Source organism: Opisthorchis viverrini (assembly GCF_000715545.1).
Source record: "Opisthorchis viverrini unplaced genomic scaffold opera_v5_127, whole genome shotgun sequence".
In the NCBI taxonomy this organism is placed as follows: domain Eukaryota; kingdom Metazoa; phylum Platyhelminthes; class Trematoda; order Opisthorchiida; family Opisthorchiidae; genus Opisthorchis; species Opisthorchis viverrini.
The window spans coordinates 104,736-176,460 of NW_008751785.1; the positions used below are offsets into that span (position 1 = coordinate 104,736).

The 71,725-nt window shown below is 41.9% G+C and overlaps 1 protein-coding gene across 1 annotated transcript; it reads left to right on the forward strand.

Moving 5' to 3' along the window:
• Positions 1-15,852: 15,852 nt before the first annotated feature.
• Positions 15,853-60,560, forward strand: T265_06295 (hypothetical protein; the record flags this gene model as incomplete). The annotated part of the gene is made up of 18 exons (XM_009171522.1): positions 15,853-16,303; positions 23,285-23,412; positions 26,301-26,471; positions 29,570-29,618; positions 31,569-31,668; positions 33,769-33,811; positions 33,848-33,892; positions 35,215-35,312; positions 41,660-41,757; positions 44,545-44,658; positions 46,317-46,387; positions 48,797-48,905; positions 48,952-49,027; positions 50,773-50,842; positions 52,166-52,298; positions 53,681-53,775; positions 57,122-57,245; positions 60,139-60,560. The coding sequence occupies 18 exons, from the start codon at positions 16,072-16,074 to the stop codon at positions 60,429-60,431; spliced, it is 2,049 nt and encodes a 682-aa protein (XP_009169786.1).
• Between the last annotated feature and the right edge of the window lie 11,165 nt (positions 60,561-71,725).

A 71,725-nucleotide genomic window follows, 5' to 3' on the forward strand; every position in this document is an offset into this window, starting at 1 on the left:
AAAGCTGGCAGAAAGCTGGCATGTTGTGTAAGCCCACTAGTTGCTCCATTAGCCCCTTAGGCGACAATGGAGGAGCGAGTGTAAGTCGATGATTTGATAACAGCATTCTGCAAACATGTGCATCATTGGGCACAGCGACGTCGAGGCCAGATAGATGTGTAGACTAGTCAGTCGTAACACCAAGTCTTATGGACTTCAGCTCCAGGGTACAAGAACCGCATGCGTCCTCAAACGCGCATCCACGGATGCAGCCTTAGCAAAAACCTAGCGAGTGGTGGGCGCCCAATCTGCTCATTTAGGGCACTCCCAACTTCCGCATCCACGGATGCAGCCTTAGCAAAAACCTAGCGAGTGGTGGGCGCCCAATCTGCTCATTTAGGGCACTAAATCCCAACTTCAGCCACATTCTGCTTCTCGGTACCATAACCACGTAGTTTAAAAGGATCGAAACTAAGCCATCCCACACTCAACCGCAGTAGCGGTCTCACCAACAGGGGCTCTTGTATATCTATCAACTAACGTGCTTGCGTTTGCGCTTTTCAGTATCCGGTTATATATAAATAGGCTTCCACAACTCCGACACACATTAATTGAAGACTACTTGCAATTTCATGTTTTTCCGAGGCTCCATTTTGTGTTTTTCATACAGGTTTGGGCCTCACTCAACTCCTCGTCTATTCCGAAATATTGAAAGCCATCTTCATTTCTATAATCATGTGTACAGTAAACGATTAGGCCAGCTACCAAGACAGTCATATCTACTGCGATCCAACTATCTCGTATAACGATAGTAATGCAACTGAGAGCTACAAGGTTTACCAGACCTCCTTGCCAAGTGACGCATCCTTCTACACATGTCCAGGTAACGTAGACAGCCAAAATGTCGGTAGTCCCGCTTTTGCCCTCTAAGTGGTCGAAACACTAACTTTCCATAACCCATTACCTCAATGCCCCTTGCATGTCCATCCTTATGGCCCTACATGATTAGGCTTTTCGGACCAACCGATACACCTGGTGCTGGACACATCGATGGACGCCTTGCATGTCCATCCTTATGGCCCTACATGATTAGGCTTTTCGGACCAACCGATACACCTGGTGCTGGACACATTCTTCGATGGACGACCTTATCGCACAAGCAAAAATGGATTTCCGATGCCCCATAATTGCATAGGCTTCCCTTAGAACAAAAATAATGTATTTAGTGATTGCACGCCTATAAGTGCTTTTGTGAACAGTTCGTCTAAATTCACGTTCTCTCCTGGATTATGGTACTGTCCAACTCGCGTAATAAATCACAGTTAAATTAGTCCATCATTTCTCTGTACCATGTCCGCCATTTCTTTAGACTGTAATTGCGCCATTCTGAGGTCACCTCATCGTACAAAGACAACACTACCAGTTTTTTCTGATCTCATATTCCTGCAAGCTCCGGGCCACAGGTTGTGCACAATTCAGAAAACTCTCACAATCGCATATGCCCACACCCGCTTGCATCAACCGCATACCTATTGCCTAAACACGAATATTGGTTACCTTTTTCGAAGTCGGGCAGTGTCGTATCACTTCGGTGGTTAGGAACAATGACCACATTCGGCTACCTGTTATTTCAGGCCGCATTCAAACTCACATCACAGCGCTTTCTAACAGACCATTTTGAAACCATTTCTTATTTTGAGTCCGCACTGTAAACGCGGTTGACTTATTGCTGTGCTCAAATGGCAGAACGAACCACAGTGCTCCCTCAAATAACGCTTGATCCATTCTGGTCTTAAATTGTCAATGTTGCTTGGCAAACCCTAACTGAATGAAAACCCCGAATGACTAAGCGGGGGCGTTCATGTACAGAGCTATCCACGAACCAAAGAACGACGTCACGATGACGGTACCGCAACCACCATACTCAGTCAGGAGGCTTGCCTGTAGTTCACCATATTCCTGATAGTTCCCGGACGAGCGCGTTATATTCGCCTACAAGATCGACCAAATCCATTTAATTTGTGCCTGGACTTGAGAGCGTTGGCCACCTTATGTTGCTCCCCACTTGTTCTGCCAATAAACTCACCACTTCAGCCAAAGGCACAACCACTTGAAGATAAAACCCCCATGTGAGCCCGGTGTAGCATACGGGCCGCCATAAAATCTTACTAGCCGTGTATAGAATAGTTCGACATATTCTTTAAAGCCCACTTTAGTGATGTGCAGAATCACAGACATTACATGTAAAAATTCCGTATTAAAAAGGCGCCCAAACCTCAAATTATGGCGGTTTTTGTCTAGATTGTTGCACAAAGTACTGCCAGTCCAAAAAAAGCCCGGAGAAGACGACAAATCGGTCTAAATTAGTGACACACTCCTGTGCACAAAACGCGGTAACGCGAAATGGTAAAAAAGTGCACGCAAAAGCTGGTTGACCCAATTGGTTCGATAGGTCAATGATTGAAAGTTCATGAGATATTAAAAATATATGTTGAGCCTCTGAGGTGGACATGGTAAACAGCAAGCTCAGACAAGGAGATGGTTTGACCAGTGGTGTCAAAATTCTTTGCTGTGTTTAACGTTATGCCCGTAGCGACAACGGGAGAATTTCCCCTATATAGATTGTGACGGATGCTCCATTTTGAGTTTGTGCGGACACAGATGGTGCAGTTTTGTCCGGGTTGTCATGAGATAATTTTCAAACCCAAAACAGAAGGAGGCACTTGAAGAAACCAGCTTTTCCACAGAGTTTTGCCATGTCTTTTTGGACTCAACAAGCGAAGCCACTAGCAGCCAGTAAAATATGAAATCCGCGACATAGTGAGCCTTCGGAACGTTTAAACCATGTGCAATAAAACTGCAGCAGCTCGGGAAGATCTTAAGGGGCGTTCACGTACTCACGTACTCACTGATTGATACACAGGATTAAGGTTTTCACCGAAGGTTCCCGTTCAGCGGCTATCGTTTACTTGAAAGGGACAATAAAAAAACGTGCAACACGGCTCTTTAAGTACGCCGCGCAAAGCAATACGCTTCCCAGCGTGAGGACTGGTAAAAATAGGTGTCTAATAGCACTTTGAGCTGGGTTCTAGAAAGAGTGTGGACGACCGGCGGAGGAAGGTTATTCCACGCAGCTAATACCCAAAATGAGAAAAATCTGATGAATGTGTGCGCTCTCAGCTTGAAAATCTTCCTACTATGTCCCTGTCGTGTCTTTGCTGGGTCAACGGTGGAAAACCTGTTGGCCAAACCCTGTTCATACAGCACAAAAGTAAGAATTAGGTCACCTCGGAGGCGACGGTACTCCAGGGGAAAGAGATCAAGCATCACGAGACGCGTTTCGTAGTCCACAGATTTGAGGCCGGCAACCATTCTCGTGGCAGCTCGCTGGACACGCTCAATGAGGGTGACGTCTTTCGCGCGTCCTGAGTAGACAACTTCGTCGACGTAATCCAGGAGCGGTCTGACGTAGGCCCCATAGAGTATTTCGAAGTCCGTGCTAGTAATACGGAAGAAGGTGCGCTGGAGCATATAAGGGATGACGTACGCATTTTGGGCTGATTTCTTATGGTGCATCGTGAAGAACATGGTTGAAGAGAGCCAGATACCCAAATCCTTTTTGGCATCTATCTTCGTGACGTTTTCTGGTCCTTTCTCACCATGCATAACAAAGGCATTCGCTGAGCCTCCTTCAAATGACATGTGGAAGCCCTTTTCTTCATCCAGAGGAAAATACCAGTCCAGCAGCGACACTTTGTAGTGTCTACACCCATTTGGAGGGCACTGGCATTAGAACTCCAGGATTTCAAGTCCTCCGCAAACAGTAGACATGGAACTGTAAGAACATCTGGAAGGTCATTGACGCATCTCAGAAACAGCAGCGGTCGCAGAACGGAGCCCTGAGGAACTCCAATGGAGACCGATGCTGTAAGAGAGTAGATCGAGCCCAGTTCTGCCCAAAATGGCCCGTCTGATAGCAACGTCTTGATCCACTTTAGGGTTTCCCCTTAAATCTCGTGAGACGCGAGTTTGTGGAGCGACGAGACATGTGGGACTCGATCGAATGCTTTTGAGAAATCGAAAAATATGGCATCCGATATGAGTCCTTCGTCATTGGTTTGGATTAGGCTGTTCACAAATACGAGCGTGTTTGTCACGGGAACGGTTTAAGACAAATCCGTGTTGAACGGTAGATATCAGGTTGCTGGATGTAAGGTGATCTAGGATGGCTCGCTTCAGAACGCGTTCCACCAAATTGCACAGCACGCTAGAAAGGCTTATAGGCCTGTAACTGTCAGGCGATAGGTGGTCATTAGTTTCGTAGATTTGCGTGACGACAGCCTATTTCCAAGCAGAGGTAAGGCGGCCTTCCAATAATTGCCTAAAACGCTAACACTCCACGTTAACGTTCCCCCTTTCAAACTATTGTTTCATGGAAATTTAGGGTGTGCGTCTAAGGATCGACAGGATGACCGCTGATTAAATTATCTACCTCGAACCAAGTTCCATCCTCTTAATTACCTTGATACTAATTCATTAGCGCCATCTAACGCCTACAATAACTCTGAGACATCGGTGATCAACAACCGGAGACTCCTCACATTATCTTTCCACAGAGATCCTGAATCGTAATCATGTAACAAAAAAGCGTTATCGCGTTCAGATGTACATAACCTGGGAGACTAAGTGATGTATCTTTTTGATACCACAAGCAACGCAATGTGACGCATGTGATAGGGTCCTCTGAGATCCATGCACTAACTTCATCAAATACTGCCAAGTCTGATTCAAACGGCGAGTTATGAAAAATTATCCGCAAGCTCCAGTGCTTCTCCCTGAACTGCACGAGGCCTGTTTAGAGGCTGCGCTTTCTGAAGCATAACTTTGAAACGTAAGATGCATACCAAAAGGTGCTATGATAGCGGTAAATTTATTCGGCCGTGTTTGTGCTTGGCCTTCTCTACAGAGGTGACGGCCATGTCATCTGGCTACTTCAGATCAGTAGGTTTTCCGCCAGTTATAATTTGAATAGCAGTGTTTTGAGAACCTTCCAGCGTTTGCCTCATTATTTCATCAGTGACGGAATTCAATAGGAATCGAGTAAGGGAATATTGCTATCGGTTACTATTTCTAGTAAGGGACTTTTGGCGACCCCTAAATCCACTCATACAAGCTCAATTTTTTGCAGATATAAAGATTGGATTATTTTGTTGATAATCTGAAATGCCTTCCTAACGACCTAGTGCAGCTGGAAGCACTGACCAATGGGAAGAATCGAATTCACCCTTGAATTCAAAGGACCTTAAGTTTGTGGGTCATCTGTACATATGACGTTGCCCTAATCATTATCATTACCACCATCAACAAAACATGACATCAGCGTTGAACACCGATTCTTCGATGCCGTACAACCATGACGGAGTGTGAACATTTAGACAACACGGCCACTTGATGCTTATGGGTGAATTAAGACAACAAAAAACTAGCGGTGTCCAAATCTATGTTACAACGAGGATCAAACCGAACTCTCTGTGGTTACTATTTTTGATGTGAGTACTTTGTTTCAACATAGGCGCCATCGGCTGCTCGCCTCAGGGTTACGGGACACAGGTTTGCCAGACAGCCAGTGGCTGAAGAATTCAATACTGTCCTTGGACAGACTAGGTGACGGGTTATCCGGATCAGGTGCACGATAATGCTGGATTGGGGACATACGTTCAATATGCATGTGCATATATATATATATATATATATATATATATATTCCTGAGGCGGAAGGATACCGGAAGGATGCCGGAAACCAACACTTGCCTAATAAGCCCCAAGAAAGGCGGAACCTGTGGTGAGCTGTCAAAGATTTCTTGACCAACAAATGGGTCGTTTGGTACGCCAAGATGATGTACTTTAATAGCTCGGGTATCACACAAGCTCAGCGAAAATATCAACTGCCAAGCAGTTGTATTTCCATGCATTCCGTCAGTGGTTTTCCAAATGCTTCGGAACGCTGTATAACCATACTTTCTTATACTCATTTTCGGTGCATCAAGTAGCGTCATATTCACCGTCTTTTTTCCGAAAAGCTTAAACAGGATTTGCGCGTCATTCAGCGGAATATTTGATCCCATTGTCACTAAAATCACTGTATTTGTTTGGAATATATGATGAGCAAAACGGGGTAAGAAATCCAGCCGAAAGAACTGTGGGCGTTTATTACAGCAGCTCATTTCCTCGTGGCATAACTCACTTACTTCACCGCATATTGACAAACCACACAGGTTATGATTCAAATTAAATATTACGACTAAGCATTGGGGGATTTACAATCCCCGTATTGTTTTTAAAATGCCGCCTCTCTCATCATGCCCCTCAAAATCATATCAGCTTCTGGTCTTTTCGGGAACTGGGTAAAAATTTCGAAGTCTACTTATTTATATTACTTTGAATCCCATAGAACTCAGACTTTCGAATTTGAATGCTTTTATTTTTCCTTGCCAGCACAATTCCTGCATTGACCAGCTACTTGTTTTCATCAAAACAGCTTACTATTAAGTGAGGACAAAGCTATTTCCAGGTTTAATTTACCGCGTTACTTGGTTTACTTTGATCGTAGCGGTAATTCTTAGTATTACCAGAGTGATTTTCCCTGACCGTGAAGACTGAGCACCTAAGACAGTGCTCGGTTTGGGCTTCGGGGAGCAGGTAAATGTGTGTTAGCTTCTACTCGGCAAGTGAGACGAATTCCAATGCCAGCTTCAGAAGGGGTTGATGGCAGCCTCAAGTCCTTCAAACAGAGCGGGAAAAACAATTGGAGTCTGCTTGATCCACAAATCTACTCGGAACGGCGCAATGTCTTCAAGATGGGTCTCATCGGGCTTTTTAATTAGCATTTACTCTCATTGTTGTAGTAATTCCGGGACTCGTTTTCAGTTCTTATTTTTTTACATTGCTAGTGCGACTAACGCTGAAATTCGTACACATATTCACCGTGAATTACCTTACTGCCTTTCGTGCCATGTTAGGGTGAATGCCATTCGGTTGCACAAATGCTTACTTAAGATGGCTCAGCAGATTCGGGAGTCCGAATCCTAAGATATTTTATTTGTTGACATGTACATATATGTCCTTTGTGAAACGGCAGACTAGGGTGTGTTCACAAGAGAACTGATGGCTCTTTTTCCAAAGCATGATCAGAAAGTGAAGCAGGATCATATTTGAATGTGAGCTTACTGGGTGCGGATTCGGTCATCATAGGCTTCGTAGATGACCTTACCCATTCGAATATCATGGTCGCCTAGAAAGCTGTGAGACTTCCATCTCTCATACGAGCTCCTCGGGGTCTTTGAGAAGACAGAAGGCCTCCGGCTTAGTCATTCGATACCGTCTGTTCGTTTTCAAGGCGCAATTTTATACTATGGTCAGAGTGCATTGTTCTCTTTCTTCAGACTTTGCGTTTGCGGATTTATGCTTTCAACCTAGCACGCTTTAGGCGGAGACTGGGTTTGTTGTCGAGGTTGTTACCTACTGCATTTGCAGAAACTTCCTTTCCATAGAGATGCTTTTTGGAAAAGTGGTAGCATCTACCTAAAGAATTTCGAAAAATTTGTTGTTGTATTCAATTTCCGTAAATGATTGTACAAGTGTTCGCTGGATATGAACGTTCCACATCCCTGTATAGTCTTACTCGTGGGGATTTCGAGCATAATTTTCAGGTTCACATTACTTTTTCAGCAGATGAAGTCAACGAAGAGAAGACGGCTATCTCCTTGACCTAGAACGGCCCAACGTGGTACTTGAACGACAAAGTCACATTATAAATGAATCGGGTAGCCAGTGATGGCCACTGCAATGATGGGTGTCTTGTGGGCATATCACTATGCCGAAGTTTAATGATCCGGGAAATTGATAGTTGACCCATGCGACCAATCACAGTATATAGTCTTGAGGCAGCTACTTTTGCAAGGCATGCTACCGAAATGTAGCCAAATACATGTTGCGTGTCAAAATCATCCACCGATCGATAACTTTATCTAAAGGCGCCTATTGACTACCAGTTCGACGGCCGGGGCTCATTCCTAAAGTGGCTACCTCTAAATTAATTGTCAGCGTTTGTCCTGGTAATCCGTACAAGTCTCAGAAATTAAGACAGAATGAATTTTTAAAGGTGGTGTGTAGCAGTGTTGCTGCTTCTGATTACGGGGTATTCTTAAAGGAGACTGTCAGAGAGTTTGTATGGTAGGAACCCCGAAATTTCAAGACGGAGTCATCGAGCAAACACATTTATTAAAAATGTGGTATCATAATACGTCAACAGGGTTCGATGACTTGACCTGCCTCAAACTGAGTGTAGCTTTTGTTAAGCGTACCGGTGTTTCCAATTAGCACTCGAAATCCAAAATAAGTGTTCTGATCGAAGAAACCACAAGGATAATGAACCTACCATTGGGGATTTGAGAAACCATTCTAAGTTCAATGTCGAATTTTGCACAAATTAACGAACGTGTGAATCCGTCACAAAAAGAAAAGTGAAATTAGGTGTGCCTCAAAAAATAACGCAATAGTTCAAGTTAAGTTGAACAATGAAATACTCGTGATTTGAAAAGATGCGATGGCTGATTACGCACCATAATAAACAAGCTTAAATCAGACTTCGTAGTTCAACAGGAAATCGAAGTCCAGTGGTCGAAGCTCTGAAAGACTGGTGAGCGCATTCTGATGAGCAAAAGTTTTTTTTTCCAAGAATAATCTAAACCTGGAGCAATCAAGGTAAGCAACAAACAGAGCTGCTTGGAATGTAGTAGAGCGGACCAAAATAACCCATAGAAAATTCAAAACACCCCTACCAAGGTGAAACTAATCGCAAAGCTGCTCGTGCACTTGGGAAATTACAATACTGCAAGTCTCCGGTTTACGTAGTCTGCTCCCTGCAGGATATGTTTGAGCGCGCATTGCAAAAAATATGCGTTGAACAGTGGAAAACAAGATCTGTTTGCAAGTTCATATATCTTTTGGATTTTAATATTAATTTTGATGAAGTTACGGCTCGTGATTGTATTATCAGCCTCGGGTAACGACATGCTATTTTGCAACACTGTGGCAATACTTTGCTTTCCATCGTTCATTAAGCCTCATTCATTTTTGCGGCATGGTGGCGATCGTCATAGCTGGTGCATGCAGCCGGTTTGGTTCCTCGGGATCTGCACCACCTTGGCAGATCGTGAAATTCCTAGTGGAGCCACCTAAGTAGTGATTTAGCGATTTTACGCCTTTTGTGTTTTTAGCTGCAATGCACCACTACAAGCTTATTCGTCCAGCGACGAAATTAGTAGCTTTTTGCAGAATACTCTATTATTTAGTACCCAATTTGATTCACTGGTTACTCCGGTAGATTAAGTTACTTTTACATATACTCCCACGCACATATTTATATGAAAAACCTGGTGTGAAGCAAAATCTCATTTTGGAAATATATTTCCACGTTTCCTTTTATCCAGTACTGGGGAGAATGAACCGGAAAGTTGGGTAGACACATGCCCCTAAGTAGCAACGATTTTGTGGTTTGCTCAGATTGAATGCATTTGCTTCCATTTTCCTGGTTTGGATAATTGTGTGGCATTAGGAGGTGTAACCGATGTAACATAACCTACCGTTTTGGCAAGTCAGGAACAGTCCAGTTTGAGTCCAAGTAGAACATAAGTTTGACGGAAACTCGGGGACTGCGCATACCTAATGAAATCCAAGAAGGGCGAAACCGATCGTGGGCTGTCGGACAGTTTTCGGCAACCTTGTAAGTAGTTTCCTTTATGAAGTGACAATGGTCTTCGAGTGTGAGAATGAAACGGAAAAATGCGACTGTTATCAAACCTGGATGCTTTCTGGAGCGTTTTTATTCATGTTTGAACAAAGGAAGATTTGCACGGCCAAAAAGAGTGGGTAAGTCAACCTGGATCTTAAGGGTGGTGGATGTGTTTTTATGTGCATATAAATACATTGGTGAACCAATCAGGCGAGATGACTTCTGTAAGGAAAGTCAGGTGAATGGCTATACCCGCTCCACGTACGTTTCACGGTGGGCTTGGTCTGTATGTGAGCTGAGAGAAAGGAGTGTTGGTTGTGCGAGTCAGGATATGCTTAGATAGATATGATGTATTTTTCTGGTGACCCATCATGTTCGTTGGATAAAAAGGATAAATGCTTTCGTTCATATTCCGGAGCATTTAAGGGACATTTGCGAGAGACACAGGGAACATTAACCGGCGGAACATTAGCAGTGGGACGCAAAATGTTCTGTGCTACTGAGCACAGCTTTTGCTTTCAATGAGCTGGTCAAACGAGCTGTGAAAGCTTGTATACCTTTCGGACTGGCGTCTCGGTGGGCAGTGCAACATTTCTGGTTAGCGTATGTTGATGTGGTTGTCAGAAATGCTGTGTAAGCGTGTGTATGCCTCGTGCAGACCACCGTAAAATTCGGTTCTGAGTGGTCTCTGGACGATCGAGCTAATTATTCTACGCATCAGTTTCTGAGAAGCTTTAGTGTCACCATACAGTATTGTGACGTCAAGTGTATTCGCTGTAACTGGCTTGAAAAACGTTTTCTGGAAACAATAATCTCTTGTTGTATTTACGTAGCCACTAACCTCTGACACCATCAGCTGGTAGGAGCCATTAGGAAGAGCAAAAACAACAAGCACTGTTCTGTTCAGGGAAAACGATGTGTAAACTGTGATTCATGAGCTCTGTAAGCTCTTTTAAGAGAATCAGAGAACTGCTTGTCGGGCCCTTGTAGAGGACTTCGGAGGTATGATGTGATTGACTAGAAATGACCAGCCAGCTCAAGCAAACGTACACAGGAGTTAGTATTATATCAATCGTCTTGGTACGATTGATTTAGCAGGTGACTTCACATACACCACAGTCCAGCAGTTTGGCTGGGATGTCTAAGTATTTTTCGGTTGATCATCTACAGCAAATCTGTTTTTCCGACATGCAGGAGGAGGATGGATATTACTTGTTGACTTCTGGGGTAGCTGGAGAGAAAAATATTTTTCAAGGTCAGTAAGAATGGCGGTTAAGTACCTTTCGGCAAATGCAAGAAAGTATAGACATCAGAAATGGGAAACCACAGGATTAATGAGTGAGCCATATAGCTGAGCTCTACCAAGTCTTCCTTCAACGTGGTTGAAAAACGGCGACCTTTTAACTTATCTGCTGCCCGACTCAATGGTCAAGTTGTAAACCCCATACGCACTTCTGTTTAGATTCTCGCCTTGAAAATCCCGCTACAATTCTTCGCCGTTTGACGATTCACCTATATTTATGATGTCAATCTACTTTATGCCAAACAAAGGCCCTAAAATGTTGGTTTTCTATTTACTCCCGATGCAGGTCAATTCGTCATCAAGTTTGTTTCGTTTTACTTTTAGGCGTTCAAGAATTCAAACCTGTGACATTTGGGATATATCCGTATCTGTCATTTCGGGACTTTTATCTTAAAAGCAGCTACTTCAAGCAGTTTGTCTAAGTATATTCTGTTTCAAATACTTCTCGTTGTTTTGAGGCTTTCCAAAGAGTTCCAGATGTCTGTGGCACTACTTGACTGGAAAGTGGAGGACCTGACAGACGGATTCGTAGATCGACAAAAACATAACAGTTACCGAATCGCCGTTCGAGATGTTGGGGAAACCATTCATATCACTTAAAAGCGAATACGTTCGACATTTTGGATATGCCAATTCAGAGACATGCAGTATGTACTGGGGTAATGTTATCACGTTCGTGTATCTCGAGTCCAGTTCTCCCGATGTTTGGTGTGGACTCACCCGAGTAATTGTCAGCATGGGTAGAGGATGTTCAGCTGACAGTGCGTTTGTCAACAATTAACGGATTTACCTGAAATTACTCACTTATTGTCCTTCGGAATCCTTTCGGCAATCCGCATGACCAGTGGCGATGACCGCCTTCGTTTGATTTTAACTAATAGTTTTTTCGAAGTCTAAAAGCGTTAACAGGAATACTGGGGAGCCATAACCTCCAGTGCTGTTGTGATCGGTGTGATCTGGAACAACAGTTATTCGGAATACCTTTTCAATCACTTTCGCATTTTTTCAAAAAGTTTGCCGAACTCTGCGGCAGATTTTAGGCAAAGCTAGTTGCGTGAATGCACGAACTCGTAGATACGGAATTACCGTAAATATGAGTGATGGCGAAAATGAAAGTGGGACACTGCTTGGGCTACCTACCTGGACAGAACGCTGCACCTATCAATGTGGAAAGAGGCCCAAATTTGGTGTCTATGACAGTTAAAGAAGGGTTCTGACAGGCTTGTAAAGAAACTGCAATTTGGCGGACAACAAAGTTTCTATTTTGTGAAATAGAGGAGAGAGAGAGAGAGATGTCTAACTTGTGCAAATGAATAATTAATTTGCAAATTGTGCAAATTGATATTATTAACAGATTTTTATGGTACCGAGTATGGACTCAAAATAGTTCACTATTGTTTTTGCGCGGCTTGTACAGACTAGCGGTTGGGTTTGTGCACTGTGCATGGGGATCCCCATATCCAGAGAGAAAACCCCAAAGCCTATTCTGAAAGACAGCCTCCCGCAAAAAAAATGTCACCACGTAGAAGCAAAAAGGGAAAGAGTTGATCGTCTTCTTGTAGTCGATGGTTATGAACATTGCTCTACGTTCAGCGTCAGAGACGTTGGCTGTTACACAAATCTGGTTCTATTTTACAGTCTAAATTACCTAAACCATATGTTGTTTCCAACCTTGATTTTGCTCTTATGAGGAAAGTTTCATTCCATCTTGAGGCCTTATTGCTACTGCTTCACTGGCTTTACTACGAATCGCACTGCCGATTAGCTGGTTGTAATAGGTTAGAATCGTCCTGAGCTCATAAGGTGGGAGTCTTGGGTATGCAACACCCTATAGATAATGGTGATAATTCTGATTTTGATTTTCAACTTGGTTTAACAGTAAAAAATGACTTTCTCGGTGTTTAAAATTTCCACGAAACTTCAAAATCCCTACCAACTACAAATTATCAATCCGTGAATAACGAAGGCAACTAGCTAGCCACTTCAATAAGATTGAAAAACGCAAAACCATTATCATGCTGTCAACGAGTTTCCGTCACTTCATAGGCACTATCACGTCAGATTCAATGTTAGTTACAAAGAACTCTGTATAGAAAACAATGAGTGGGAGACAGTCGGACTGTGTGTGTGTGTGTGTGTTCAGCTGTAGACCCTTTAGGCACGTCAGATTCAATGTTAGTTACAAAGAACTCTGTATAGAAAACAATGAGTGGGAGACAGTCGGACTGTGTGTGTGTGTGTTCAGCTGTAGCACCCTTTAGGTGCCTAGCTGCCGTGCCACACGAAGCCGACAGGAGGCCTGGGATACTGCCAGGTTACTCAAGCCTAGACAGGGGAAGTCGAGAGGCAGAGGTTGGGTTCGAACCACGAATATTTCGGTCATTAAATTCGCGCTCTAACCACTTGGTCCATCTCGCCCAAAGTAGGACCAAACTGAAATGAGTTAGAAAAATCGTATTTCACTGGAAAATCTACAGCCAAAGTCGACGATAGAAGGGTAGCCTTGAATACATCGGGAACTAAGGTAACTCAGTGAGAATCATGTAACAGCCAGGCATAGAATGAAGCAAAAATAGAAACTTTCTCGGTCTAGAACATTTTTCAAAAACTTTCAAGTGGGGTGCTCAAAATAGCAGACTACGGTTGCCTAAAATTTCTTTCATACAGACAATCTCGTGAGTAATAAGCACTACAAAAAGAGTGATCTCAAAGTGCCATAATAGGACAGCTAAGAGAACATACCACACTTGTCTGACCAAGATGATGTTAACGCCTGGCAATCTGAGTGCATGTCATATTATTTCAGTTTAATTGTGCCAACAGAATGCTGTTCACCTGCCACTTGAACCAGTAAACTTTGATATGCTTAGTCAACCACCTCGAGAGTGGGATATCTTGAACATACCACTGACGCCTAAAAGTACATTTTAAGATACTTTGTATGTACGTCATTCACGCAATAACATTTTGGAACCAGGAACATTTTCGCCTTTGATGGGAACCAAACGAAGTTTGTTCCCTGGGTTACCCACTTCTCCGAGATACTTCCACGAATCGTGGGTGTTATTGTTGCGTTTTTGCTTTCGTTACACAGCAGGTTGTTTAACGCAAACATTTTCAGCCTACTAAAACGGCGGTAAGAAACTCGGGAATTTGGTGTCGTGTTATGTTCTCTTAGATGACGAGAACCGTCGGTTCCGATGAGGAGAGATAGGCCCAATAGTGATGTAATGCATACCTGCTAAACATAAACAGAGAATACCCGATAATTCTGTGAGGTATTTTACCCTTGTCCTACCGAGACAGAAACGGTTCCAGAAAGTGCATGTCCACCTAGAATGCAGAGAGGACGATACACACAGTCGTATCGATAGTCAATGGCAGACTGTAGCAAGTCGCACTTTCCCCGAAGCTGAAATAGTTCGTTTGGTCGAAATAATAAGGATAACACTGCCAAACGTGAAGCATGATCTCTCTATTCCGTCCACCTTCAATTACGTCTACAAATATGGAGGTTCCTGTCGGAGCATTGCGCCAGTAAAACAGTAATCGACCCATCAATTTACGTCAAAGAAAGCTCGCCCACATTGCTGATTGAAGTGGCTAATAGAGTTTCAGGAACCTATGTCGTGGAACACAGTGGTGGTGCATTAGGCTACAATGTCACAAACTTGTTCCTAACTGTTAGTCCTCTAACTAAAGGGTCAGTCTTGTTGTGGTTATCGGAGCCTGAAGGCAAAGACATGCATCCACAAAAGTATGAATTTATTCTCGTTTTTATCGTGCAAAGCCGGGCACGTTAATGGCTCACCAATATGTCACTCCGTATTTCCGACCTAAGCCTAACATTAGTTCTTGTCCAGTCTACCATTTAGCATGCGCTCATACCTTGCATCCGATTCAATGGGCATCCGATTGTAGTGAGTATCTATCCGTGAACATGTCTTACCATCAATCTTCATTGTCTTGCCCTCCATATTCTGCCCCGTTTTGAGAGCTTTCAATGTCACCTCCGTAACTAATGTGATGTCAGTAGATTGTCGGACAGATTATCTCGGCATTAGACAGACTCAAGTAAATGGTCGTTGGTTTGTTGTCGATTGCAAACGTTTCATCACCAATCGAGGTGACACCATCAGTGCGTTGTTAGGGAGCGTAGCGTGGGTTGGTGGTGGTGCATTGAGCAGTGTTGTGTGTGTGTTAATATACATGCTGCTAGCCGGGGATGACCTTTGATCGCCATTGGTTGTTCGGTCGATCGGTTCCATGGAACCAACACACATACGCACACAACACTGCTCAACGTACAACCACTAATCCATCGCTACGTTCCACCACGAACCCTAACAACGCACTGATGATGTCACCTCGACTGGTGATGAAACGTTTGCAGGTAAATTGCCCGGCTAAGCGAACAAACCAACGACCATCTATGCTATCTTAGCCACCAGCATTCTCTTCCATAGCAGATTCAAGTAATTCTGCCAGAAGATATTTTATTGGTGCCTGGTTCAACCTACTCATGCGGACCAAGGATTTATATTCTTTTGTCGCCCAGAACTAACAGGTGTTTCTCTGAAGGCGACGAAATTCCGTTTACATTTTTTGCTGTAGATTGATTGTTTACCTTCACGCAAATTCACCCGTCTCTTATAGTGACGTCTTTAAGGATAACCAATGGGCAACCATAAACACAAGAGTGGACTATCAACACGAATCAATTGTGGGTGTCTGGAACCAATGTGCGAACAGAGTAGAGCGTGACAACGTCTTCATTTATAGACAACCGATTGATGTGCCTACACTCGGCTATTGATTCGTCTGATGCATGTGGCAAATGGCTTGGCACTTCATGCTTCCTGTATATTTATGTTGCTTTGTTAAGGCGCGAAATGTAGTCTGGTAAGTTAAGCGAGTTTCCCTCTCCAATCACTAAAGACTTGTGGATTGTGTAGTCTGTGAAATATCTCTTCGAACCGATCAATACATTGGGCACATGTCCTTCCCTCGTACGAACAAAATTCGGTTGGCCGAACATACGCCCGTAACCCATGATGATCGATACACAAATTTTCACCACGAATCTCACACAGAGCCCACAGACCACTTTGGTGTGGAGGTCCGACAGGGAAGTAGTCAGCAAGGATCCGGAAGCCAGTGGCCCTTAGTGAGTCGCGGCAGAATGTTGGCGGAAAGCGATGAGGAGCGACAGCAGTTACTGCCTGGTGGTAAGTAATAACCATGGTTCTTTGGTCATTCAGGAGTGCAGGGATATTTTGTCGCGTTTGATTGTCTTGAGTACGTAAATATGTGGTGTGAGTATCCAACCAAGTTCCAACGTATTTACTTCCTAGTTAGCACTAGGCTAACTAAACTAAAATTCGACGTTCAAGCAGAATAAAATGTTATTGGAAGCTTGGGGCCCTAGAAAGACGAAACCGGTCGAGGGTCCACCGTATGAGTAGGATGTTCAAGTGTGTTTTAACTTCGGCAAGATTTATTTGATTTTGAGTTGTTCGGAAAAAAAACCAACAAGTACGTGAAGACCTTCTAGTCAGCAGTTTCTTAAAAAAAAATACGCATTCGTTTTTGGCAAGCACTTTTGTGGAGCATAGGTTCAGGATGTCTATCGATGAAAACGTTCGTTCGTTCGTTCCTTTTGCACAAGAATTACATCACCTGTTTTGACGTACAGAGTAGCAATCCTGTAGATTATCGATCAGAAAAAAAGTCATCCAGTATGCGCAATCACAGCAGAATCAAATAGATTTCCGTCCACTCCAGAAGTTTAGTAGGACACTGCGTGATACAATGAAACTAAGGCAAAACAGAAGAGGTTTGAGGCAGCTTTTCAAGCATATCAGTCATGAGAGATATTTATTTTGTACGTCGGCGTCCAACAAACTGAAATATATGGGAAATATATGAGTGCAGACCAAAGTAGCGATAAATATTCTCTGCGCGAGTCTAACAGGCCTTCTTACAGGAATTCCAGGCCTTACTTCGTAAACGCGATTTGCCACAATTTGCCTATACTCACTCCATGATAACGTGGTCGGGCGGTGCGTTTCTCTTTAAAACGCCTTAGTGATTATGGAAACTGTCCGAGCTTAGGTAATTTTTGACTGCCTATCACAGGATAATGGCTATGTATTGAGAGGAACACTTAGTATTTGAAAGGTCGACGGAAGCCATTTTGAACGGTGTGCTTCCGCGCACCCGTCCAAATTTAGTGGTCTACTATTCCAATATTCCGTTGAATGTGTCTAGATTGTTTCAAAACAGATATCCTTGTGAGGTTGTATTTTTCATTTAACTTTGACTAGCTGGTATAATAACAGACAACACCACAGGGACTGTTGGTGAAATACGGGATTAGTTGAACCACTTGTCTGGAATTCACTAAACAGGTTTTTTTTAATTTCTTTAAATCACTGTTTTCATGAGGTACGGGAGACGGGTGTATTCTAATGGGATCTGAACGCGGCGGTACAAGTGCGCTCATACGGATGATACCAAAATTGTTGGCTCATACAAGACAAAGTACACCGGAAATTTTAGACAAGTTAACTAAGTTCTCTTTATCGAAAAAGTGGTGTGGAATGGCAATGATCATTGGGGACTCAAAACTACAGGCTATCGGGCACCGACACTGAGCACTATACATGAAGTATAAGCAAGAAAAATCATCCAATGTTTTTGATTAAAAAAGTAATTCACCGTTGATCGCATTTTCGCTGGGAATTTCTATCCTACACACTGCGAAATCTGCGCAAAACTGTGCACTTGAATGTCACGGATTGTCAACAGGCTGAGTAATACTGAACGGTGGCAGTAGAAGAGAAATTTTCAGGGCTGCACCCTTTCTTCCAATTCTGCAAGTTCTACCAAACTGACCAAAAATATGTCCCGTTTATCACAAGTGTCTACAAAACAATGTTTTGTCTCTTAGCTGAAAACAGAGTGTATGTTTTACTGGGTGTAGCCAGTAAAACTCTAGTTCTTTAGCCAAATCTCACCCTCAGACATGAACCCTAGTATCCGAATAACTGCTACGATACTTCCCAAGTAAGGGCACTATATCTAGTAAAATATGACGAGGGTTGAATTAAACAACAGACACCCAGTTTATTGAGGCCTGTCCGAACGTCAGGTCAGTGTCAGTCTTCAAAAGCTCATTCCATTACCATCGTATATATACTGGAATCAACTTTCAAGATTATTGTTTAATAGTCTCTTACGGCTACATTATGTGTACATAGAAACCTTATGGAGTACATTATGTAATCCGGATTTTGTCATCAAAGAACTCACTTAATTAACACATGTTTCTAATTTTTTGATCTTTGGGCACCAAAGCGAGGACGTAACTGCATTCAAGGCAATTGAAGTGATATGCATATCTGTCACATGCCCTGTTGTTGTTGGAAAACTCATCCTCAGGTTAGTTTAGCGTTGCAGTCGATAATGAGTACAACAGCTTTGTCGGTACTGGCCACGATTTTACTGCCAAAACAGAAAGTGCAAAAGCGCTCTTTCACCCAATACCTAGTTAGATCAAGGTGGAACTCCAGTGTGACACGTTTTTGTTGATAGGTATTACACTATCTTTTTAGATGTCTTATGGCGAAATCCTGCGAACACTGGTGATTTTGTTAGGCTAGGGTGAATCCAAGAGTTTTGCAGCCTCTTGTTCTTCATTCCTATTTATCTGTCTGTGGGAATATTATTCACCAAGTGAAATTAGGACCTTTTTAAGGTGTGTAGAGAAAAATACCAGGAACTCCAAAGTCGAAAAAGATGGAACACTGTAAACTTCAACAGTAGGTCCATATAATATGCCTTCAGGAGAGGCCACCATTGTAGTTCCGTTGCGCGGTCTTGTGTTTAAACTTCATGCCTTATCATTTGGGTTTCCACTGAAAACGGACTCTAACGGGCCAAACAACAATATCTGATTATGCGAAAACCAAGTTCGACGATTCTTTTGGAAGCAAACATTGCCACATGTAATTTGCATGAGCAAATGAAAAACTTCCGAGGGAATCTTTGCTCGGGAGTACCTAATATGAGGGGTTATCTCACGTCTTGCCTTACAAATATTTTCAGATGTGCTTTGCCCTGGGACGCTGTTGTGCTCATTAAACCGACCTCTTCTCTCTACTACTGCATGCATACTTTCTCTTAATCTTTTTTAAATATTCTGGAAACCTGAAGACGACAACATCCTTATGTAACACAAAATTACAAATTTCTCACCAAAAAGGTCAAACAGCGTCTGTTCTCCTGTTTTTGAACAATTTTCCAAATCCGTATCCAGAATCCTGAATTTTTGACTGATCAGCTGGACTTTTTCGGACACAAGAATGTTTGCAAAGGGAGCCGCACACACACACACAGTAAACAGACATCAACATGAATTCCTAAGTTATTTTTAACCCGACGCCAAACCAATATTTTTCAGTGGGTAGCTGGACGCAGCCGAAGCATTTATGCTGTATCACTGGTGCGCATGCTTGTGTCCGAATTTTCTTTACAAATACACTGTAAAAAATGACTGGGACGAAATAATGCAAAATAAGGGTTGAACAAAAATGTTGATGTCAGTGTTTAACAAACGCTTCGAGTCTAGTTTCTCGAAGGTGCTGCCCAATATCCTCTAGAGAATAACAGCAAGGAAATCCAACCGATAAGTCAACTATGAAGGTCATTTGATAAACCTGGTTTTTGTAAGTCTTGATCTATTCCAGAAATGATGTTAGGGGTAATTTTGCTTCATAGGTTTGCTTATATGGAATATAATCTAGGAATCAGCAACGTTTGCTGAGCTGTGTACACAACTTGTGAGGGGCAGTGTCAACGTTCCGGGGAGTGCGTCCAGTATCGTCACGTAGATTTACCTAGAATGTAGAAAAAAGAAACCAAGTCAGGCGACCAGTAGTGTTGGGTGAGGTGAACCACCTTTGTGGCAGAACTGCGTTTTAGCCAAAGTTGTGGCTTCCGTACACGAGAGGTCCTGCCAGGAAACAAGCGCTGAAAGTATTCCGTCAACATGATGGAGGCCAAAATCTGATCAACATACTGTCGGTTTCGGCAACAATTAGCTTAAAATATCTGCATGACCTTGATGCTATAAGTACTCACCAGCCACGTTGTACGAACACCTAATGCCTGACAATAAAAGAGCTGCCAGATTCCGTGGCTCCTGACCCAGATTTGTAAACTGGGTTAGATGAGTCCAGACAACAGGAAAGCAAACATTTTCTAACCTAATGAGGCACCAAAGTGCAACGGTTGGATGGGTTTAAGAATAAAGTGGTCAGGCTCCATCTCACAGAAAAAGTGCTTTTCTTGCTGAATTTAGTTCCAAAATTGCTGTAAAATACTTCAAGGGGCGGACGCGGTCTCAGGATGGATGCGCGAGAATAGGTGGAGAGACACCGACCAGCTAAAAAATTCTACTCTATTCTACTCTATTCTCGAAAACAGTCAGCGTTCGCAAAATGACTTTCTGGGCCGACATATTGGGCACGAATAAGCATAGGGGGAATTTGGGTAGCAAACCTTATAGGTGTGAAATCATTTCGGAGTGTGTCAACCGGTCATCAACACACGTGACGTGTAGGTGGGGTAAAATCTACCGGCTTTTGTGAGACTGTCATTATGTTTAGACTGATCACATCCGGATCGGATGCTGCAAGAATCCGTGACGAACAAGGAGAAGCAGAATCTAAACGGAATTACTGGACTTCCAAGTCAAGTTAACGAGGAACTCGGAAGTTAGGTCGGTATTGGTGTTGACGAAAGCAAGCGCACACGAACTGACCACAAGATGATTATCAGAACATGCTTCCAGAAATTTATAAACATATTAGCAACAACATAGTTTTTAAATGCTGTCCGAATAACTCCTGAATAAAGAATCGTCAGTGTAATAGAATAAACTGTATTTTGATTGCGTAATCTTGAGATTTCTTATGGTTGCCAAACGACCTTCAGTCGCTTAATTAATTCAAACAATATACCACGTGTAAAATTCGTTTATTCTGCATTTTTTAACACTTTGAAAAAGGTTTCTGATTTGAAGGCAAATTAGAGTCTCAACTAGGCTTATCCATCCAGAATTAAGAAACAAAGGAAACCGGTTTTATACTTACGCGGATGGACAGTTGTAGTTTTTCGTCCACTTTGCTCAGTGAAGACAGACTACGATATTTTCTGTCCCTTTGGTTAATTTAATTAATTACTTTAACGCTTCTCTAGCTCATACTGATAATGTAGATGCCATTGAGTCACGTGTAAATTTCACCTAAGTAACAGGCCATGAATTACTAGGAAGCCTCAGTTAAGCGAGAATCACTCTTTGCAAATGCCACATCAGAAACTTGAATCTATTTTTGATGTGACTTATCTGGAATGACAACTAACAGTTGTCTTACCTACGGCAGTATTTCATAAAATTTGAAAACATATTTGAACTAATGCATAATTCCGTCGTTCCTCCGTAATATCACTAAAAATAAATTCAAAATACACAGATCAAATCTGCATGCTATGCATGGTTTTAACCTGCAAATTCCCAGTCTGGGAAAGCACTCCCAATGGACCGCGTTGCAAAGCATTCTATGACAAGCTACCTTACTCACAGGGAAATTTACCAGAATGAATGTTGCCGGAAATCGCCCCGGCATATTACAGGGTCAAACAGCTCAACTGCCCAGAAGTGGAGGCATCCAACGTACCACAATCAGTGAATAAATTCTGTGTATCACACTGCCTAGTACACTGGATGTAGATGATCCTTTTTTCTTCTACACCCTGAACTCATTCGCTAGTTGTTGTGCCAAAATGGCCTACAACTATTCAAAGTTGAGGTGCAAAATTTATTTTCAAACGGAAACATATACAACAGGTCAGTGGTGGACATCACAGGTGCCAGCTTCGTTCGTCTTATTGCTGTTTGTGGCTTTACTGTTGCTTTAAACCTACATATTCGTTGCTTTTGAAGTGGTAAACTCGTCCATGAAGTACCGTTAATACAAGCTGATGCATTTGTACTGAATTCACATACTATTGTCACTCGAGAGCTTGACGAGGAAACGAAGTAATCTGGTATTGAGAGAGGGGAGAAGATCGTCGCAATTCTCCATGGCAAACAAACTACCGCGATGGTTCGAAAGAAACCTGAGCAGCGGAAAACTAAGTTTGGTTTGGCGGGTTCAGTCAATCTCCTGCCGAGTAGAGGAACCTTCTTACTCACTCCACATAACTTTGCGCCAAAAAGACGTGTCTGCAAATAACCGCCGGTATTATGAAACAAAATGTCAGCCCGAACAGTTCCAGAACACGTACTGCGTTATCAAAGCCTGGAAGGTGTAGTACGCCGAGCGAAGAAAAAACACCAATACTCCTTAGTCTAATTTTAGAACGGACTTCTCAACGACCCATCAGTCCCTTCTCCTTCCGCCAAGCTAAAATTGAGGTACAAGACCTGTCTAATGCCTCAAATCTGCCTAAATAAAATAGTCTTACTCCACCCTACCCACCCCCAAAAAACGAAAGAAAACGTGATAGTAAAAAGCTAGTGCCGCTGTTGTTTAAAGAACACAGTGAGCCAACAGTCAGGATAACTCGGCACGAACATGCGATGGCATTATCCAGCGTGGCCGAGAACGACTAAAGGAAAGGGTTTAATGGTGTAATCCAACTGCACATCGATAACAGCAGCAGGTTCGACTAGAACTCCTAGGAAGTTCTTGAAATCACTGCAATAGTGTGGAATCGATTCCCTAACACATCTAAACCGGCTACCAAGCGATTGCCGAAGCAACTTTGCGTCGTTTAAAAAAATTCGAACGAGCCGTTAGGCTACTCAACTCAACTCCAGATAATAAGATGAACCGATGAATCTGGCTTGACCAGACAGCCGATTCATCGTTCACGCGAAAGGTGTAAATCAATGTATACCACTGTCGATTGTACTAAGTCTCTTAACCATTGTGACAGTTATTTTAGCTTGACTGAATCTAAATCACAACGATGCAGAGAGGGAATTTAACAAGCAAGTGTTTTTAGGCTGGAGCAAAAACACCGAAAACAGCCTCATGAAAGCGTCTAAGTGATGATAAAACCGATCTTTTCTAACCTCATATTATGTAGACACTTTGGTTGACTCTAAAATGAGTAGTATTCTATTCTCACACTAGCAGATATCAGACGAACCGAAGTACCCGGCATAGAAATTCCCGATATTGTTCACACAGGCTGGCTCGGCCGATTTTTTCCTTTTGGATTTTGCTACGAATTCAAGAAACTTGTACAACTGGCTCTTCCAATCGTGAGTTTGATCATAATGACTGTTACACAAAATTACTATCATTGTCGCTGGTTAGAATTTTATGCGTGTTATGACTCAGATTGACACAGACTTACTTTCTTTGGAATAGTTTGCCAAGTTGTACAGAATTCTCTTGTTCAGCGACGTGGCTATGACACTATGGATGTAGTTTAGCCTTATATGAGTATAAATAAGAAAAAACCACCGAACAGTCATCTGCAACAGAATTCTACATTGTTCAGAGGCAACCAGGGTTTTTTAGTCTCGGTATCCGCCATATGCTCAATTCTCTCAATAAAGGTAAGAGGCCGTGTAGCCCTGTCTGGTCTTTAATATAGCAGTGCAAACGGTTACATCCTAACACGAGCAATGTAATTCCAAAACCGTGTGAGCAAGATGACTTCTTTATAGCTCTACAATCCGCAGATATCAACACTGATGAGGCAGCACAGATGCTGCCAGGGGATTATCATGATGCAGCACACTTCTAGACCCCGATATCATTTTACATGCATCGGATTACCTGATGGTTTATCTTGGTTGTATCTGCACTAGTAAACTGAAATGCCATTTCATTCGGTGCAATTTTTATTTTGAAAATCGACAGTATCATTTGTGCGCATACTGTCCTATTTCTCACACAACATATAATCTTGGAAAAATACTCATCAGCTAACTGCGTTGGACTTCCTAGTCTCATACAGCTATTTCACTTATCTTTTAGGAAGAATAGGCTGATCCGTTTTATGTTGTGGTTAATATTGCTATGTTGTTACAGTGTTTTTTATTTTATTGTGTTCCATTGTGTTTTATTCCGTTCGATTTTACTGCCGATTGCGATTAGTTTTATTTAGTTCATCTGTAAATCCGTGAATAATCCATCTCAGCTTTGCAACGATTTCGAAATCTCCAGTCTACAAAGTTGTTAGATAGGAACCTCTGTAATCGACTTTGTACGGACGAAGACGATTAAAAGCTGGCACCATCTTTAACTAAATCTTACGAGAGGTTCAAGCCACCAGTTCTCATACAGTGTGGCTCGGAACCTTCCAGTTTTCCCTTGATTCGACAATTGTGGGCCATCATTTGGACCTAATGTTCACCAAAACTTCTAACTACTGTTTGCCGTCGGATTTTATTCCTTTGAGTGCATACCTGTTCAAGGCATTCAGTTGGTTGCGTATGCGACTCACCGGAGATAGGGTTACTTGCTATTTTCCGGGGGTTCTTCGGCGTAGTTCTATGTGACGGAAATAAATGTTAGCTCAGATTAATATAAGTACTGGTAATCTGAACATCATCACTTTATTCACTTGGTCACATCTGGATCAATAAAAACATATTGGAAGAAGGGTTGGTTGCCAAATGATATGCATTAATTGGTCAACTGTGGTTGGACAGCTAGAAGTCTGTGTATACATATGATAACATAAACAGTTTGTTTTAAACTGGAGGCACCAATTCACCACATGAATGTGGAAGTGTGAATTAAACCAAGAGGGAAAACTGGGTGGTATAACGTACAGCGGTCTATTGATAGCCATCAGACTGCATTAGTATAATGGTTAGTAAATAATCACGAACAACTAACTTAAACACTGCGTTGCTAGTGGCAGAACAATACCGTGCTCCCCATCTACAACGTCACACAAGCATAGCAGCCTTTGGTCGCCCAAGCTCAACCGGCCTGTCATATGTAACCAGAGGGCGTAGATGCGGTAGGGGCATAGTTCCACTGTCAGGAATCAGACAAAACCCTAGTTGGCTTACAGGCTGAGCTTCGTATATGGTGAGCCATGGTAGTTCCGGTATCCCACAAGTGAACTGATCACAAATGCTCCCACGCGAATACAGACAAAACCTAGGTGATGTCACTCCGCTGTGCTGGTCGGCGACAGACGTAAGCAATTGTTTACGATACAAACGTGGACAATTCAGGTCTGTTTCGTCATTTTCACCTACTTTTTTAAGAAGTATCGTGGGCTTTCAAACCCAATTCCTCCATGTGATATTCAGGATCGCTGAATGCACGCGTAACGCAAAGTTCCGTATATGGATCCCCAACAGCTGCGAATAAAATTAAGTCACACAAAGGTGCAAGAATGATTCAATCAGAATAACCAAAACAGAATACTGTTTGTTTCAAAACAACTTTCAGTTTGTTGTAATAATTCAAGTTTCGACCGACATAACAATATAAAGCAGCTGGAATTTCAAGGTTGAAGTATCCAAAATGCCTCGGGAATGAAAGAACCATTGGTGGACCAGACTAAACGAAGAACTTCAGTTGTGCGAAAGACACTAGAGAACAGCAGACGAAACATCTCCTCTCCGATCCGAGGCCTGTTACAGGCCTTTACACATCCGCCCATTGACCTTATTCCCTTAGGTCTACATCAGAATAACGGAATTGCGTGCAACTTCCAACTCTACCCATGCCGCTTCAGGCTATCCAAGCACATACAGCCAAACCAGTGAAGCCAACATAGACTGACAGAAGGCTTTGTGGAATTTGTCCCTTTGGAGTTTCACCCTTGCCAAATAGAAAGCAAGCGAGTATAGTATAGTATCGACACAATTCAAAAAAACCCATAGGTCTTTGGTTTTATTAAAGGAATATGTTAAGTCTGGCTAAGGTCCGATTGTCCAGTTGTGGCCTGAACATCATTCTTCATGTGAGCTGGTCATGTGATAGCGCAATGCATGTATGGATTTGTAGATGAATGCCGGTTCATCAATCACTATTTGACCACTATAAAAGTCCGAGTCCTTTTTTTCTCTACCTTACTGGTTTGTTGAATATCCTATCATTGCTAGTGGAAATACAAACAAATTAGTCAAACTTTGCTTCGTTTCTTGGAATCCATATTCTTCTGTCGATTTTGCAGACAATAACATCATTAATTGCATTCTTGTCGGGGCCCATAAGCATCATATTTTGTGGGCGCTTGGGAAAGTCCGCTTTGGCGACAGTCGGTCTTGCCGTCTCTCTTTTCAATGTCACTGGGTTTGCCGTGATCACCGGTTTGCTCACAGCCGCGGATACATTGTTTTCACAGGTGAGAAAGATATTAATCCACTGGTTTGAGAAGCCTGCTTACCGTAAATTTCTCTGTATTACCCCTAGTCCAGTTTGCGCCTAACTTATGTAACGGGAGAAATGTAAATGTAGTTTAGCGAGTTTACATCTTCTGCGAGGACATAGACTCTTAAGTACAGTGGCGATATAATTGTCCGACAAAGACCGTGTAACCAAACCAGTATTTTATTTAAGCAAAATCTGGATGAGTGCTGCATTCCTCAGTGTATCGATTATAATCTTTCATACAGATCTGCAGCCAATAGCATGTTTTTCTTGCCTGAATATTTCTAAAGAACATGTTAGACCCTGTGAAAGCGAATGTACAAACTGTCATTACGTTTATGTCTGACCCACAAAGTTACCCGACTTCGCAAACCCTTAGAGTTTCCACTAACTTAGCGAGTTAAGTTTCAAAAAATGCTACTAATGCAGAGTTTGCCTCTATCAAATCTTGTGAACCAATGTCAACGAGGGCCGCGGAGTGATTTTAATCATGAGCAACCAATGAATCCCTCGAATACGTGACACCACTGATCTTTGTCGGTCATTCACGGATTCGAATTCAGCGCACAAGTGCAATACACAACCATGGCACATCTCACACTGGATTAAAACACAATTTTATTACTTTAAAAAGTTCAACACTCACCTAATATTCCACTTTGATTATCTAAAAACAACCACCCTGAATAGACTTCTAAGGAAAGGTGTCATAATTTTGACATACCATGAAACTGCCTTTAACAGTTTTGCCGGTTACTTGGCGCTGTATACGATGACAGATTCAGCACAACTGAGGGTAGATCACCGTAGCTTTACTGATAATAAATTGCTGGTGTGGTGTTAGGCGCTTCATTTCTAATTCGTGCCAGAGAATAACTGCTTTGGCCAGATTTACAGTAGCAGATACTGTGCATAAAAAATGAGAAAAACAACGAAAGAGTGGTTCAGTCCATATCCCAACATTATATTTAGCAAGAAAGAATCAACAGGTTTCCATTCCACTTTGCTTGCCAGATGACGATTAAAATGAGCCTCTTAGATGACCAGATATTTGATGAGGCTGCAGCATGTAAAATCTCACCTCGAGCTTCATTGGAGTACAAATTTGTCACTGAATCCTACGGTATATGTTCATACTTCCCGAACACATGTTTGAAATACTTGATTGCAATCTAGGGGATCAAAAATTCTCATGACCACAACACACCCTGGTGCCTAGAAAGCGAGATAAATATAAGATTCCGGGTGAACTGAGTTCACACCGAAGTTTGCGTAAAAATTTACACGTCAAGCGCTTACTGAACAGGGTTTACATTTACCTCTTGAGTAAAGTTGCAACGATGGTAAGTGACACCAGATGACACTATCGACATTCTTCTCTGTTTTTCCGCACATTCAACACCTATTAAAATTCGCGGAATGTAAGTTACACAGTTGTAAGCTAATGCCAAACAGTAGAAGCCGCAGCCCTCCATTAGATCCGGGAACCGTCAATAACAAACTGGATTTTACTGTGGTGTGACGGTTCGTGTGACTATATGATACTCTGATCTATACAGCGGAGCCTTGCGGCAAGCGGAATTCCCCATATTAGGTTAGTCAGTGGCTAGATTTCACAGAACCCTGGCTTTGCAGGTTAGTGGTTAGCAGCTGTCATGTGAAAAATGCGATGCATCGACGAACGTCGTTGCTCCGCGGTGAGGCTCTTGACTCAGTCTTTGATTTAAATTCCCATTCTCTTTTGTGTGCTGGGAAATACGTGCTGTATCCCAGTCCGTGTACAACACTGATTGCTACAATGTAAAGTACTATTGTGCTACATCGACCGCCAAGTGGTGTCATAAGTCGGGTCGCTTTGCTTGCTGCACACACCAGGGCGGCTGAGCGAAAACAGGCTTCAGCTGAACTCTCCATTCTTTCCCTTTCAATGGATATTTGTGCTACCCCGCCCCACTCCATTAGTGAAAGTTACCTTTTGGTCCCATTTGTTAGGACTGATGAACCCACTCATCTTGCAACCATCTTGGTCGCGACATTCATTATACTAGAACGTTCTCCTGTGTCCCATCAAAACAACTTTCAACTGAAAATAAAATATGTTTATTGGGTGTTTAGATGCATTCACAGATAATTAGCGTCTGTTTAATTGCATTGAATCAGAAATCCGATAGCTTTAAGGCGCAGATCCTTTAGTTTTCTAATCTATCCTTAAATTGACATCTTACGTCGAAGAGGTGAGACGGATGCTAGTACAGTAGAACAGGAGCTAAAATTACGGTTAGTTTATTGAGGACAGTACAATGATGACGTGTGCGTACTTTTGAGAAGAGTCGAGCAATCAGTGCAGATTGTCTTTAAGCCCATCAACTTTGCTAGCGTGTGCGATCTACTATGCCGGTTTTACACATTCTCCAAGTGGCGACTGTAGGTAAGTCTATTTGAATTAGAGAAATATCCGGCCGGATACGTTCCACGTAATATTTCAACTGTTGATTTGGGGCGCGAAGACAAACGTCTATGGAAAGCGCGACGACTAGGCACATGATATCCTCATTTGAAAAACATGGGACATTAGTTTTTCTTTGTCCAGCTGAGAATCATGTAACTGGTTGTGAAACATTGCCTTCAGCCACTGAATACCATCTCAAAATGAATAGCGGAAATCAGTGACCAGAGAGGGAACCCATAGTGGATGCGTTAAGGTGTCGCTTACTGATCTAATCTTGACAAATCTGTTTGAAATCAGCCAAGCAACTCACTTTAAATCGGTGAAGTACTGACTTTCGGTATCAGAGGAGAGGGGGGAAAATGTTTTGTAAAAAACAGTTCTAGGGCATTTCAATAGTTTTCTTACCTTGAGCGTATATTACGTCCGTTAGAATTAGAAGGGATAGCTATGTTATTGCCACAAAACCAGTTATTTTGCGCTTCAAAGACGTGATTCGTCTCCAGTCTCCCTTGAATAATCGGTAGACAACTAAAGCAATTTAATGAGCATTTACTTTTAAAAAACATTTTGGATACCCTGTTCCTGATGTTCTAAAATATTGTTTGTATTATGTTGGATTTTAGACCTTTGGCTCCCAGGATAAGTGGAAGATGGGCATTCAATTACAGAGAGGTAAGTCTGTTTCCGTGGGGGCTTTCCAAGACGCAAAACAACTCGCTATTTTTATGACTTTTGGCTTGCAAAACTCCCTATACAACAAATAAAATTCCCATTAGCTTCCTACATCTTATAAAAGTTTAAAATTTTATTGACTGTGAGTAATGTACGCAAGAAAACCTGGGCAAGAAGATGTTCATGACAGACGGAGACTACAATAAAAAAACCCTAGCCCTCAAGAATAAATGCTCCTATGGGTCCGATACTCTAAGGAAATTTTTTCGACTATTCAGAAGAGGCAACTCATAGTAAAAGCGGGAATGTTTGTCTAGATTTACTCCCTGAACGTGTACACACTTGATCTAAATGTATATTGAGACTTTTCAGACATGAGTTTATCTGATCGTTGGCGTCCCACGTAGAGGTGATTTTGAAGAAATTGAGTATCTTGTAGTAATTAACATCGTTCTGAGTGAATCACAACTATTGGTATTTTGGTCACTATAACTGGTTCAACTAAATCATTTTTGATTAGGAAACAGCTGAAGGTCCCTGATTATCTACAGACAACAGCGTAAGCTGCTCCTTTTGGATTCCTTTTATCACTACATCCAGACCACGACCACTTGCTTGTGGAATCGAATAATCAATGAAGTGTTGCCAGGACCGAAAGACTTTTCAAGTTACGCAACGACCAAATTGTACGAATAGTATATTTTCTACCAAACCATAGAAACGCATAGAAATCTGTACTATGCCTCAAAATATTGGCGGTGTCAACGCGCATGTGATAACGTGGCACTGAAAGTTTGGTTGCCTTCTCTTATAAGGGGGAGTTCCAACCCACAAAGAACCACTAATTTCTCTTAACTGACAAGAAAGAACAGTCCAGCTTATACGAAGGTTTTCCTACTTTACACACTTGTCAATTGATTCAAAACAATCCTACTAAGCAGGACTTGCCAGTTCGGTTATCCTACCAGTCATAGTTCCAAAATTAAATCTCGATATTCACCAATCGATGGACCTTGAATGTAACGCGGTCTCTATAATTGCTCTGTGGTCGGAGTCCGAAAAATTGTCCACTGTTTGCAGCCATGTCTATCTTTGTCCATCCTAGTTTACAATAATCAAGTGGATGTGCCAGAATCCGATCGTCTGATTTTCAGGTTCGAATTTCACATGTTTGGTCCCAATGATAAGGGGAGTTCGACCTGGTCCGTGTACACGCAGTCTATGCATTCCGCTTGGTGAAGTTTGCTGAGGATCTGGCATTGTCTGCATTGTCTTCACTCGTGGTCGGCTGGTGGATAATTGCCAGATGCTCTGTGGGGAGCAGGGGAATTTAAGTATAAGTCTCCCACCAATGCAGTCAGCTTGACACCTAAAGAAATCCGGCAAATGTGCCAACCAGAGGGAAATTTGTTTTTTTTGCCGTGAATTCTGTTGAAAGGTGAAAACTTCCAATGTGGACCACACCTTTTGATGGCAGATATCGTCGAATGACGCTAGATGCTTAGCAAGACAATTTCCCCAAGGTTTCAATTTCATCTATTTTGTACACTGACGCAAGATCACATTTTCTATCGCTTGAATGAACCGCACCTCCTGTATTTGGACAGAAGAGTTGTGTTCACTTGGAGGCACTTTGTTGAGGGTAGTAACTACCCTAAGGAATCAAGTGGGGATTATGGAAGACTTCTCAAAGATTTCCACTTGATGTTTGATTGATACTCAATACTCACCACTGGTTATTGCAAGGTAATTATTTCACATCTGCAGAACACATATCCTGCTCACATCGGGTAATCGATTAAAGAAGCAAATTTCCTAACACACTAACCAGTTTATGGATCAAAGTGTTACCCTGCTAAATTCTGTATAATTTTCATCGTACTCGTATAAACATCGTTTGCCTTCAAGTGTTCCGCTTGCACATTGTCTTTATATTGACCTTTGTTTCAGCATTTGCCATTGTCAGCATCTGCTGCTTCCCTTGTGCAGCGCTACATTTATTGGCTGAGCCTATTCTTCGGCTGCTGAAGCAAGACCCTGTTGTCGCAAAGTAAGTTATGACCGCGGATAATTTCGTTTGCTCACTACATGATATTGTGTATGCTACAGTTCGGCTTGCAGCACTGGTGTCGCGGTCACCTCAAATATGCAGATTGTTGGTTGGATGGGAAACAAAGTCGCACAGAGTAAGCGACAGACCCCTGGCTGTTTTTGGTGACAGTGATATTATGAGTTTTATTTGGTCCATACATCACAGAGTTTGACGATGTCATTCGGACATCATCTACCCCCTGTCCGAGTAAGATAAATACTAACAGAGAGAGAACGATTAAGGTTATAACCGTACTGCTTTATGGCAGGATGTTGCTGCCTGTGAGTGGCTTCTACAAGCATTGTCACAGAACGCAGCAACACACTCAATGTCTATTAGAGACTCAGCTCATATTACAAACGGAAATCTGGGTGATATTTAGGACGTCAGATATAGGGACCTTTCAAATTAAGACTTCAACAAAACAGTTCCAGCGTCTAGAAATTTAATACGCCAAGAATTACAGCAAGAATGGTTTGAAGGTGAACATTTGGAAGGCTTATTTTCACAACACAGTGCGATGTAACGAAACATTTCACCTACCGTAGTCAATGTTTTGAGGCGATTTCGCCTTTTGATCGGCATGCATATGAGCAGAGCGATTATGTGGATGCTAGTGAGCTTTGCGGACTAATATTTGGTTAGTATTTCAGCAAATCAAGGCCGAATCTAGACTTCGTTGTGGTTAAAACATAGTTTGTCACTTTCTGGTTTTCTGAAATTTCGTTGCAGCCTTAAAGTTAAATGAGTAAACGCGGAGAAGACCAAAACAGTCCTACTAGGTATATTTCCAATGAAATTCATTGCTCTGTTAACGAAAGCATAGTCAAAATACCCGTCACGAAAATTAGAGCAATAAGCTCATTACTGTTCTGAGCACGCCCAGTGCGTACCTCTATGATAAGCAAATCTATTATGCACGGCCTTGGGTCCGCTGCGTTCAGCACGATCTCAGGTTGATGTGTTATGCAAATTACAATGAAACCGGTAATACACAAACCACCTCACTTTGATTGACAGGCTCCGAATGTTTGCTTCAGAGCAGATCTGCTCCAGGTGTTATGAAATCCGGACTGAAATATGCATTTCATCTCAATTAATTTAGTGGTTTAGCCCAAGTACTTTCAGGTTTTGAAACTGAGTTTGCTTTTCTGAAAACCACTGGTGAACTAGATAACGTGCAACTGAAACCCATTGCTCATGCGTACAGTTGCCTGAATTTCGGAACACTTATTTGGCGGGGTCACCATCTGTGATTAGAAACCTTTAGTAAAATATCAGACAGCAAGACATTGTTGTCAAGCATGACTTCGTTGGTAGCGTGTGGACTTTGTTGGAGACTTCGTCGTTTAAGTGAAGTTAGTCTATCCCGAAAAGCCAAGACGCACTGCATGGCTGTTTCATCTTCATTATGGATCACCAGCAGTGCACATCCCTCGAACCCGAGACCTTCTGCATAGCAGTTTAGAAACGTAACCCTTCATCCACAAGCGAATGAACAGCAGTACGATAAACTCACACTTAGCTTTCAAAGATTCCACATTGGGGGTTCCAAGCTCTCTGGAATTTCGTGAGATCTGCACTGTCGATTATTCCCAGTAAGAATGAAATGAAATGAAATAAATAGTTATTCAATGTTCCTCGGCATTTCAGCACACATTATCTTCATTTAAGGCTTGAAGTCTCCATCCACCATGGTTTTGTGTATGCCAAGGGATAGAAATTACCTACTCTGAATTACTCTTTTCTTACGATACTCCATTCACTCACTAACCGAACTCTTCTTTGGTTGTAGGTATTGTATGTATCCTTTATGCGTGGTTTTACTTCTTTGTTCTGAGCTGGTTGGTTTGTCGTCCTCAAAAAGATATTTTGGATGAATTTTTTTGTGTATGACCGTGATCTTTGTCGTCACAAACTTTTTGTTGGTAAACCCGATCGATACTGAGGACTCATTTGGTTATGTCATCTTTGTAATTATGACAAAATATGTTGTGTAAATGTTGCTTCTCTCGACATGCTTGCTGTGGCTAACCGTCTTCATTTGTTCCTCAACAGAGCTGCTGCAGATTACCTGCTATATATGGTACCCGGTCTTTGGGTAGGCCCTGTGATATTCATTAATCAACAAATTTAGTTTGCGGCCTATGCCCAAATGTTCACAAAATACATACAAACACAGGTAAGTAGCCGCGACAGGCGAGGTTTTAGAACAGACTGCAAGGTTAGCGGTTACGATGCGTAAACTGCAGTATAAACAATTGCTTTACTTGTAATTCATCAACAGTTCGTCAGTGACGTCACGGTCTGTGATAAACCAAAACACTTCACTTGCAGTCTGCCATCTCATATCACGAATTACACTTTGCACATGCCTCACGATATGCATACTAAAAATAAGCGAAACCAGCTGATGACTTATCCAGATGAACATCTGGAAGCTTGTGAATGGTCGGAGTGTTTTATCCAAACGTTCATTGAATCTCAGAGAAAACTTTTTAATTGCCAAACCTTGAGTTTGGATTTTGTAGAGATTTGGGATGATCACGTTTCTTTTAATCGGCTTATCTTTTTGTTACCCGGCCAACTTTTTATTGCTCATTTATTCTGTCGGCTATCATTGTGTTCTTTCTAATGACTAGCCATCACCTAATATGCCGCCAAAGATATTTTGAGAGAAAACTTTATACTGAAAGCTACCTGCATACAAGCAAAATAACAAATGAACACAACACAGCTCTCAATCGTGCACTGGTGGTACCTCCACAGTTGACGACGAAACATTTTCAGGCGAATGACGAGCTTGTGGTACACATCAACAGCCACCTGATCTCCAAAAAGTTATCTTACCCGAGCTACCAGTATTTTGATATCCTACCAATTTTGTGAATCAGCGAACATTGGTGACAAACTTAACGCGATGGGGGGAAGGGCTGTATGGTTCGCACTAGGTTGATGACAACCACCGTAACGCCTGGGGCTGAATTTGACCATGCAATTTTCATGTGGTCCGTGGAAAGTGCATCCATTGCCTGCTGGTTGTAACGCACAATGGCGAGAGTGTTCAGCCAACGAGATTTGTGAGAACTATGTGCATGTGGCTTAGGTTGGTAAAGAAAAAGTCCTTGCTTTGCTCCTGTAATGAGCTTGTGATTTATTTAGTCTGCGAATTTGAACAAACCTTTGTGTGAACGGTAGATTAAAAAAAGTACCTGGATAAATTGTCCCTTTCGATGTTCCCCACTGGAACAAGCAGAATTGAGGGGAGTCTTCCACGGGCACCAACACCTTGCATTTCATCAGGTACCATTCAGCACTGCAGTCGGTCCTTATAAAGAGATTCAAACAACGATGTTGATACAGGAATATACCACAAACCTACGTTCGGACTTATAATTCACAGGATTGGGGCAACTAATATTTCACACCATTTGTTTCCATAGTCAATTTTGCGCTTCTTGTTTAACTTGTTATAACAAAGCATTTGTCGCGTTTAATTTACAGAACCGTGTACTTCCACCACTGTTTATTGGAATCGCAACAAATGCATTGAATGCTTTGTTGCACTACGTTCTCCTGTTCGTGGTGAAAACCGGAGTAAAGTACGTTTTTGCTTGTATTGCACAAAAAATAGTGTAGCCCACGATATTGGAACTACTATATATGAAAACCATTTTTCCGGAGAGATATCAAATAAAAATAAATAAGTGACACACTACCACCATTTTTCATCTAACTCAACCTACAGAACATCATATCACGTAGCATTTAGAATGAAAAATGGAACAAAAACCCCGTAAAGTATGCTGTGGTGTTCGGCTATCATGTAAAACTGGAGTAAAATGAATTCAACAAAAGCAGCTAGCATATGAATTGAAAGACCAATTCTATTGTCGAATCGTTCCCGGCTTGTCGCAAGCCTTGTTGTGATTTTCCTTGCATAATTTTGTCCTCGTCGTCAGTTATTGAATGTTTACTTTACCCAAAAATTTTGGTGACAAATGAATCATAAATTAACATGATGAGGGCTAAGGGCTCGGACAGATTTTGAGGCTAAATTTAGCAGTGCAGATGCCCATGTAGCTTTGTGCTAGTTTAATGGCCCAATGAAAAATAAACTCGCAGATTTGGTAAATAATATCACAAAGTTCTATTGCGGTTCAGAAGTGATTTCAAACTCACTTCTAACTCAACACAATCATGCTGTTTTCAGTGGCAAACGGTTTTACGCAGTACTGGGACTCTCGTGGTGATAATGATATCAATAAGCCAACCTGGCAAACTAACGGGGAAACAACATTCCGCTAGTGATCTGGTTTTTGCATGGGATGAGTTGCTGAAATGATTTGAATCTTTTCTGCACTGTCTTCAAAACGAGTGTTTCTGATGTATTCCTATGCAGGTTGAAAAATGTTTGAAACAATTATCATATTTAAAACCTTGTTTAACCATAAGCGTAGACAGATCAAAGGCTCTCTTAACAGTATGGAATATTTCCAACTCAGCTTGCGGTAAATTCAGACAAACTTGGGACAAGCCAGTGGAATGTAAATACAAAACTATTGGTTAAAATTATAATCCATGCTCCTCCCTTTACGGATGACCTCCATCTACAGTACTCATGTATACAAACACTATTTTGTTAGGACCTACGCTCAGAATATTAACGCAAAAAGCACGAATAGTAAAAACCGTGATAATCCATAGAGGTGTCTATCAAACAAAATATTTATATCTATCTATCTGTTTGTATATCCCCATATATATTTATGTATACCTATCTGTCTGTTTTGTTTTAGTTGAATGCTTACGCAGAATCATAGCTTTTAGGTGAAAAACAAACCAGCTTATATCAGTGCTCGTCTTTGTTGAAGTTTGAATAGAATTACTTCATTCGGAGCTCTAAATAATGATGTAGTTTATTGAATTTCGATGGGGAGGTAATTTTGAGCCAACCAAGAAACGTCTCTTTGTTGAAATTCATCAAAAATTCACAACTGTGCGGTTTGAGTGAGGTCTGAGTGAACATGTGGTTCATTGCAACAACGGTTGTACGATTCGTACTTGCTGAATTGAATTTTTTTGTTGCTTGAACTCCATGGTATTAGTGTAAACATTAACTCAGCATACTGAGAGCTATAGTTGATGTCGATCCGAGATTTACTGCCTGAGGAAATTCGCAATCAAAGTATACTTCAGCAAGATACACAAAATGATTACTTACCTCGGATCGTGTCCAAATGGGAGTTGGCCTTTTTGCTGCAGAGTAAATTGTATCTCATGGATGGGAGTACTGACCTCTTAATAATTGCTTGCCTAAACATATCTGCGCAAGTCTAGTATCTTCCTTTTAAAAGTGAGTATCAATAAAGTGATACCGTGGAGATTTCCCAGCTCAAAAAAAAGAACCACGGAGCACAACATTTTATTGAACAGTCTTAATTGTTCTAAGCTACTGAAGAGATATTTTGCTGTAATTTCACAGGTAATCATACATTCTGCCGTGAAATTAAATGTACTCCCTACATTACGCTTATTATTGCGTGTGCGTTACCCTTGAGGACGCCGCCTTTGATACATGCGTTTAATGTGTTCCACGCGGTGGTACCCTCTGTTTAGAAAATCAACGTACTGTTCCGTTGAGAGTTACATCTGTCACACTCCAATATCTCAGTTGACGCTTGCAAACTAGTATGTTGTACGGGAAACGGTCATCAGATGTCACCTCAGTTTTTCATCTCTATGACATCATCCTGGAATTGATTGTTGAGAGCAACATCAATCGAGTTTAGGCATTGGTAAAGGAGGAATTCCCTATTGAGGGAACTGTGGAAAATGGTCTTGTATGCTTACTAAACGGGAGGTAGATTCACAACACATTAACCATTATTTGTTTATTCTGCAAAACAACATGGACTTCTCAGATACACTCATTTGAAAACTAATTTGGTTTTAATGAGACTCCGCAGAATCCAAGTTGGATCCGTCAATTTTTATATTCGTCAACTGTGTGTTTTGCACAATGACCACTCCATGTTTCGGTCGTTACGATAAGTGAGATTCCACAGAGTATTTTGTGGAAGGAAATTACTCACAAGTTTGGTGAATGCTGTTCGACAGGCCAGGACCGCTTTCACTCCTCTGGGGGCTCGTCAAGTGGACGCAGTTCCCGGGTTTCCGTCAGCCTTATGTTTTACCTGAACCTTGAAACGCAAAATAGTGATTCGCGATATCTCGAATATCTTGTCAGTTGAAACAAGAGGCGGTCCTTGTGCGCTATATTCACTTAAAAATATAATGAACAAAAATTTCAGCTTGAATTTAGACGTCCCCTATTAATATCAGCTTAGTTTACAGATGAGTGTAGCTGACGAACCGAATTTGAGCCTTTGCCCTGACCAACACCGTAATAGTGAAGTCTGGTTAGGTGTAATCATATGCAGTTCAAGATTTTCTATTACGACACATTGAACACCATGACAGCGAAAGTATCATCACATAGTCTGGTGATGCAGTAAACTCTGCTTGGATGATAAATGGTGGCTGTTGAGTGAGAGACCGTACGCTATGTAGTGTTAGTTGAAAACCTATTGGGCGGATCCACGTGTGACGTGGGTACCTGTGAAAGGAAGAAGGCCTTCGCTGCGGAGTTATTTATTAGAAAATGCCGGCTGACCGTTTACAGACCTTGGACATGGATGCAAAACTCTCATTTGCATCCTATTTACAAAAACTGGAAACCCATCTTCTCCTGAACGCGTCCCCTTAAAGTTTGCTGGATTTTCATTGACTCCAATCATTCCTCTCTCGAATCCAAGTAAATGTTACAAAGCGACCCTACAAATTCCGCAACAGATCTCCCCTTTTCAAGAGACGCAAAGCGAGTTTCCACGAACAACACTTACTACTCACGTGACTCCCATCAGTAGTATCACCGGTACACTTGTATAATGAAAGGGAACTCTATCGTGCTCTGCCATGTTATCCAAAGTATCTCTAGTAAATACTGGTTTAGCTCGTTACGCTTGCTCTGGAGGACTAGCAATGATGGCCAGGTAACAGATTCGTGTGCATAAGTAAGCCCCCATGAGTCGAGCGATCTGGGAAGTTACGTTTGAAATTGGAGCGCTGGCCCCGAGTTGGCTTCCTACGAGATATTAACCTCAGTACGGAGATATGAACTCCAGTAATCTGACACGCTAAACGGGTGGAGGATCACTACCCAAGGAGTGTGAGCTGGACGCACCTAGTCTATCGCGTTAAGGCGTCCGTGTTTAAAAAACATGTACAATTAGTCTTGTGCCTTGAGCAAGGGGAAGTTGTAATGATTGAAATCGCTACAACACCGAGGACGACCAGATTATTGACAGCAAAAATACCCTTTAAGGAACGACTGAATCTTTTAAGCTTATTTATTTTTTTAGATCCTCTGCAAATCAGTCAGTTGCGGAAGTGGTAATCATAGACCTTGCGCAGCTGTTGGTTAAGTGCCACAAATTAATATGCACCCACCCTAGCAATGAGCACAGACCGCAGGCCACGTTGCACGGATGCACATAAGAACCAAATATTGTTTTGAACCTATGGTGAAATTCGAATATGTTGACCCAGTGAATGCCAGTAATTATGGTGTCCAGCCACATCAGCATCGTTTTCATGTCGAGAAGCATCCAACTTTTTACTCATGTTGACCGGCCTCAAGCATTTTCTCTCATTCTGCGGTTATGGGTATCCAAGTAAAAATCGGCACTTTTCTTCTGTCTGAATGTGCAAGCCACCTGTGTGCCATATGGACCCTGATTGCTGACAGCGGATGAAAAATCGCGCTTCAAGTAGGCATCTGTCGGCAAACAGCATGAATTAAGCCAATTTACACGATCAACTGGTATTCCAGTATTGAGTTCACTAAGTACAAAAGACATTTTTAAGGCCAAACAGGTGGAACTACTACTAAAACTCAGAAACCCTTCAACAAGACAAATTCGGTTGTTTTTATAAGGAAGGTGCGTTTCTTGGTGAATGGAACTCATGAGTTTAGTATGCTGAGTACTTCTGTCTTTTTGGATCCTCATACTAGATCCGATACAAATCCGACCAGCTAGGGTAGGCGCTCGGAGGATTTTGCTTTCCATGGCGATACATATCGGACTTACGAAGATACCAGGTTCAGCGGTAAGCTGGTTACTGGCTTTATCTTGAGGTTCAAATGAACAACAACCATTAGTTGAATACCTAACAGATTCAGAACATGTGCTGAACCAAGTCAACCACTTGCATTACCCTGTGTTGTTCCGCGTGATCCTTGATCTAACCAACGGTTCAACTGGTCAGAACAATCTAGCCGATAGTGAACTGTCAGACTAGCTGTCTAGTTAGTCATACACCAGTTAGTCACAAGCTGTAGGTGTAACATCTACGTGAATATTATTGGGAGACTAAGTGATCGGACTCGAAAAATTCGGTCTTGCGTCTCTGCTGTAACCCATAGACTGGGCATCAACACCTGTTTAGGTTAGACCAGAAGTAAGTCAATTATGCCGGCTGGCTAGAAGTTAGAGGCCGGTGGAGAGAAACTGAATAAATATTTTGCTCTCAACTTACAAACTGGTTTCAGCGAGACAGAAAATATCAGCGCTGAGTAGAGTGGAGGAGAGATTCTCATTAAACTAAGGGCATCAATGGCCGCTTTGCAAGTGCCACTAAATTGATCATATTGTGCGCGATTGCTGACTGTTTGAGGCAAATGATAAGTGAAAGGTGGTGAGTTATTTGGCAGTTGGATTATTTTGAAAAATATCCCAGCGTGAGGGAGTCGGTTCAAATATGTAGGACAAAATAGTGTAGTACGGATGACACTGGAGACTTAGTGGCGAGGGAAGTGGGTGTTCTAACCCATAACAAACACCTGCGACATTAGGAGAATTTTTATGGTCCCCCTCACTGTTTCTTGCCGTTCACCTTCAGTCTATCACCCTGTATGGCCGTCTGCCACCAGGAAGAATTTTTGTTCAAATGGGTTCGGATTAAATTGCCATAGAAACATTACTCGGTTTTCCCGTAGCGGCGTCTTCTGCAAACCGTCGCCACATAAGGTCAAATTAGTGATTCATTAAGTGTTTGCAGAACTGCAAGTTGACCTGCCTACATGTTGCCCACACCAGCATCAAGCACGCCACATATTCACACCAGGAACACGCCATCGTTTGCAGCTGTTACTCAATGAACTGACCCCAAAGCTTTGAGGTTGAGCTTTATTTCCTTCTTTTTTCTGCCGTTCGACCAATCAGCCTCTTAAATTTTGAGTTAGATGCCATCAATCAGCCCACTTAACTGGATTTAATAAGTTTTAGAACATTAGGAAATTATGTTCCATAACAAAATTAGCACATAATTTTGACGCACCCTTTGGCGCCTGTTTGTTCTTGTATTTCTGACGAGTTGATTGAACTTTGTACCTAAATGGGGAATGAAATTACCAGTCAGAGAACATTTTTATGAATCTTTAAGGGGGTTTGGTGGGCTGAAATTCGTCAGTTGGTGCTTCTCGCAAGCACTTCTGAAGGGGTTTTGAAGAAAACTGGTGAAAGGGTCATCGTGTACGATTTCCGCTGATGGTACCTGCTGCTCTACCGGGACACGTACAATGTTTTTGTAAACACTAGTAGCATACCCAAGCATGCCTCATTCTTTCTAGGTTCACCAGCTCAAATAAACAAAATACATACTAGCCTGCGTATAAGAATCGAAAGTACAGTTCAAGTTTTCTCGTACATGTTTCACGCAATCTATTTTGAAAAACGCGCACCATATCTTACAGGCGTAGCAGCAATAATCCTAACTACCCAAATTGCGCTTACAATGCATTCTCCCTGCCAAATATTTTTCTTGATAACTGGTCATTCAAGACTTGTGATGCTTTCCCATCTATTCCAACCCTTCGTCCCTTCAGAGGTTCAGCAATATCCCAAGTTGCTGCTTACGCCTTCCAGTGTGTTGTGCTCCTTTCTTATATTCTGGTGATCGAACGCCGTGGGGTTACATGGAACGGTAAGTATTCGAGCACAAAGCAATGAGAAACGGTAGACTTCCGTTCCCTCTGAATATTGTGCTGTCTCCACAACAAGCTGGTGCTACAATCTCCAAGTGGAGTAACAACAATCCCATGCACAACCGTCTTATGTACAAACATTTCCAGTAAACCACAGTGAAAATAAGACCACATCCGCATGACTATGTGACTGTCTGCTGACCAAGACACACGTATGTGAGGTCACCAGACGAGGTCTACGGACGAGGTGCATAGCAATTTTCAAATTGGAACAGTTTTTTCCTCCCAGCAAAAATACACTAATTCGTGATGTTCACTCAATGCCATTGATACTCAGTGACTTTTTGGCTCCAAAGCAATACATTTTAATATTCTACTTTTCAGAGCAATTTCTTTGTTAAGCGTGCAATTATTGTAAAAAATATTTTATAGGTAACATCTTTAACGACAATGTTCAAGCACTCCAACACCAAATATGTATTAGAAGGCCAGTAACTAGTATCGATAATTTTCCCCATGTATATGATAGACTAAGTTAGAAGTCAACTTTAGTGCAAAGATGTGACTTCTACCGGCAAAATGAAGGACATTGGCGCCTCACATTGTGATATTAATGTATCTCGGATTTAAAATTGCCACATGTTACCAAACATGTCGCGGTCTTGGGCATTCATAATCGTCTAAGCCCAACCTCAGGAACGCGTTCACAAAAACACATTGTTAAGTTACTTTCAGTGCATCCATTTGTAGTACCTTTAACGAAGTGGAGCCGACCAGTTTAATTCCGATCCAGAATTAACTGGCAGCACAATCAATTTACCTTGGTTTATTATGCGCAACTAACCGCCGCCCCAACTGTTGAGTTGTGTTACGCCATTGAATTTGTTATCTGAGAAAATATCTATACTTTTGCATACCACCCATCATATGTAAACGGGAATGTGAGCTAAGCAACTAGAAAAACTCATCTTTTGCATAGCTAAATGTCTCAGTAACAAAATAGACCCAGCATACAACTCATGGGGTTGCTGAAAACTCCTCTACAACCAGCGACCGGTTCCGCCCTTCTCAAGACTCAGCAACTGAGCGACGACTGGGATTTTTCGTCAAATTTTTGTTCTACTTCAACAAAAGCTGGACGCAATAAAACAGCGTTAGCGTTAGACCAAACTAATCTCTCGCTTCTGATATTCTGAAACATGAGGTTGCCTTGCGCCGCACATTTAGCTGATAGAAAACATTAAGAACGCGAGATCTAGCCGGTTTCAGTTCGGCCTCTCATTGAAGTCCAATTAGTGTACAACTATGTGTATTCCACGAAAACTCTAGACTGTTCATGCAAAGAAGCACATTTGTATGTCCCACCGGTCAACGGATTGGAAAAACAAATTTCCAGACAGTGGCATTTTCAGTGGTAAAGGTTACTCATTTGTTTTTGTTTTTCTACTGGACATTTGGAGATGCCAGTTGCACGACTCTCGCACAGAACCGAAGGAGTGGGTTTTTCGTTTCACTTACTCCCCTGAATCCCATTGGACAAAGTTTCAACTTTCGAAACATTGTCCACCTAGTGCCCTTAAAAAGGAATGGGATTTCAAGGCATAAATTATTTCAAACTAAGTTTGTACGTCTGTTTTTTCTTGTGATTCACTGAATACATCTTTTTTACTAATACAACCAGAAAAGATGCCACAGAGAAAGTTATATGATTCCCTCCGCCTTGGCACATGTGTTGTTACATCGAAAGTACCCACGAAAATGAATATAATACTCCCAGTCATTGAGAATACAAATGAAACGGAGGAGACCACACTTACTTTCCCGATTTTTCAGCCCCCGGAACTGGAGAAGCTGAAGCTCGGGCTGTTCATAATATAATTATGGCTGTAGGGTACCTAAGTTATGCAGTTTGGATTCCATTTGTTATAAACTAACTCCTAAATGTATTATGTCGATCTCAGCAGAAAGTACCTGTGCTTACCAACTTCAAGGTTGCAAATCGACCCAGTGTTTAACAAGATCTATTTACGGATGATATATAAAGGCACTTATATCTCCACCAGAATATTAAGCGTCTCAAGTTTCAAACATGTGACTGTATGTGTTTATAAAGGCACGTTTAACAATGTAGGTTGCTTGTCTAACCTGGATGGCTAAGATCTTATTATCAGTACGAATTTATGATGGGAAGAACAAAAGTATAGCTCTGGAAGTCTGGCAAAACTGCTGACTAGAGATGCAACACCAAAGCCCAGATTGTATTAGGAAGTGCACTTGGCTCAAATTTTGTGTTTTCCGAAGTTTGCTTTGTGTTTCATGTCCCTTGGTTCATATTCGCTTACCTCGGTATTTACTAAAATGTCTGTTTAAAGTTACTGTGATTAAATTGGGTCGCCACAAAAGTAGGTGATGTTATCTGGCTGTCATTTTTTGACGATTGCGTCAATTTCGTATTTGGATGTGCTGCAATGGGACTTCACAGTAAACAGCAGCAACAAATTCCCAGGCTATCTGTGCCATTGATCTTTAGTGGAAAAGTGTCGCTTTTCTGTTTACATTATTTCCACAATTAACTACATCTGAACACCCTTTGAGGTATCGTTGTCTGGAGCTACAAATTTTCGTGAATTGCTTGGGTATGGAGTTCTCAGCGTTCATTTATTAGACCGGATACGAGGCGGGACATAATGGGTTTTGGGTTATTTCAGCAAAGTTACTGTTACAAAATGGTTCATTCTGATCTCAAAATTCAACCCAGAGTATGGACCTTTTTCTCCCTTATCTAGGATGGACGAACAAGTTATGGCTGGATTGGGGCACATGGTTTAAGTTGGCAATGCCGGGAATATTCATGACCACTTTGGAGTGGTCTATCTTCGAAATGGGCAGCATTGTGGCGGGTATGTCTCCTCCTTTTACGATGCGCTTTGCATTTTATTCATATGTTAAAATCCATTAACAAACGTTATTTGTTTGCCAGTATCCGATAATAGAGAACCAGATGGACATACGCATTGCTTCACAAGTACGAATTATCTGGACAGATATTGAAATTGCCCTCCAAAGGCTAGAAAGTGGATCGCCAGTTTAAACTGCTCTCTGTTGGTTCACTTACAGGAAGAAAACCTATACCATCATATGTCTTTCAAGCAGTGGCAGCTTTTGCAAGCCCTCGGCTACACACTATTAGAGTCGAGCAGAGGTGTTCGTTTTGAGCGGCCATGCAGAGGGAATCTGATTAAGCCTCGTTAACCAGTTCTGCGCGCACAGAAGATTTTAAAAACAATGTATCTGGGTGTCATGCTTCTGACTGTATGACTGAGTTCACTGCTAAGTATGTTCGGTCAACCATGGTGTCAACTGATTTTCCTGCGTGATATAAACGCTTTAGCCCTCCCTAATGATGAGGGAGGAATATACTATATGTGTATTCTGTCCGTTAAGTCAACAGATGTATTTCCTCATAAGTAGCAGTTTCCTTGAGGGCGACGAACGAGAAGTTAGGCTAGAAAATATTAAAATAACACCCACCAAGTCGATTAGTTAAAAAATGTCGAACATTTGCCACGCTTGTTGCTTACATGCATGGTCGAACCATGCGAGAATTCAGGGGAGTTTCTCCCCAAGTATTGTAGACTTAAATTTCAAATGGTATTTCACTCTTCTTTGAATCACTATGTTCTTGGTACTTCCTCATTTCCCTACTGAAGAGCCAGTTTCCATTCTACAATAAGCAATCAGTGTAAAATGTTTGGCTGACTTAAGTGAGTTAGTTAAGCTGGCAAGAAGATACTAGAACACTATCTAGGGTTATCGTTTTTGGAGATAATCATATGTCTATAGAGTGATGCGACGGTCTGAAATTCACACGTGCGAGGATGAAAAAACTGAAACTGAACCAAGTCGGAAAGTAAGGTTTGGTCTCTCCGTTGCTTGTTTCTAACGCCACTTGCACTATGCTGAAGGAATGTACTATTATTATTCCATGACAATACTAAAATTTGTCTACTGAATTTAGAGGGGGCTGGTTATGAGTAAATGAAATGCTACACGCTCCAATTTTTAGAGTTGCAACCGGTCAGTCATGGGAGAATGCAGACACATTCAAATTAACTCAATCCATATTCATACTGAGTTGAGTGTGATTTTAGTGTCAGCTACGTTGAAAGCCAATTCCTCAGTTCCGTGCGCCCTAACGCGCACATATCTAGCTGCGTACAAGCATCTACACCATTTCATGGAAAATATACTTTCTGTTTTGTTTTCTAAAGCGTCCCTGGCTTCAAAGAATGAAAAATCACTTCGAACACAAATGGGCATGATATAACTGGCTTTTGCTGATATCACGGTTTGAAGGAATTGTAATAGATGAACCTCTCTTGTAAAATGGATTGTTGGTGGAAATAACAGTGCTTCTCTTTCCATCCTGAATCTCTCCTCACGCTCTTGGAAAAACCAGTCCTCAGAAATTGAAGCACACACTGACATATCTGTCAGTTCACGTTGATAATACTTATCTATGCAACAGTAAACTTCCTATCTTTTCTTTGTCTTCTAGGAACCATCGGCGAGAAAGAACTTGCAACCCAAGCAATTCTGTTCAACGTTGAGTCCATGTGTTTCACTCTGGTAAGCACAGCTAATTTTGTTACTCTCCTTAGTAAATTTACGGCCCGACCTTACGAGTAAGGCCACTTTGTGCCTTACTCATTGGATTAGACTACTCAGCCCTTGATAAAAAATTCGCGAGGCGTTGCTGCAGATTATTACCTGCTTTCAACAGTAGCACTGCGTAAAACTCGTACGCTAGGTGCCGCACCAAACATCTCTTAATCAGTTCAACCACCTTATGATAGTCTGTTGGCTAGTCTGCTTCGGCTACTTCATTTCACAACGACCCCTCATGGTTTTCCCAGACAGACAGACCCTACAGATATGATAACTCTAGTGCTCTGTTGACGATTCTGAGAAAATGCCTGAAATTGCACAAAAGATCCATCTCTTACGATGACTGCTGTCCCATGATAATGGCCGCTTCACAAGTGCAGAAATGTTCCTGTCTGATTTTTCTGAAAAAAAACCGGGTCAGTCAGAAGCTCCTAAAAGCAATAACATCTCCAAAACTCTGGTGGAACCATTCTCAATGAGTGGATTTTATTCTTTGTTATCTATATTTTCAGAGGCAAAAAAGCTATTTTACCTCTGTAGAAGCGGCTACTCATCAGGCAATCAGGTGATCAGGCCATCTCAGCGGCTTCAAAAGCGCAATAGTATGTTCTTAATTTTTGTAAGAAGACAGCGTAAGGTTATTAAGAGAGAGACCGCGAGCTGGTAAATAATACCACCAATGTTACATATTCTAAGCCGCCGAACCGAAATTTATCAATCTACAGCATAAATGGAAGCGAACTTATGCAAGCGGAGGAAAAGTGAAGGATGCTTCTGAGCATCAAACCAGACTGATTACTGGTTCTAATATTTTGTATATGAAAACTTTTGACTTGCATTTTTACGGCCTCAAACTGTAGCCTATGTTAGCTTGTCTGTAAGCTGCAGTTTCACTGTTAGCCTTATCTTCGTATGCAAATCAGACTGCACGCTCACATGTACACAATCACTTCTGAACAGTATCAGCCCCTGATAGATATGAAACTAATAATAATGTCACTCAGAGCTAATAGACCGATCAGTGAATGACGGTTACTCAGTCATGAAGATCAAACCAGTGGCGATCACGATTGATTCGTATGTAAACAAGGATCCAACATATTTCACAAAGAGGCTTGCGAAATGGTCATTTTTAATCAGAATCAGCCCCATAATTTATGGAGTCTACATGGGTGAGCAGTGACATTTTCAAGCCAGGTAGATTGTACACGGTGGCTTCTGTGAACACAACAGTTTTAGGTTTTGCTTGCACGGCATACGTAATAACTGAGTGTAAACAGGTTGGTCGCTCATGGAGAAATTTCAGATGTGTCTGTGCTCAGGACTAGTGACGTGAATGAGTATAGCAGAGTGGTAAGATTGCATAAAGGTCTAGCGTATAGATTAATATTGCCGCCTAGTGAGAACAAAACTTTTGGCTAGCTTCGGTTTCGTGTGCACTGCCCAAATAAGTCTGACTGCGATAAAGGTTAGGGTGATTTTGCTCTGCGAAACGCATCCACTGCCTCCCTGATCAGGGTCGTGTAAAAATTTCCTGCCAAAACCAAGATATTCGACGCTTGTTGCAATCTTCAGCATGTTACGCAGATTGCTCAGCTCATGGCCGCTTATCCACATCCCAATATTCGGTGTGTCTACTGGTTCTGTCCAAATTATCTGCCATCGACTAGGTCGCATCAGACATTTTTCTCTAAAACGGGAGTTTATCAGCCGAATGAAAACGTCTTCATTGCTTTTGTCGACTGTTCCAAATGTTGCTAGTGCACTTAACTTCAGACTGCAGTCTAGGAAGAGTTCTGAGAACGGACCGTACTTCTGAACCTATCGCGTGGCGCTTTCAAAAATCAGCCTGTTGAAGCTAGTCGAGTTGTATCCGATTTCGGAAAATAACATCGAATAAAGCAATAAAACCACTAAGACCAACCTGCTAGGCAACCCAGTGATATAGGTGTATAAACCAAGGAATTTTCCATGCAGTGTGCCCCTATGCAATTGGAAAGGTTATTAACAAAATTCTGACCGAAAACAGCACACTGGTGAGAGTTATCATGCAATATAAAGTGATGATAAGTGATGGATCCTTCTTCTGTGTTCTTCCTACCATTTCTGGCTTTACCGAGTGTCAAGCTTGATGCCAGACCAAACTGGATTTAGTCGACCGACTTTCTGGTAACCGTGCTGGACCTCAGTCGGTATCACCAAATCATTTTCTGACGTTGTCTTGTGTTCACTGGTAGAAAATAATATGCAATCAATGGAAGACACTATACGTACATTTGTATTAGACTCATTCTTGATGAAATTCAACTGTTTCCACTATTCCTTCCCCATTATTTTGTATATTTATTCCGAAGTTATTGCCACTTTTAGCTACCGTTTGGATTTGGCGTGGCTGTGAGTATTCGATTGGGGCACTTTCTTGGTGCAGGCTCGTCAGTTGGACCGAGATCTGTCCTCTCTGTAGCACTGGTGACGGTTTGTGAGTTGAATGTCAAATTTAATTAATCATCTGTTTCGCTTTGTAGGGTTGATCTCAATGCTATTTGTACTTACCATCGTGTTGCTCAGATGGCATATTCCGAAAATTTTCACGACCGACAGGTAAGTTTTTGATGGCCAGCTTTGTTATTGGAAGGATCGACAGCAGAATTCTATGGTTCTGACAAAATATGAACCCATTGGTTTACGTAAACCTCATTGGCTTCTAAGGACGGTGAACCCGCTTCTTGTGGGAGCTTGTGAATCTCAGTGAACGATAGCCCTGAAGTAAGGGTAAGCGAATTTAGCCATCTGTGCGTGGTATTACCGATTCCTCTTACAACCCAGTCAGAGGAAGTATGTCCCCAGGAAACTACTAATCTGTAGCTCACAGTAAGTAATAACCGGAACCTTGCCGCCACTGGTCGTCATTGTATTTTGAAACAACGTAATGTGAGTGTAGTTTACTTGGACGCCGCAGCTACACCCAAGTGAACGAAACGCTTGTTTCCCCAGTTAAGTGAACAAAACTGAATACATAAGAAAGAATACATAATATTACGGTCATAACCTGTTTGGTTTTGAAAGACCGGGCGATGCATTTATGACTGTCACGAAAAAGTTATCTGGTTCAACGACAGAATCATTTTACTGGTGCCACCTAAAGACGAGTACAAACATGTATAAATTATTCGCTTACAGTAATAAAGGGATGACGTTCGAGTAGGAATTCCTAAGTGGTTGAACTATTGGGAATTTGCGCACGATCTGACAACCATAAAAACTTACTGGTCGCGGCGGTTGAGGAATAATCAGAATAATTTCGCTAGGACAGGGGAAGAATGGTTCAAGAAAGAGAGAGAGTGATATGAGTAGAAAACTCAAAATGTCATACTTGGAGCTGAATGTGGTGACGCGAGCAAGCCTTTGACGCCGACGTACAACCGGAAGAATAAAACCATCCGGCAAAATTACAGAGCCTTGGTCGGAAACCATTAACTGTGTATGTTTAATGACTGCATATCTTCCCCTGAGCGCTACCGAGCACCTGAATAATCTCCCAACTGTATTGCTCAAGTGTGGGGTGAAATCCTAAGGCAGTACTTGTTTGATCTGTTGACCTCCATTAGAGGAAGAGTATGTCGTAGACAACTGTGGAGAGTCACTGTCACAATGACTCGATGCCTGTTAGCCTGGAGGAGAAGAATTCACTTTGCGCAAGTTCAGAAATCATCAAGACTGTTCCGCTGATTAGTGTTTACAGGTGGAATTTTCATACAAAGTTCCTACAAATTTTCACACGGCCTTAGAGCACCACGTAAGACGGGCGCGCAGTATATCAGTAGGTCATCAGAAGCCCCAAACTGATAAGGAACGAAGATGTATCTTCAAACGCTCCGGTTTAAATAAATCACATGCCATTCGCTTTCAAAATAGTTATCATACTGAAGTGAATAAACAAATGAGATAATCTGCATTTACTTCGTTGCCCTCTCTTTATATGCATTCACTCGCACGCAAACAACTAGGCCCAGGGGCGAAAACTTAGTCAGATCAGCAATGCTTCGTTCTCATTGGGCCAGAAAAAGAAGGGAGGATGTATCAAGCTGAAGGTGGTTTAACGCCTTAACCAGGCTTCTTTTGGTAATGGCAAAGGTCACACCCCAACAGAGGGTGAAAACCACGTCCATGACATTTTTCTGGAGTATCACGTGAAGCGCAAATTCTTACCATTGTTCAACCGAACTGCGGAAATCAACAATCTCCTGTACTTTTAAGGTGAACTGCACAGTTTGCTGCATTTAGTGTTCCCATTTTCGTCAGTCAGCTGAGAATGTCCTAAAAACGGATACTTGTGTACTTTTCAGTGACGTGATTCAGCTCGCTGCAAGCCTCTTACCGTTAGTCGCTGCTTTTCAAATTTTCGATGGGTCGGTGGTAAGTGCTACATTTAATTGTGAACGCGGTTAACATGCGTTTTCGGAATAACTCTCTCGTAATTTTCCCTTATACTAGTGGAGTTGATTATTAGGTTGCTTTTCAACACACTGTTAAAATATCAGTAAAATTTTCGTACCATACGAAATGGTAAAGCAGAAAACGCTAAAGTCGACAAGATCAACCGGACACTTTTAACAGCCTCAGTGAATACGGTGAAGATGCTTCTACATTCACGGTTCATTTCGGAACAGAGTGGAGGGACAGGTACGAACTTTTACTCATCTTCGGTGGGTTAACAAGGTGAATCAGATGCCTGAGGAATATTAATTTCATATTTTACTGTCAAGTGAAACAATATCGGAAGCTTCCAGTAGTGGATACAGTCATTTTTTAAAGTTATTTATGGGCCGCTCTGGATAACCAGTTCCTATCAATAGTTTGTGTAAATACTATTCTGTTTCTTGTAAACAATCGTTATTTGATTTTGTTCCGGCCGTATTTTGAGGATTTCTTCTCGTATAAATCCTTGTCCAGTGGTGAGCGATCGACTGTCCGGCAAATTTCTGTTCAGTGGCTCCTATGTAGGTGAAGTTCACTCTCCACATTCGATACGTTTTTAGCTACAGATTCACTGGAACACGGTTTGGCAGCCACAATTGAAATAGTGCTCCATTTCCTTTGGCACACGGTTGCGATTAGGTGGCGTTTATCAATTGGCATAGCATTCCGATGTGTGAAGAGCAAAATGCTGGTCAAAATTTCTGCCCTTTCGTATTGGTTGATCGTAAAACAATACGCCTATCGGTTCAATGAACGAAGTCTTCACTAGCACCTTATCTTTTTGTAGCATGTCGTGTGCAGACTGTGAGGTGCAGTTTAGCAGCACCTAGATTTCACTTGCACTTCCTTTTTCTGTTTGTCATGCACACAATTTAATTACGTTTGGTATTTAAACGCACCACCTGTTTGTTGATTGACGAGACAGAGGAAACGCTGTACGTGCTGGAGTGTTTCGAGTGAACTATCCAATCAGTCACTAGGACTTGCTGTTTGAATTCCTTCCCTGAAACTGTTTATCTCATACTCAGAAGATTTTACTCTTTCTTGTCTGTGTGTGCTATTATCTGTCTTGCTGAACACTCACTACTCGGGATTCACGGGATCAATATTCCCCCAGTTTCACTTGACTTGAATTAAAAGGCGGCATAAGCACCGTGGTCATGACAAAAGGGCGCAACGCATGAAAATATTTGTTCAATGCAATGAATATCCGTCCGTATCCATTTTCAGAAATTTTATTATCTCTGCTTTGTTATCTAGGGAGTGTGCAGCGGTGCGATACGCGGTGCCGGTCTACAGTTTATTGGTGCAGCAGTATGCTTTGTCACTCTTTATGTCATCGGGGGACCTATTGGACTTTGTCTCGTATTTTTGGCTGGGATGAAATTAAATGGTAGGTAAAAGTTCTATCAACGTAAGCAGTTTTACCATTCATGGGTTTGTTATTTTATTTCTGACACTGTAAGTGATGGCATCTTCGAAGTGGCAGTGTCATTTTCTTAACTCCAATAAACCATTAGTTAAGTGGTGGGGGTTCACCAATGGACACTGGAACCAAACGACAGCTAGAATAAAAATGTCCAGTATGTTTCCAACACCGTGACTGCGAAGTAATGACGGGTGTGTCAGTCGATCGACGTAATCACTGAGTTTGCTGGTTCGCTGCGGAACCAGTCACAAAATGCAGAATACGTCCGCCTGTTATAAACTGGGTGAGCCCAGCATGTGTTGACAGACTACTGGTAACACACCCGTCGGATGTCTAAACTCCGACTCCCGAATGTGTGATTCCCAGCTGGGTCCGTACCAGTGGGTCATCGAAGAAGCTTAACATACGCTAAATTTGTCCGTGCAAATCTTTCGAAATCCATTTCCGCCGTACAATGAGTGGACAAAATTGAAACGTGCTAGCTAGATTCTAAAATAAGCCAGACTGCGTGAAGTACACGTCACATTTGTATGCAGGACACTACTCACATGTTTGCTGAAAACTCCTCGGAGGTCAACAACCGGTTCCGCCCTTCTTGGGGCTCATAAGACAGGCGCAGTCCCAGGGTTTCCGTAAACTTTATGTTCTACTTGAACCGATATCGGACTGATTTCGACGATCAGTTTGGTTTCCACGGGTAATTCAACTGAATCTTCCGATGACAGGAAATGGCGTTTCTGTGTACCGTGAAACGGGATCATTTTCATTTTCATTTCACAAGAGGAACATTTCCCCTCAATGTCTTTACTTCCTGGAAACTAGTGTGTTGCAAAATCATCCATCAAAAACCTTGTGGTTAGAGAATCAACAACGCTGATGATTTTGCGGATGAACTGGATAGAAAATATCGAAACTGACAACAACACAATCCTAAACAGTTTCATCACATAAGATGGCGCCACCAGTTGACGAGGGTTCCGTGATTCTCACTTTTTCCTACTGATAATGAGAGTTCTTTCGTTGATCGAAGATATGGATCAAACATCCAGATTTAGCCACGTTCTCACTCTTTGACTAAGGCTACTGCTATAGGTTGATACTGATTATAGGCGATTCAAGTTGTTGCCTCATGAACAAATGCCTTTCATCAGGCGAATGCGTCTCTGAAATTTTCAAACCTCCAATGCACTCAAAACCTTGAAACCTTTTAACTTTTTCAATGTTGTTTTCGAAGTATATTGCGCTAGACTGTAGCTCGAGCACCAAACTAGAGGACAATCATATCTTTTGTTTGTTTTTATGAATTTATTGCAACGAAATCTTTGAATCCATTTTTAAATTTTCAGGCCTCTGGGCTGGTCTGACTGTGGGAACAATATTGGAAGGTTTGGTTTATTTCACCATATGCCAATGTATTAACTGGGACACCCAAGTTATCTTGGTGAGTCTACTCATTTTCAGACCGTTAATTCGTTTTTCCTTGATTATAGTCACAAAAAATTCCCTTATGAGTGGGGTCCATAAGGTACTGGTTGTTAGGAGAGCAACGTACGTCCAGACAACACAATATTTCGACGTTATCCGGTAGGAATTTTGAACATAACATTCAAGTTGAGATTTACTCGACTGCACAAAGAGTAACCTGCATAAAAGTTCTGCAAACTTCAAACTGTCTACTGCTACTATTTTATCCGCTACTTATACACACATTGATACACTGAGTAGCTGCATACAATACGAAATTCTCTAAGCAGGCCTAAATGTTACGAGTTAGTACATTGAAGTTTAGAAGCCCGAGTAGTTTCGAAATAGAGCACATCCAAAATTCGCCAAAATAAAACTTATTTAACCGGCTTTTTCCTTAAATTTGACACGTAATTTTTTGAGCCCTTTCCTTCATCCCAAGTCCGGAGTCGTCCTAACGACATTTAGGCTCATTGTATCCCCTAAGCCGTCCTACTTAGATGTGAATTTAATGGGTATTCTAAGGTAGATGGTAGTAGTAAATGTTGGAGCAAAATTAGCCTGCCCGAGTGGAAGTTTTCTAAAACAGGACATCGATAAGAGTCAACGGTTGAACTCAACACCAATTATCGGCTATCAGTAGACAGTCAGTTAAAGCATTTGCCTAGACTAGAGTCGTTCAAAACACAGATGAGGTCATGAGCAAATGTACCCTGTTCATCCTAGAATATATGCTACATTTTTAAGACGGGATGGTCCTTAAGTTCGCACATCTCTTCGCTTGTAGGCTAACTCATCAAAAGCAAATTCTATTTCTCCTCAGAAAGTCCTCGAAAGCTGAACTTGTGCAAACAACGAATTGACCTTTATGCGGATTTTTCTCGCTTCTCTAAAGGTCGACTGAAAATGAAAAGGCACCACATTTTGTATTCGCTAATAAGCATGATAAACTAGGATTGGCAAAGTGTTTCTTATCCAGAATGTTGGTCAAGAATCCGGTCCTTTTAGACACGCGACATGCTTTTTTCGCACATTTTCCGAATACACGTTGCTGACAGGGAATGATGTCTAGTGGGCTGTCTGTTGAAAACACCTGTGAATTGCACTGGTCCTCCGTCCACGTGTTCGCTAGGCAGCCCGGTCCGATTCTCCAACGTGAAGTCGACCAAAATGCAAACATAGTACTGGAAATTCCAACAAACACAACTCTGAGCACGGAGGGGGATTTTCTGTTTCTTTGATTTGTGTTTTAGCACGTGCGGCAACAGATTAGCCATCACATCTTTGGTTCATATTGTACCCTGTGTTATTTGTGTATGGTGATCTTATTTGCGGTCGCGACAGTCATTTAGGGTCAGGAGGTTTGTTAACAATCGTCGGAAGTATTTGTACGATAGAAACCGCAGAGGAAGACTAGTAGGTAGTAAACACCTAATTGTGGGACTAAGCTAAATGCGAGAATCATTTTAGGCTACTTTGATAAAAATGAATAATAATCACAGAAGCGGCAGCATTTTTTATTAAAATGTTTCATTATTTCATCGCTTTAGGATGACCGTTCACTGGGAAATGCAGGGCTACGGTATCCGAATGTAGTGAAGACTGGAAGAAACAAAGCTCATCAGATGAAACCATACAAGTGCTCTCTTGCGCTTTAATAGTTTTCAAAATCTGACAGTTGTTTGTACGTCCATAGTGCACCTACACCCAAGGTTGCTGAGCATTTGTCAAAGAACGGTTATGAAAGTTTTATCCGGCTGTACTGGTTTCTAGTGATCACTCAGTTTACTTAAGGACGCTATGTGGGTGACAGCAAGCTCCACAAAATCCCCGAAGCAAGATATCTCGGAACGCTACGTTTCTGACAAGCTTTTTTCCCAGATATGTCACCTTCACAGTAAAGTGTAGTGGAGCACTGTACCCTAACACTCCTCATCCTGAGACTACAGCATGCAAAAGAATTATGTGTAATTGTGGTCCACTGAGAACTTCTGGACAGCCAATGGCGGTGCCTCAAGAAGGGCGAAACCGACCGTGGGTGTCGAAGAATTTTCAGCAACGTTGTGAGTAGTTTCCCTTATGGGAATATGTTTCGATATCTCGAAAATCTTGCCAACTGAGCAACGAGGCGGCCCTTGTGAAGCAAGTAGAACTGACGATTATCATCAACAAGTAATTCAGTCAAGTCTCTGGTGAAAACCCTATCGACATGGAAATGAGTCTGTATATCAAAGCATTGCTTCGCATTTCTTAGCAGCGCACCTGAAACAACCGATCGTGCGCATGTGTGAGTACAAGAAAGAACTGTAAACTACCAAAGGCTACTAGTACAGCGTATCCTCGGAAACGACAAGTGCAGTGAAAATTACTCTTGCTGTCTGGCGTGGTCGCAGTCTTCAATTTGAACATGAGCGCATTACGTGGCAGTACTCACCACATAAAAAGACGCGTATATGTTGGAAATAGTTTAAACGCTTCATAATCCATCGATTGTGAAACGTCTAGTAAGCAGACAAAACGAAAACTGATTTCTTCGCCCACTCATTGCACAATGATGAGCTGCGAATAGCCAATCGTTTACAGTCGGCGTCGCGAATAGCCTCACACAGACAGCTAATTTGGCTATTCAGTTTATTCTGCCTGACATTCCATCATTCCATCGAAGCCAACCGCACGAGTGAAGACCTAGGTACGGTGCCAAACGTACTGATTACTAAGAATCGTCCAACGTATGAAAACGAAGTATCCAATCCCTCATTCAAAAGCCGACAAACTAAACCACGAGGGATTTGCTGTCTTATGAGGAAAAGAATTGACACCATGCCAAAATTTCGCAAGCCAACTAAATTCCTTGGCACCTACTGCATCTTTTAGCTAGACTAACGACTGTGTCATGAAGCGTGCCTGCATGCAGCGACTGTGTATGGGGCAAGCTTTGATCTACGGGTGAATTTTATCTGTATGTTTAGGTTGTCTACACCCTAGCTATTGATTACATGCGCGCATCCAAAGTGTCTGATCTCTGTTAGAATACACCTCCCTGTTCCTATGAGATAGTTCTTTTTTACACAAATCGGTTGCGGTTAAGATTTTTCGTGTTAATCTGTGTAAACGGACTTACTTCGACGTTTGTAAGAAAAGTAGATTTGTGTTATTTTTCTCAATCCAAACAAACAAAATTCAGAGAGTTCTTCCACTGTTGAGGAGTGGAATAAACGAAATTAGAATAACGATTACCATTGCTTGAGGTATCAGTCTTGCGCTGTCGTCTCGGAAAAGACGCATAGTTGATAATATTCCTGGTATTTTTTTCTCTATTCCAGGCGAGGGAGAGAACCAAAGTTGTTGATTCAGTTGCAGTGGATGCGGAAAATGAAGCAGAAGTGGGATGTCAAAATGCGGGATACATCTCCGACCAAACTTCCTCACACTTCCTCAGTACTGCAGGTAGGTGTGCTTCCCAGTTTTCATTTTAGTTTCTGAGGTTTAGTAGTCCTCCCGTAGAGAAAGCTCGTAAAGTTACTGAAGGGATTGGTTGATTCGAACAGATATTTGCACCTCAGATAGACGGAATCCCGGAGTGAAAAATCGGGCGTGTCAACAAGTGTAACAATATGTGGTCCGCACAATCCCCTTGGAAAGGAACTGATATGAATACCTAGACTCAGCTAACGACGTCGTTCAACTGGAATAGACATATAAGTAGTAGAGGCAAGTAAACTCTCGTCTACGAATAATAACATCCCAATGAATCAGGAAGAACCGTGGAGCATATCTAGTTTTTCTGAAGACAAGCAGGTAGCCATCGCTTTCAAGGACAACTCATCTGAATGTCCAATTTCCAGGTCAGCCGATCAATCTGGAATTTTCGTGTAGTCCCGTCAGCGACTTTTTTTAAACTGGACTATGGATGAAGTTGCTACATATGTGGTGTTTTCCTACTCGTGAAGAATGGAAGCTGACCCATTTGCACAGAAATTTACAAAATCTAAGCTATCATTTCTCTAGCGGATTTGGGCATCGTATATTAGTTACCGGTGTTAGTCCAGAATACTTGATGAAAAAAGGCGTTCAGCTGTAGCACCCTTTCGGTGCCTAAATGCCATGCCATCCGAAGGAAGGACGAGGGCTGGGACACTGCCAGGTTGCCCAAGCCTAGAAGTCAAGTGGTGGAGGTCGAGTTCAAATCACGGACCTTCCGGTCAGTGAATTCGCGCTCTAATCACTTGGGCCATCTCACCCTAAATACCTGATGAAAAGAACGTTAATCATGGTCATTCATAGAGCTTCTTTATTTTTATCCACACGAATGGTTTTTTGAGGTTTTCCCCCATTGGAGCTAGTTAATTCATTTTAGAAGCAAGAGTATTTGACAACGCCACACAAACCCCTGAATTATCAACTTGTCTACCTAATCATACCTGGTAAATCGGATGTATCCAATGCTTGCCCAGCCCATCAAGTGATCGTGCCCCCGGTGAATTTACACAGATCTGACGAGCTTTCCTACTTTGGTTTTGACTAATGACGCTGATCGTGGCGTATTGATAGGACTGTTAAAGAAGACTGATGTGACGGAAAAGTGGTTTTAACCATCACTCCAATTAACCACTATTCCAACCCCAGTTTGAATTTTCAGTTGCTTTCTGAATTTATTTATTTTTTAGTTTTGCACTAAAGTATGATATCCTCGGTGTTTGTAAAATTATTTCAACTTTACAGTCGTTTTATGGCTGTATGTATTTTGGGTTCTTTGAAAAATGTTCCCCAATGAAATAGTTGAGCGTATTCCCTCCACAAAAAAAATAAAAACCCTGAAACCCTGTACACGACTATTTTTTTGCCAAGAACGACCTCAGTTACGCTGATGAAATTCTAGTAGTATACTGAGTGTGTGGCTAGTGTGAAGTTATAAAATGTTTGGAGTAGTAAAAATTCGAGGCATACAGACACTGGCCAAACGTGCTTGACACTAATGTGTGATTGGAGATGTGGTCGGTGAGTGTTGACCCGATTCTGTCACACTTACGTCTACTATCACTAATACTACTTTTGACGAGCGTTGTTACAAACATGGAAAATGCAAACAGGTGTGCAGGAATGCATTCAAAAAGAGGAAAATGTCTCATCCGAAGGCCTTTCATTGATGGTCTTCAAGACACTAATTTCTTGAACCTCCCTGGGATATGACAGCTGATGTTTCTGGTTGCAGATAGCTCTAAATTTCTCACGCTAATTTTAAGCTGTGATACTAGACATTTTGAATGAAATTGCTTGCAGTATTCCACCAAGTGCCCGTAACATTAGCTAGCTTATAGATTCAAGGTTTCGACAAAAAACGTGTACGATATATTTGTTATTTGGTATGCTTTCTGTTTGATCACCCCCATTTATGATAAAGATAGGCGGCGAGACGTCCCAGACGGGGGATTTTCACCTTACAATGAGCTGACAAGGTTTACCGCTTTTCATGATAGACGCACTATACTCGAGCAAGTTAACACAAATTTGTGACTGCTTTACCTACATGACACTGATGGAGCTGATAGTAAAAGGTTTGACGATACGTTATCAGATCTGCGCGCCAGTCGTTATAGTGACCTGGCTGGTCTTTGGTCGGAAGCAATATGGTACATAAGTTGAGAGTGTTGATAGCATCACAATTAACGTTATTTGTTGCTATAAACCACTTCGGTATGTCCATGTAAGCAGGCCTGTTTCATATTCAGCTGATAACACGCATTTGGGTCAGCAATCCCAGTTTGTGGCAATCATAAAAGTGAGAAATTGGTTTGCGTTCTTGTGAACGGTACAACAAGAGCTGTGTATAAATTGCAGTAACTAAGTAAATTAGGCGTGAAGGTAATACTATCATGGAAGTTTGAACGGCAATGTTGCGATGAAGACAATATTTTGGAAATCCATGCAATTACTTCATCTTTATTTCAAGATCGTTTGCCAAGTAATGATGAATAATCAGTCTGCTGTAGTACCATTTCAGTACCGACCTGTCGCGCTACTCGAAAGGGCGAGGTACCTGTAGGTTGCTTGAACCTAAACAGGAACAGCTGATGTGTTGGGTTCAAACTACGGACCCCTCACGGTCAGTGAGCTCGCGCCTTAACCTCTAAACTGTCTACAGCTCAGAGCTACTTATTACCGTATACCATACACTGTTGGTCTAGCGCAACATAGTTCCGTCAAAGTTTACGACATTTTGTTCGAAAACTCACTGATTCAAGGAACGTAAACGTTTCACTTCAAGCCCGATATATATCAGCAAATAACACGAGTGTATGCTTTTGTGTCACCACTGCGATACCATTCTTTTGCTTTCTAGATGACGATGAATCAATTTCAAGTCCCCAGATTTACCATCGCCCTGCGACGATTCCTGCACCGATATTCGTTGATCGTCCCACAAAATTTCGAAAGGTTATGGCCTCGAGAGTTGGTCTAATCGTATCAGTGGTTGCTATCTTCATTGTTGCTGCCTGTCTTCGAGCGTTCCCACCGTGGTCCAAATCGTACGGATCACTATGTCTGCTTCCCAATGGCACCTATGTCTCTGTTTCTCGTGGACCATCAGCGCCACCTAATTGTGCCACGTTCTTGACGGAATTTTTATACTGAGTTACGTCAACTCTATCACATCATATCGAAAGAACTTTTCAAATCAGGTGATTTCATCAAGGGGTTTGTCAGTCCTATCCTCTGATGGCTTGTAAATCACACATGTCCCATAAAAGTTATAAGGCAGAATGTGTTTTACAGTGAAAAATTGGGCAGCTATGTCAAGCGGAAAATTGTTTTCTCCCCTAAAGTTTGTGAGAATAGAGCTCAATAAGTCGTCTCAACAAAAAAACAATAGTGTCCCTGCCTTTGTGGTAAAAACACCTGAAGTGCTTTTTAATTTCGATCCAGCGGTCTAGCGCATCACTTTCCTTATCAAACAGTGTGATCCTCTCAAACAATTGTCCAGCAAAGTAAATTCGACTCCGCCGCTTTTGTACCATTTTTGTTTGTCAGTTGGTTGAAATTTCCTCAACTTTTGAAGTAACCCAATGATTTGCATACTGTTGATAAAAGTTATCTGTGGTGCCTTGGACCTAGGAAATATAAGAGCTTAAGCTAGTAATTTTTATCCATAAAACAAACCACATCAAGGCTGAGGAGAGCCGTCTGCTCCCATAAAACAACCGCATTCATGATTCCTGTCTTCCGCACACGGCTATATTGCTGGTTTGTTACTAGCTATCAATGATGTCATCTCGATTGATGAAACGTTTGCAATCAAATTGCCCAGCTCAGCTTACAAGCCAATGAGTATATTCAGCTGGTTTCAGGTGAATCTCTTTTCAAAAATCAAATCTGTAAGAGTATTTACGTAAGCGCAACCTCATCTGAATAATCCAAAATAGATTTTTAGGAATCGACGGGACGCCGACGCTCTGCCCTAGCATCCAAAGCATTAAATTATACAAAACAATGTGGCCACTCTAAAATATTTCACGTCCGAAGTAAAAGCAATCTGGCTTGAAAAATCGCTAGGAATGTGAGGAGTGTATACGAAGTGCCCCGAAGCTGGTGGTAGATCTTCTGGCTGTTTTCTGAGAACAAAAAAAGAGAAGAAATTCACTCTGCTAGCGGAGCACAAGCTTGCTGAATAGCATCAACTGCATGTGTGACAACCACCTAGATGTCTGTTCGTCCGATTCATGTCCTGAACCGAATTTCTTCATCAGTACAACGAAAAACGAACTCCTTAGCCGCAATAAGATAAACGAGACGGAGTCTGGCATAATACAAGTGGTTATCCTAGCTATTGTCACTAACATCTGAACTTCCCAATGTCAAAACTCTTCGACCAAGCTTAATCACGAGCTATATCCCGAACGCCTGAAACTGTAGCCTCATGGCAACAAATCACTGTCGACCGATCACATACGCATCACAATGCTCCAACTTCCATCCAAATAGCTAAACTATTGATAGTGACCGCGCAAGACATTCACTGTGCCAATTTGAAAAGGGTCATTCATACAACGCTAGTTAGCTGAAAGCCGGAAGCCACTGGAAAACAAGTCCCGGATGTTGTTGTCACACACCTCAAATTTGAGTAAACATTTGGTGGGGTCAACCATCACGCGCGGCTATCCAAACTAGCATCATTCAGCGTGTTCAGCCTATAATCAAAATGGCCCCTTGATTAAAACATCAACAGAATCGTCATTTGACGAGTAGGCGAAGTGCAGCTGGATCCGCATAAAACACACAGTAGCACTGCCCTTCAACACTCATCACTCATTAGGGCGTACACTGGCGATGTGAATGCACGATATCCTAGCAGTGTCGCTGTAAAAACCATTTCGGCGTGCAATACTGCCATTCAGAAATGAACAAACTACAGTTTATTGCCCACAAATCCAAATCATGATCACAGGGCATATAGCCATGCACCTTCATGTTAGATGCTTGCTAATCAAGTAAAGAAAAGAGTTATAACATACTATCTCTGCCAAATTAATCCTCATTTAAATAAGCACGGTTTTTCTTCTGGTATGGGCATAGTGGCCAAGTTTACTGACGGGTTATACTGACGTGTAATACCTGTTCGATAGAACATCTGTGCCTTCTAATCCATTAAACATAAAGTTATCAAAACCGTGCGGTGTAGGCATAAAAATCTCCAACCTGCATCGTCTACATAATTAAGGTCTGAAAGGTGGTTAACCTTAACCCAAGAAACCCGAACAAGGCTACTTACGCTTACATGCGCTTCTCAGACTCTGTTTAGAGCATGCAGTTAATGGGTCACACATCAAATATAGAGCATAAATTTAGTCGACTGGCAGGCAGCGGAAATTATCCTCCAATCACGTAACCTAAATGCACTCCCAGCTAACGCCGTCATGGTCAAACTCACGAAACTACTTGACCGATACTCGTAAATTACAGTTAGTTGCAAAACTAATGTGGTTATGACGGAAGACTTAACTTAATCTCAGCTGAATCTCTCGTTTATTCTATTCTTATTGGAATGTCCGAATCAGTAATATGTCGAGTGGTAAAACTACTAGACTAGAAATGGAAATATGAGCCTTTGGAAGGGTCTATTTTTGAGCGTCACCATAATTAAATTTTATGACTTACAAAGGTTTGAATTCATCACAGGGTGGGGTAATCTGTTCATCGTGATTGTGTGAAATAGCAAATATTATTTCTGTGCCCACCAGGTACCGATATCGCCTCAAGAAATGGGCGAGTGAACGGTAGACATTCCGGTCAACCGGCTAGTATTAAAACTAATTTACCGTAAATACAATTCTTTTATACTGATGCTTCCACAGACGACACGTTTAGACTGACTGCACCTGTTCATACGAGAGTGATGTGACCGTGAACACTAAAAATCCCACAAATGCCCACAAAAATCAAAACATGTCCAGCAGATTTCAACCGTCCATGGCGCTACCTGACTGTGAACTCCTGACTGGTGGGTCTCTCGGCCGTCGCAGCCAGGACACTGACTGGGTTGCCATTTGAGGAGTCGGGCAAAGCGTCACTATGTCGCCTGTTCAAAACTGAGAATTCAGATGTGCCCGGTGGGCCCTGACGGAGATCATACTCCAGCAGGGCCAAGGATATGAAATCTAATAAAAGCGACACTCGAGTCCAGCGTGGACTCAACAGAATGGTTGATCCAGAACATGAGAATGACTTTTCAAATGAAAGTAATGGAATGAATTTTTCGAAATGGGCAGATTTCCAAATTCAGTATATATTAAGTGACACTGACTAAATTACATAAAAACGTAGAAATAGCTAGCAAACCGTTTTGTCCGGTACAGTAAAAGACTTAAAAACCTTTTATTGCAAATGGCGCGTACTTCGTCGCAAACTGCACAATGTTCCACTGGCGACACCTAAAAGTACTTCGCTTGTGGCTCCTGGCACTAAAATTGCTGGTACAAACACTTGAAAATCTTCCATGGATTTGCACAAATTTACGGAAAAATAAATAAATAGAATTTTGAGATGCGAATTCGAATTTGAGTTTCCACCGGGAAATCGGGTCACACCGCTGCACTCAACATAAAGTTATGCAGTTACACATTACTGATGAAGCCAAAAAACAGCTTAGTCATAGAATCAAAACGTCAAGTTTAAAATAGGAATGTACAGCAAGTAAAATGAGCGATATAGAAATATCCACAGTTTTCGGAGCATTCAGGTAGGTGCCAAGCAATTTTACAATCTGCTATCAAGGTCTCTGCTTTCAAAAGAATGGTAGAAACTCCTGAGGATGTGCTACTTTCCAAGCTTCCCGGACCAGAGTAAACTGAGAGTCAGTCTCCAGACATGGCTCAACTGACAGGTAAAACCGGCAATCGGAAATATGGTCCATTTTCCAAATCTACAATGATAGCTCATAAGTTTACTTCCTTGAGGTTGTTGTCCATCGTCCACCGAATATAAACTTTGTTCGCAAGAAATCTGTTCTCCATTGTATATGGTCTGACGTATCTCATCTGTATTATTACGGGCGATTCGAACCAAAGACACCCCTTGAAAATTAGTTCATACATTACTGTTGATCGTGGTTTCTCTTCTAGACTTAGTTATGCATATTTTAGTAGACCTTAGTTAAACGATTACATCAGTAGTACCGCACTCACTAGAGGAATTTCTCTTGTGTAGGACTCCATCTCTTTTACGTTTTCACACCACTACACGTGTGAGTCTTCAGCGCACAGCATAGTTTGCAAGAGCTGTCTCTTAGAGTTGTGGCGGTTAACAAACCGTTTTCTAGCTAAAAGAAATGCCAAGGAATTGAACATCTACCAGAGCTTTGGATTTCGAACAAAAATGTCTAACGAAGATGCACGACCTTTTGTTAAACAGGTTTCTTTCGTGTGCCCCGTGTTGTCTCATGTCGTCTTGTGAAGGACGAGAAAACGTAATAGGTTTTGCTGAAATTAGTAGGTTAGTAAAAGGCCACTAGGTCAACGGCATCAACTTTTAAGATGCTGTCATGGCACAGGCTGCTAGTATCGTATGTAAAAGCCAGCACATTGGATGATGAAGGATGAATAACGTTCCCGGACGTGTTTCCTCTATTCTGCACATTGGATGATGAAGGATGAATAACGTTCGCGGACGTGGTTCCTCTATTCTGCCGGATTCCTGATAGCAAGAAGGAATCCACAACAGACTTGCTTGTCGTCAGAACGTTCCAGAGAATCCTGCGACCGTCAGCTTACTCTACTGAAAAAGCATAAGTTTCTTCTCGCTTTGTGCAGCCCGAAGAAGTGTATCAACCCAATACCTCAGCCTCCGAAGAGATATGGATTCGAAATCATACAAGAGATCAGCGGAGAAACCGAGGGGAAACGGAAGGGGCAAAATCAAGGCCTCTAGATCGTACAACCAAGCAACACAGCAATACAGAAGTTTGAGCAGGACAGAACCGTTCCTATGAGCCTATAAGCATTAAGAAAGCAACGCATAGCACGAAAAAATTACGAATAGACCTCATTCAAGGGAGGCCGCTAACAATTGAAGAGGTCCGGTTAACCAACCAGGTGAGAGGAAGTCGAACGGAAATGCAAGGCAAAGAAAACTCAAACAGGTATATCGGTACAAAGGAACAGAAGTGCTAAAATGAAGGGAACGAAATTCATTCAAACGAAACATGTAGCAGCTAGTCAGACCATAGCTATCAAATTTTCCTTAGAAAATGTATAACCGCATTTAGGCTTGGAAGAAGTACCCATTCAACTGCACATTGGCAGAATGTCCTCGAATCATGACGGAATTCTTACAAGTTGACTGCCAAACATGGCAAACAGACTGAATGGCGTCTGAACAAAAACAGTATTGTATCGTGAGTGGCCATCTATTGGTTACGCCTGCACTGAGCTTGCCAGACCACGCGATAAGGAGAAGACAGAGAACACTGGCCACGCCTGTGTTGTCGGGACAAAACGTACAGAGGTTCTGCGCAAATATATAGGATGACTAAATGGCCAATTATGGTCGTTCACTTGTTCATCCTGTACAGCCAATGGCGGTGTTCCGGGCGTGGACACTTTCAGCCCCAATCCGCTGGTCGTATGTTGCTAAGCCGTGTTTGCTGAGCACTGCGAACGCACCTGCTACTCGGAACGTGTGGTACCGATGATGACCTTGGGGATGTCATTCTTGTACATGAGGTTTTTTTCATGCCTGGGCGCGTCCTGACAATTTGTTTTAAATAAACTTCTGAAATTGCAATCTTCACTGGAGTAATGCTGATGCGTTTCCATTGTGAACGTCAAAACATTATTATCCACTATCATTGCACTTGCTCACAACATTCATTCTATCCACACGCCAATGATTTCCAGTTCCAGCCACTCAGTCGCAATGTTCTCTGCTACTGTGACACCCGAACTTCCATAATAACCTCATACTGTACATCAGCGTTCTAACCAGTCTTTTGTCGCCGGTATACCTGTACAATACCTGTACTGAACAGCCGGTGATTTCGGATCGGACACCGGGGTCTTGTCTCTCACGTCAGTTCACAGTGATTATTGGACGATAAGCAAATGGGGAAACTTGAATAGGCTTGTTGTACCCGTATATAGGACCGTATATCGTCTGCATCGTCAGTATCTGGAATATTTATAGTTAGCTTGCTGTCTGGTGGCTAATTTTTATCCCTAAACCGAAAATCGTAGGAATCATGTCAACGGGTTTCCTTTCACGGGTACTTTTCCGACAGTTAGATCCCTGAATTTGGATACTGGTGACCCAAGACATAACCTTCAGGGCCCTTCAAGTGTCCTTGACCAATAGGCTAAAGTATCACAAATCGAAATTTCAGTTGGCGTCCGTAATAGTTCCGCCTAGTCATTTCTTGACCACCAGCAGATAGACTCCTGGAGGCCCTGTTCTTCAAATACCCTGAACTCAAACACTTGATCCAAGTAAGAAGTTGTCTGAGATGTTGAAAACCAATCTGTCAAAGAAACAGACATATGTAATGGACAAATCAGTGAAAATGTTCGCACGTCGGTTGTAGCAGTATCAAACTCAATTTAGTGAAACTCAGTTTGGTTTGGCTTCCTTGTGATAGCTATTTGTTTTACCCATTACACTATAGTGGACCTGGTGTCGTTCTGTTACACCCTTAATTAACATGAGAATGATCGAAACAGTCACGTCCTGTTTCACAAGTACCCATGCACGAATTGGGACCCGGTGATAATCACTTAAGGAAAGCGTTGGCGAACCATTGAAAAGTTCTTTGGGTAGTGGGTCATCCAAGACAACACCCAACGCTCTCTACTGGCGAGTGTCTGCAACCCAAGTTTTGAACCACATAGTAATGCCCAGATTAGAGATGGAATTAGAAGAGCACAATGAATGCATGGTACTGTGAATAATAGCCAATACTGTTAACAACTGAATATATACAGTCGCACCAAGGCAGCATCTCTTAACTCCATGCCAAACTCTATCAGTTTAGAATGGTTACCGTGCTAAAATCATGAAGACACAACCTGATTTGTTTTGAAACGTGTTGCTTATAACTACATGTCTTCCAGACATATTTCTGATTGATGACGCTCCTACCATTTATTTTATATGGAATAGTCATCGATCACCGCATGATGGCTTTCTCCACTCGCGTCAAGTGTGGTGTCGAGGTTTGTCCATAGTTGAAACTCTAGACGTAGATGTGTCATCTTCATGTTTATCAGAGAACAGTAATAACTTGTCTTAGTACCTAATGAGCCCCATCGAGGGATACATAGAAGTGCAGCAATTGTCACCTCGATCAAACACACCCTCCATTTTTGTGTACTCCATTCTCTATTTTCTTCCCACATGTATGGCTTTGAGAACGGGTCTGTTGGAGCTTCGACAGCTATTCATAACCTGGAAGTGGATTATATGAGAGCTTTGTGGCAACGTTTAGTCAGCAACTATCCTTTTCTATAACCCGATGCAATGAGCTTTATTCACAATCAGTCCATTCCAAGAAAGCTAGGTAAGACCATTAGATTATCCTGCGTATCTGTGTGGGTCGATACAAAAGTCTTACAGTATCCTCTTGTTGCTGGAAGTTTATCTCAGTTCAAGAGTATAAATACTCCTAATGAGAAAAATCCAAACTCAGCATGATCCCCTTATACTACTTATAAATGGAGATCTAATTTTGTTCAACAAATTAAAATATACATTTGGCATCGGCGGAATAGAGTGAAAAAGACAGTCAGTCTACAATCTTTAGTTTCAGTGAAGCAAACCTCTGGAGAAAAATTATGATTTTGTGCCGGTAGTATTTTTCGTCCTAGATTACGCACTGGCCTATGGTTTATAAAAAAAAATTAAAGGAAGTGGCTGTGCGGAACTGTGGAAATTCACTTAATAACTCAAACCGATGTGGGAAAACTTAAACCTGGTAAACTTATCTGGTGCAGCAAGCAGTCCATGTAACCGAATACTTCAATTGTAAAAATAATTATATTGATTACAAGACTCTTGTGCAGCACTATAAAGTACCTCCAGAATTAACCATTGACTGAAGCCACATTATTGTATGTAGTTTAAAATTTATTTGAATATATCAGAACCTAATTCATAGTGAATGAAGTCGAAAGGGTCGAGTTTCATGAGTGAATAATTTAGTTTGATTGGATTGCGACCGGCTCATAAGACATTTAAATTCCAGGGTTCATTACTCGGTGTTTCTGCAACTCTTAGATGGTTGCTCGTCAGACACAAAAAACGCAGTCACCCTCTGCATCAGAATATGTTTCAATATCAAAAGTAGGGAGAGATCCAGCTGTTTCTTTGTACACTCTAGCAGAGAATCATGAGGCCTCATTTGATCAGGCTTCACTAATTCAAATGGGACTTCCGATACATTCGGAACAATGGTGTGTGTTCTACAAAAATTCATACCGAAACTGAAAATCTCAGGCTAATCCACTGTCTGCCAATACCAGCTGCCTGGTTAGAGCTAAAAAAAATTAATCGACCCAACAAGACGCATGATATGTCTATTTCAGCTTCAAACCGCGAACGTCATTGTATCCTTTGACCAAACTAACGGAAGTTGTCAGTTCAGCTGCTTTTTCAGTTTTGTTTGTAACTCGGATTATTCCAACCCTGAAGGTCAAACATGGGAGCTCGTGACAAAGATCGCTAAATCTATATCTTTACACCCTTTTACAACATGCCAGAATTTGTTGCTCTTGTACGTGTACGGCTACGTACGACCGAGTATTATACTCTCAGTCAACAATGTTGAGATAGCTCAGTCGTTGTATTGATGGGCGGCCGTAGTCAAAATCGGCCTCTTATCCTTTTTATTCAACAAGTGATATCATAAATCAAGACAGTATTTGGCGCGTCACTCAAGCGATTTCTACCAACAGTTAAGTGTAAGCTAAATTAATTCAACGGTTTTCGGTTTGTGTTGAATGACTCCCTTTTGCCTGCTTTCCAAAGTGGTTTGATCTGCAATGTTTTCTAGTATCCTCGGTCAAGTTTGAAGATGCTTCACTCTTGTGGTAAATAAGCGTTTACTCCACTCCACCTGCAGCACATATCACTCACCCACTTGTATGCACTACTGGTCATATTTTTTACGAAAGTCCGCGTAATATGCCCTATTTCAGCAATGACATAATGCCACTTTTAAAACTGTGTGCAGAGATTGCTTTTTGTGCACATTGTGTTAACTGATTACGACCCGTGTAAAACACCACAAATTGTGCTCACGAGCGACGTGATGAGTTTTATAGCTATCTAGCCGACGGCCGCGTGGGGTAAAAAGCTAGGATTCCTTAATTAGAAGTTACGCCTAGAAAAGACATATATGTCTACATACATAAGCCATACTGACAACAACTTTACTAAACCTCTCGAACGTGCGACAGCTCCATTATCATGAATCGCCGTCAAACTATTACAAATCTTGGTGGTTATAAAAGGCAATCTGGCGTAACAGTATCAATAATTTATGGCTTTAACGTGTGCGTATAATTAGTTCGCGCTTCACGGCCGTTTTCATCTGATAACCTTGTGTAATTGTCGATGTTCCTTGATCATTTCAACAAAAAAAATCGTGGTATCACATGGTCACCAACATAGATATATGATATACCGAACTTGTCGCCGTGAAGAATTGGCGGGAAAGTGACTCGCTAACCAGAGAATAGGCACAGTCCATTGTAGTAATTCAACCACTTGTATTTTTCGTCACCCGCTACTCATGACAACATGATCGGGTTCATAACCTACTGCCCAAGACGAAACCATATTCCTGGTTGATTCACTAGTGTTCTAGATGTATTTGTGCCCGACTAGACAACCACAGGAGCAGGGTAAACGTGTATGCATCTAATGGTATCAATATGGTTGTTTACGAAATGGCAGGAATTCACCAAGTAAAGCACTCCTAGCATTAGCCTAACTTGATCCAAGAACAACCCACTCACGAGAAGACGGGTATTCGGTGGATCCGCAAGATGAAGAATGGTTTGACTGGATGACCTAACCATCGGAAAGACCAACCGCGATGTAATAGAACAAGGTTTGAAATTTAAAAAAATTGCCCCTAATACCCCATGCAGTAATTTCTCCGGAATAGGTGGAACATAGAAAATGGAAGTGTTGGGTAACATAACCATGTTTACTGCCAGAATTAGCTTGACAATATTCGAAACACTTGACGTAACCTTAGTGATACCTCAAGTTGAAAAAATAGCTACACAAGATACTCAAGGAAAAGGTGAGCCATTAGGCTAACCGCGGAGGTGGGGGTATCACTCCAGCCGGAAATATTTAAGTACCAAATGCTTCACCCTGTGACCCAGCTCAGCAAGCAAACAGACAACCGCTAACCTGTAGACCTATTTGATTAAAAATTCGATGGCATAGCACGTAGACGAAACTGTTCTAAAATGTTGAGAAATGTGACTTCTGCTGCCAGAACACATAGGTACGGCATTGACGGTTACAAACAAGCATTTTGAATGTTATTGACCCTCTCATAAGTTCAAAGGGCTAGTCATGCACAATAGGGCACGCCTCGCAGTGTGTGCGGCCTAGGTTTACTTCACCCGGACGATGGTCAAATTCTTCTAATTAACACTAGTACTTGATGAAGGCTTTCTGTTTGGAATCACTCTTTTTGACATTCGGTTTACTGTAGTACGTCCTGGGTATTAGTTCAAATCACTTGAAGTACCGCGTGACTTTATTGGGGTCGCAATCGAACGGGTCACTCTACCCCCCCCCCCACGAACATATTGACCAAGTCAATCAAACAAAGAGCAGTTGTACTGAGCCATTGGGCCGTTTCGAAAGCCAATTTTGGAAGCCCTGCTGTCTGTGTAGGTTATGGCAACAAATGAGTGATGGAAATTTCTTACTGATAACGCTGTTAGTAGTATGAACCAAGTGAAAAATCAATGTTTGGGATTCCCCAAAAGATGAACGGTCTAGGCGGTAATAAAGTTCAGCCGCATCATCGATTTATTAACAGAGTTCCCCGGTAGAAGGGAGACCGTAGCCTTAAGAAATTTAGGTTGCACTAAATAATAATGACAGGTTTGTGTCCGATTGTCTCGTGGTTCCGTCACGAAGAGACTGGACCTTACCGTGGTGGGACGGCTTGCGCACCTCAGCGATCCATTGAGCTATACTGGAGAGTGTCCCGCGACACTCACAGAGTCTCTCATACCAGGTTGGTCAATGGTTAGAGGTCTGACGAACACAGTCTCCTGGCCCTCCAGGTTGGGGGTTGGAACATGTGGCGACTTGTTCCGTAGAAATGGTAATGCATTTGCATTTCCCGCCAAACACCGCTACCTTGCGGTTAGGCTTTTGAGCCAAAGGCTTTGGTTGAAGACCCTAATCGTCCT